The sequence below is a fragment of the Sciurus carolinensis genome, chromosome 7 (assembly GCF_902686445.1).
Source record: "Sciurus carolinensis chromosome 7, mSciCar1.2, whole genome shotgun sequence".
NCBI lineage: Eukaryota > Metazoa > Chordata > Mammalia > Rodentia > Sciuridae > Sciurus > Sciurus carolinensis.
In genome coordinates, this window is record NC_062219.1 from 28,010,747 (window position 1) to 28,082,835 (window position 72,089).

Genomic DNA, 72,089 nt, shown 5'->3' on the forward strand with positions numbered 1-72,089 from the left:
CTCTTTGAGTGTCTCTTGATGAACAAAAGTTCTTAATTTTAATGTAGCCCAAATCATCCATTTTTTTTTTTTTATTTCTGGCTAGTGTTTTGGTTTAAGAAATGCTTTTGGAGCCTAGGATAATACAGATGCTGACCATAATTTCTTCTAATATCTCCTAGTTTTGCTTCAAATTTAGATCTTAAAAATTTTGTTCAGGCTGCCATAGCAAAGTGCCACAGGTTGGTGACTGAAATAACAGAAATTTATGTCCACCATTCCGGAGGTTAGAAGTTCAAAGTAAAGGTGTCAGGAGGTTTGGTTCCTTCTAAGGCCTGTGAGAAAGAACTTGCTCCATGTCTCCCTCCTAGTTTCTGGTTGTTTACCAGCAATCTGTGGAGTTCCTCAGCTTAAAAACATCACTCTGCCAGGTGTAGTGATGTATGTGGGTAACCTCAGCAGCTCAGGAGGCTGAGGTAGGAAGATCACAAGTTCAAGGCCAGCCTCAGTAAATTAGCAAGGCCCTAAGCAACTTAGCTAGAGTCTGACTCAAAATAAAATATAAAAGGGCTGGGGATGTTGCTCAGTGGTTAAGCACCCCTGAGATCAATCCCCAGTACAAAAAAAAAAAAAAAAAAAAAGACACATCATCACCCTGCTCTCTGCCTTTATGTTCATGTGACATTCTCCCCGTGCACATCTGCCCAAATGTCTCCTCTTTGTAAGGACACAGACATATTCGATTAGGGGCCCATTCTATTCCAGTATGATCTCATCCTAACTTATCTAATTATATGGCAACAGCCTTATTTCCAAATAAGTTCACCTTCTGAGGTACTGGGAGTTAGGACTTCTACGTAAGAATTTGGGAGGATAGAATTCAACCCATAACAGCTCTTTAATCCACCTGAAATAAGTGTAAAATGATGTAATTACCCAATTTTCTCAGAAGCACTCACTGAAAATCCTAACTTTTCCCACCAATCTGAAATACCCCTTTGCCATTTTTCAAATGTCCATAAATGTGGGACTCCATATGTTGTTTCACTGATCTTTACGTTGGCAACATTGTCTTACTATAATTGTATATGTCTCCATATCGTAAGGGAAAATCCCTGAACTTTTTCAAAAATGTCTTGATTATTTTGGGACCTTTGTAATTCCATCCAAATTTTATAATCACTTTGTCAAGTTTCGCAAAATCTGTTATTATTTTGATTGGAATCATATTGAATCTGTAATCTAATTTTGAGAGATATTGAGTCCTCTGTACTGTTAGATTTTTGTCACTATGACCAAAATACCCAGCAAGAACAACTTAGAGGAGGAAAAGTCTGAGCTCACAGTTTCAAGATTCAGTCCATGGTTGGTGGACTCCACTACCCTGAGCCCGGGGCAGGGGGTTAGGCATCATGATGGAAGGGTGTGGCAGAAGAAAGCTGCTCCCCTGGTGGTAGCCAGAAAGCACAGAGACAGCAGGAGGAGCCAGGGGACAAGATCTCATCCCCAAGGGCACACCCCCACTGACCCGCCACCTCCAGTTACATGCCTGCAGTTACCACCCCACCACAGGCCTTTCAGATTGTTAATCTATCAAATGGAGTAAACCCCTGATGAGGGAACACTCCCAAAATCCAATCATCGACAAAAAGCCCACCTCTCTGCATTAGAGATCAAACTTTCAAATCATGAGCTTTAGGGGGACATTAACAATCTAAACTGTAACAATAACCTCTCTTTCAGGAAATTGTACCTCCGCACACCCTCTCTCATGTGACGCTCAGAAGTTGCAGAGCATCTCTGCGGAGAGGCTCCACCAGCAAGAAGGCTTTCACCAGATGTGGTCTCCTAACCTCCCAGCCTCCAGAACCATGAGCTGAATAAACCTTTTTTCTTTCTAAATCCCCCAGTCTGTGGCATTCAGTTACAGCAATGGACTGAGACAAGTACATATTACAGAAAATGCCCAAACAACTGTACTCTAGCTTCTCAGTTATCCCTAGCTACAAAAGGACTTGGATTTTAGTCATTAACCCCTGAACTTCAAATATATAATATAATGACACAGATCATCTTTAATATGGAAACCACAGCATTGACTATTTTCTAGATACCATTGGGAGGAGTCACAGTGTGATAGTGTATTATTATTTTTCTTTTCTAAAATTTTTTATTTGTTCTTTTTAGATATGCATGACAGTAGGCTGCATTTTTGACATACTATGCATACATGGAATATGTATTTTTCTAATGAGAACCCTATTCTTGTGGTTGTACATTATGTGGAGATACACTACTGGTGCATTCATTTGTAGACATAGGAAAGTTATGTCTGATTCATTCTACTGTCTTTCCTATTCCTATTCCCCTTTGCTTCTCTTCATTCCCCTTTGTCTAGTCCACTGAATTTCTCTTCATCCCCTGCCCACACTTGTTTTGTATTAGCATCCACATATCAAAGAGAACATTCAACATTTGGTTTCAGGGATTGTCTTATTTCACTTAGCATGATAGCCTCCAGATTCATCCATTTACCAGCAAAAGTCATAGTCTGAGTCATTCTTTTTTATGGCTGAGTAATATTCCATTGTATATATATACATACATAGAAAATGTATATATATATATCCATATCCATTCATCTGATGAAGGACACCTAGGTTGGTTCCATAGCTTAGATATTGTGAATAGAACTTCTGTAAACATAAATAAGGCTGTGTCACTGTAGTATACAATTTTAAGTCCTTTGGGTATATATCAAGGAGTGGGATAACTGGGTCAAATGGTGGTTCCATTCCAAGTTTTCTGAGGAATCTCCATACTGCTCTCCCAAGTAGTTGCACCAATTTGAAGTCCCATCAGCAATGTATGAGTGTATCTCTTCCCCCACCTTCTCACCAACACTTAACTTGTATTCTTTATAATTTCCATTCTGACTGGAGTGAGATGGAATATCAGTGTGGCTTTAATTTGCATTCCTCTAATTGCATGTTTTCATACATTTGTTGATCCTTCATAGTGCTTCTTCTTGAAGTATTTGTTCAGTTCCTTAGCCATTTATTGATTGGTTTATGTGGTTTTTTGATGTTGAGTTTTTTGAGTACTTTATATATCCTTGATATTAATGCTCTATCTAAGGTTCAGGTGGGAAAGATTTTTTTCCCATCCTGTAGACTCTCTCTTCTTCACATTCTAAATCATTTCCTCTGCTGTGAAGAAGCTTTGAAATTTGATAACATCCCATTTATCAATACTTGCTTTTACTTCCTGTACTTTAGAAGTCTTGTTAAGGAAGTCAATTCCTAAACCAACATAATGGAGTGTTGGGCCTACATTTTCTTCTGGTAGGTGCAGGTTCTCTATCCTTGATCCATTTTGAGTTGAGTTTTGTGCAGGTGAGAGATGGGGGTTAGATTTCATGTTGCTACATAGGGATTTCCAGTTTTCCCAGCACTATTTGTTAAAGAGGCTATCTTTTCCTAATGCATGTTGATGGTGCCTTTGTCTAGTATGAAACCACTATGCAGGTTTGTCTTTGTGTCTTCTATTTTGTTCTGTTGGTCTTCATGTCTATTTTGGTGCCAATACCATGCTGTTTTTGTTACTAAAGCTCTGTAGTATAACTTAAGGTCTGGTATTGTGATGTCTCCTGCTTTGGTTTTCTCACTAAGGATTTCTTTGGCTATTCTGGGCCTCTTATTTTTTCAAATGAGTTCCATGACTGCTTTTTCTATTTCTCTGAAGGATGTCATTGGAATTTTCATAGAAATTGCATTAAATCTGTATAGCACTTTGGTAGTATGGTCATTTGACAATATTAATTCTGCCTATCAAAGGACATGGGAGATCTTTTCATCTTCTACAGTCTTCTTCAATTTTTTTCTTTAGTGTTCTGTTGTTTTTATTGTAGAGGTCTTTCACCTCTTTCATTAGATTGATTCCCAAATATTTTTTGAGGCTATTATGAATGGGATAGTTTTTCTAATTTCTCTTTCAGCTGATTCATCATTGTTGTAGAGAAATGCAATTGATTTATGGGCATTAATTTTATTTTAACAAACCCACATAAATACAGTTTTCCCTTACTAGAGGAAGTATGAGGTAATTTTATTTTCCTGCTATTTTGTTTAATTCATTTATGAGTTCTTGAATCTTTTTTCTGCTGGAGTTTTTTTGGTCTTCTAAATAAAGGGTCATGTAGTTGGCAAATAAGGATAATTTGAGCTCTTCTTTTCCTATTTGTATCTTTTAATTTCTTTCTTTCTTTTGCCTAATTCTTCTGGTTAGAGTTTCCAACTATGTTGAATAGAAATGATTACAGAGGGCATCCCTGTCTTGTTCCAGTTTTTGGAGGGCATGCTTTCAATTTTCTCCATTTAGAATGATGTGGCTTTAGGTTTAATGTATATAGTTTTTACAATGTTGAGGTATGTTTCTACTCTTCCTAGTTTTTCTAGTTTTTTGAACATAAAGGGGTGCTGTATTTTGTCAAATGCTTTTTCTGCATCTATTGAGATAATCATGTGATTCTTGTCTTTCAGTCCATTGCTGTGGGGAATCACATTTATTGATTTCCATATGTTGAATCAACCTGGCATATCTGGGATGAAACCCACTTGACTATGGTGCACTATCTTTTAAATATGTTTTTGTATATGATTTGCTATATTTATTAAGAATTTTTGTACCTATGTTTATCAGGGATATTGATTTGAAGTTACCTTTCCTTAATGTGTTTGTCTGGTTTTGGTATCAGGGGAATACTAGCTTTGTAGAATGAGTTTGGAAGGATTCCCTTTGTATTTCATGGAATAATTTGAGAAGGATTGCTGTTAGTTCTTTGAAGGTTTGGTAAAACATCACTGAGAATTTGTCTGGTCCTGGCATTTTCTTTGTAGGCTTTTGATGGCATCTTCAATTTCATTACTTGAAATTGATCTGCTTAAATTTTCTATGTCCTTCTGGTTCAATTTGGGTAGGTCATATGTCTCTAGAACTTTTTCTCAATGTCTTCAAGATTTTCTATTTTACTGGAGTATAAATTTTCAAAAATAGTTTCTAATTATCATTTGTATTTCAATAGTGTCCATGGTGTTATTTTCTTTTTCATCACAGATTTTAGTAATTTGAATTTTTTCCCTCTTTCTCTTGATTAGCTTGGTTAGAGGGTTACCAATTTTATGTATTTTTTCAGAGAACCAATTTTTTGTTTCATTGATTTTCTGAAGTTTTGTTTGTTTCAATTTCATGGATTTCAGCTCTGATTTTAATTATTTCCTGTCTTTCACTGCTTTTGGTGTTGATTTTCTCTTCTTTTTCTGGGGCTTTGAGATGTAACTTATTAGGTAACTTATTTGTTGCCTTTCTATTCTTTTAATGAATGAGCTCAATGCAATGAATTTCCTCTTAGAACCACCTACACAGTACACCAGAGATTTTGATATGTTGTGTCATTATTCTCATATACCTCTGAGTATTTTTTTAATTTCATCCCTGATTTCTTCTGCTATCCATTGGTCATTCAATAGTGTATTATTTAGTCTCCAGGTGTTAAAGTTGCTTCTATTTTTCATTTTATCATTGATTTCTATTTTCATTCTATTGTGGTCTGATAGAATGCAAGATATTATGTCTATGTTTTTGTATTTGCTAAGAGTTGCTTTGTGGTCTAAGATACGGTCTATTTTAAAAAATGATCCATGTGCTGCTGAGAAGAAAGTATATTCAGTCACTGATGGATGAAATATTCTATATGTGTCTGTTAAGTCTAAATTATTAATTATATTATCTAGTTCTATACCTTCTTTATATAGTTTTTTGTTTTTTGGTTGTTTTGTTTTGTTTTTGGAAGATCTATCCAGTTATGAAAGAGGTATGTTAAAATCACCCAGTATTATTGTGTTGTGATCTATTTGATTCTTGAAATTGAGAAGGTTTTGTTTGATATATGTAGATGTTCCATTGTTTGGGGCATAAATACTTAGGATTGTTATATCTTGTTGATATATAATTCCCTTAAGCAGTATGAAATGACCTTCTTTGTCCCTTCTGATTAACTTTGGATTAAAGTCCACTTTATCTCATTTGAGGATAGAAACCCCTGCTTGTTTACAGGAACCATGTGAGTGATATGTTTTTTCCCATTCTTTTACTTTTAGTTTGTGGATGTCTTTGCCTATGAGACGAGTCTCTTGGAGACAGAATATTGTTGGGTCTTGTTTTCAAATCCAGTCTGCCAATCTATGTATTTTAATTGATTAATTTTGGCCTTTTGCATTCAATGTTATTATTGAGATATGATTTTCATTCCCTGTCATTTTGATGTATTTTTGGTTTTTAATTTGAATTAGTTTCTCCTTTGATTGATTCTTTTAGTGTAGTTCCTCCCTTTGCTGCTTTTCAATTTTATTTTTCATTTCTTCTTCATGAAATATCATATTGAGAGTGTTTTATAGTGCAGGTTTTCTAGTTGTGAGTCATTTTAACTATATTGATCATGGAAGGTTTTTATTTCATCATCAATTATGAGGCTTAATTTTTCTGGATATAGTATTCTAGTCTGGCATCCATTTTCTTTCAGAGTTTGGTATAAATTATCCCAAGACCTCTTAGCTTCAAGGGTCTGGGTTGAGAAATCATCTAAGTTCTGGATTGGTTTACCTCTAAATGTTACCTGTCATATTTCTCTGACAACCTTTAAAATTCTATCCTTATCCTGTATGTTAGACATTTTCATAATAATGTACCTTAGTGTGGGTCTGTTGTAATTTTGTGTATTTGAGGTCCCTTAGGTGTCCTGTATTTAATTTTCCATTTCATTCTTAAGGTTTGGGAAATTTTCATGATATTATTTCATTGAAAAGATTGTGCATTCTTTGTTCCTATTTCCACATTCCCACAGTGCTGGGGACCCGAACCCAGGCCTCCAGCATGAGAGGCAGGCACTCTACTAGTTGGGCTATATGGCCTGCCCTAGATTGTGCTTTCTTTTGGTTTCTATCTCCAAGCCTTCATCTATCCCAATAAATCTTAAATTTGGTCTTTTCATGTTATTCCATATTTCTTGAAAGTTCTGTTCATGATCTCTTAACATTGCTTCTCCATGGTCAACTTTATTTTCAAGATTATATATTTTTTCTTCATTGCCTGAAACTGTCTTACAAATGATCTAGTCTTCTGGTGATGTTTTCCATTGAGTTTTTAATTTGATTTACTGATTCCTTCATTTTGAGCATTTCTGCTTGATTTTTTTCAGAATACCTCTTATGATCTTTTACTTCCTGCATTTTCTTTCATTTCACTCTTATACCATCCTTCACTTTGCAGATCAGTTTAACTATGTACATTCCAAACTCCTTCTCTGATATTTCTTCCACTGTGGTGTCTATGGATTCTGTTATTGGAGTATCTTGGTTCATTTGGGGTGATTTGTTTTCTTGATTTTTCATGTTGTTTGTGTGTCTCCCCATCTAACAGTGAGGAAGTAGAATTTGTACCTTGTGGACTTATATAGTCTCTGAAAGTTTCCAGTACCTCACCATTTAGGGAGAGACAAATAATAACAATAACCAATGCAAACAATATACAGCATTAAAGCAAATACTTCCCTGACATCTACAATGTTTAATAGTCAAAATAAGCAGAAATGATGTGATGTTATTGCCCATGGGAAAAAGTAGTAAGTTTGAAAAAGGGTTTACAATCTCAAATGATGAAGAAGAAAATAGAAGAGATGTAAGACATGATGATTATGAGACAGAAAATAGAAGTAAAAAATTAAAGGAAAAGTGAAAGAGAGAACAACAGAGGTTGGCTCTTATCAGAAGAAAAGATAGAAAGAAAATCAAGGGAAACAGATAAGTGAGAGAAAAAATATATAAAATAAGAATTAACAAAATAAAATAAACAGAAATAACAATAATAATAATAAAAGAATATAAAATGAGATCAAAATACACTAATCAAACATCCTTGCCCTTAAAATACTGAACCTTGAAAAAATATCTGTCTTCAAAAAATGCTAGAAATTAGGGGAAAAAGATAATGTGTAAGTGTCCATGACCATTCAGGTCACAAACAAAGAAAAGAAGACAAAAAATTAAAAAGATCTCAATGAAAAGTTAAAGAATTTTTTCTGATGTAGTGCAAAAAATTCGTGGTTTCCCTTCTCAGCAGCGTTATATGGGGTGGAATGGACTGTAATGTCTGCTCAACCTTCAGGGTGGGGGTCACTGGAGCTTGAGAGGAGATCCTATAGACAGATCTCCTGCATGCAGGGTTAGGCCCGTGTAGGCTCCAGGTTCTTAGTTGAATGGAGTATGGTCTGAAGGTTTTTGTATCACTTCACTTCCAGGGCCCAGAAGATGCTGGTTCATGCTGGGGGACTGCACCCCAGGAAACTTGCATGGATTCCACTAGTGCAGCAGAGGAGCCAACCCTTTGTCATTCACAGACCCCACATTTCCTGGTCTCTTGGGTTCAGTCTCCAAATTCACGCCCTTTTAAATTCCAGGCATGTCTCTCCCAGCTGGTCCTGGGGCAGGGGGCAGGCAGGGGAGTCAAGTGAGTTTCCACAATCTGTGTAAACCTCTCTCCATATTTGATTTTCTCCTAGTCACTTAGGCACACTTTATGTCTTGTGGTGTGGGTTTGCCAGGCCTGTATTTTGCGCCCAACTCAGATTTGCCAGGAATCAGCCCCCACAGCTTCTGGCTCCAATGGCCTGGCTGCAATTAGCTCCTTCCTTTGTCCTTCACAGGCCTGCAGGGGGAGATGTGGCTTCTTTACTGCACAAGGATATTGTGCAGCACATATTTCACATTAGTCCAGCAGTGTCTTTGATCTCTGATCTCCCTGTGCCCAGACACACCACAGGCCTCCTAAAATTGAGGGTTCTGATAATTCCCTTATCCCTCCACTTTGTTCACAGAGGGACTACTTCTGCTGGTGGTAGCAACAGCAGAGGTGGTGCTGGGAATTTCTTCCTTATTTAATTATATCCAACCTCCTGAGTTCCTGATCTGCTTTGAATATACAATATCAATTCCAGCAAAGTTCCCCCTCCTGCCCCTGCCATTGCCTTTTTTACCAACCTTGCTGAGAAGTTGCCTATCTGCTTTCTTGGTTTCATGCCCCAGAGCAGCCAGGAAAGCAACTTTCCTCTATCCTGCCATCTTGAAACCATTATAGTAGGGTATTTAAAAGTATTAGAAGAAGCCAGACATGGTGCTGCTAGCCTGTAATACCAGTGATTCAAGAGGTTGATGTAAGAGGATTGCAAGTTCAAGGCTAGCCTCAGTAACTTAGCAAGGCCCTAAGCAACTTAGTAAGATCCTTTCTCAAAATAAAAATTTACAAAAGGCTGGGCGAGTGGCTCAGTAGTTAAGCACCCCTAGGTTCAATCCCTTGTATTAAAAAAAAAAAAAAAAAAGTAGAATAAGAAGTAAAAAACCTCAATGAACCATTTTGAAGAATAACCACTGCCCTAGGTTACATGAGATTAGTGTTCTCTATAGCAATAGCACAATTGATGTAGAAGAAGAGGTTATGTCAGTGTCTTATTTCCAGTTATTATATAAATACCTAATATTATGGAAATGTGATTCATTTATTATGAAGAAGTAGAAAAATCTTTTGATGTTGCTGTTTATATGGCATCCTGTCTAATGAAATACTAAAAGTCAACATTTAGCTTTGCAATAAAAGCAGATCTCTGGCCTATAGTCCCAACAACCAGGAGGCTGAAGTGGGAGGATCCCTTGAATTCATGATCAGCCTGGGCAACATAGTGAGACACCACCTTAAAAATAAACAAACAAACAAAAAGGGCTGGGGTTGCGGCTCAGTGGTATAGCACTTGCCCGGCATGTGTGGGGCACTGGGTTAGATCCTCAACACCACATAAACAAAAAAAAAATAAAGGTAGTGTGTCCATCCACAACCAAAAATTTTTAAAAAATACAAAGAAAACTCCCTTGGTTTGATTCCCAATATAACCAAATGCAATGGGTTCCCATGAAGGTGGGCACAAAGTCAAAAAGCACAACCAGGAGATTAAAAGGTGGAGAAAGATTTATTACCTGCAGCAAGAAGAAAAGATTATTTCCAAAACAATATTCTCCCTAAAGAAGGGAACCATGGAGATTTTATTCCTGGAGCCTATTATATATTCATATAGGAAAGTGCTTTAGGGACGGTTATGTTCTTGGGCATGCTCAGGATAAGGTGTACTTTTTTCAAGCATGCTTAACTTAAGGTCATAGTTCAAGAAGGGAAGATGGTAGAAAAACATTTCTGAGCATACTCAGCTCAAGATCACGGACCATGTATTCAAAATGGTTAAAATAGTGGTCGTGAATGCTTTGGGGCAGCTCAGTTCAATGTTACAATGAGTTTATCTGGGTTGCTTAAAAGAAAGAGTCAAAGTGGCTTGGTGGCTTTAGTCAGTCTTCTGCAATTCTTCCAAAGAGTCTTAATTGAAACAAAAAGAAAGGACAATTCTGAAGATGTATTACTGCAGGAATTTGCCCAAAAAGTTGCCTTCCTCACTTAGGGGCTAACACTGGCACTACAGAGGAAAAGAAAGAAAGGAAGAGAGAGAGAGAGAGAGAGAGAGAGAGAGAGAGAGAGAGAGAGAGAGATTGTTTTTTCTTAATTTCCTCCAGATTAACTGTTAGCACAAAATGACTGAGTTGGGTACAAACTTCAGGGGTCAGCAAAGCCTGTATTCAGCAGTGGAGTCAAGCATCTGGTAAACCCATTTCCTGATGGAAAATGAGTCACTGGCCAAAGGAGGAAGCTGTGCTTATATAGGTTACACTGAGAGGTGACTTAATTATTGACAGAGTGTGACAGTTTGGGCACTCAGGAAACAGGTTTGTGAGGATTTGAAATTTGTTTTTACTGTGTAATATTTTGACTTGAGAAAGAACGGAGGGGTCGGGATCAGTATTCAGTGATTATCTCTTTCTCTTTAGGGTCCCATTGTACTGCCACTAGGAAAAGATTTATTTGGGGGAAGGATCAATGCTTTGTCTCCCAGAGACTGCCATTTTAGGCTTGATGGCCATCTCCTTCCCAGGGATTGTCTTGTCACTGTATGATGTTTGCCTCCTTCCCAGGGATTGTCCTGTCCCTGGGAAAGGAAGTATTGGGAAAGGATCAATGTTATCAATGTGCTGCCTTCTTCCTCACTCCCTCTTCCCAGGACACATTATTTTGAGGTTTATCATTTTCCATATCTTACTTTAACCACACACAACCATCTCCTCTCTTTCTTTCCTTCATGAATGCACAGGCACACACAAAGTACCTTTATATTCTACCATTTCCAAACATGGAGTGCCATTTTCCAATGAACCAAGCCAGCATTCCATGAAGAAATGGATGGTTTTAGAGCTGGCAGAGAAAAACCAAAATGAAGCTGGATTTTCTTATATTACCAGAAAGTATGGAAGTGTTCAAGTGAATCAAGACAGAAAGGGATGGGGGCATAGCAAAGGGACAGAGGAGCCAACCTGAAAGATCTCCCAAAGGCAAAAGCAAGAAAATAAGTAATGTAGCATTGGACTATAACTTAAAGTAAAAAAAAAAAAAATCTATTTGGGTTCATATTAATGTAAATAAATGATTGCGTAAGCCAAAAAATGGACAAATCTTCCTTGAAGAAGATTCTCAAATAATATACAAAGGCAACTCCTTGGTCAAGGTCATACCCCCTCCACCCCCAAAAAAGGAAAACAGAAACTATCACAGACCAGAAAGACTACTGAGGAGACATGACAGCTAAATGCCACATAGTATTCTGGATTCCCTAGATTGGATCCTGCAACAGATATGGAAAAGCTAGAGAAATACAAATAAAGCCTAAGGTTTCCTTAACATTAATATACCAATCAAATACTTTTAAAAATTTACCATGGTACTTTAACTGGGTTAGTAATATACAGAAACTGTGCTGTCTTTGCAAGTTTACTGTATACAAAGTACAGAAGCAAAAACTACAAAAGTTCAATTCTTTTGAAATGTGGTATTGGGGCAAAAACACACAAATAGACCAATGAGAAGAATAGAAATTCAGAGATTACACTATACCTATATCATCAACAGATTTTTAAAATAATGGCTAAAGCAAGGTAATGTGGAATGAAAGTCATTTTAACAATGGTACAGACAGAACAGTACACATGTATGGAAAAATAATATCTACTCCTTCCTACATACATATAATTTTACTTACCATGTATTATATCTTAGATCTAATTGTAGAAGTCAAAACTATAACATCTCTAGAAAAAAATCTTTTTTCAACTTTCAGATACACAAAGGTTTCTTAGATGGAACACCAAAACATAATCATAAAGTAACAAAAATGGGAAAATTAGACTATCAAAATTAAAAACTTTTATTCTTGCGGACCATCATTGTGAAAATGAAAAGATAAGCCATGAACTAGGAAAAAATGTTTGCAACACATTAGTTGGGTTCATCCTGACAAACTCATACATACATGGAATTCAATTTCAGTTTAAGTTCCCCCCTTTCCCCTCCCCACCCTTTCCTTATTCTTCTTCTACTCTAATAGACTTCCTTTCACTCACTTACTTATTTATATTTGTTTGGTTATTTTTACTTATGCATAAAGGTGAAATTCCCTGGCAACACATATTTTTAAAATGAATTCATAGGGAGAATGCATACAAGACTCTTAGAAGTCAATAATAAGAAGCAACCCAGAGCCAGGCATTGTGGCATAGGCCTGGGATTCCAGCTACTCCCCAGGCTGAGGCATGAAAATAATCACAAATTAGAGACAAGTTTGGGCAAGTTTGGGTGACCCTGTCTCAAAATTTTAAAAATAAACAAAAAGGGTTGGAAATATAGCTCAGTAGAAAAGTGTAACTGGACTTAATCATCAGAATGGGGAAGAAGAGGGTAGCCCAATGCCTATTTATGGATAAATTAAATAGAGCATATTCAAATAACTCCATATTTTCAAGTTCCTGGATGGTTTGTGTTTCTGAGCAAACGAAATTAGCATGTCATAGAAGAGCTCCTTAACCACAGATTCATTTCCTCCTTGCATGATAAGGGTGTTAGATTTGGAACCATCTGTCCTCAATCAGAGGGTAATGAAAATTACCTCCTCCATAGACCAATGTTTGGGTTCCAGGATAGGTACTTTCCCCTTTGCATCCCGGAGAGAATTAATTGACTTTACAAAGAACTTGTTTACAATAAAGAGCTCGGGTTTCTCTTCCTCTCTCAGAAAGAAAGCATGGCAGCTAAGCAGTGCATATCCTATATAAACCACAGACTCATCAGGTGGGGCTTCTGTCCCTGTACTGCACACATAGAATCCACCTGGCTTATCACATCACCTCAGAAGACAGAGAAGGGTGTAGGCAATAGACACAATTATTACTGTCAAAGTTAACTCCAATCTTTGTTCTAGAAACTCATGTTTCCTTACAGGATAGAAATATCCTGAATATTTGAGACTAGTATGGGCAACTTATAGAACAAATAAGAACATTTAAAACTTACAAAATACTCTAGCAAAAATAGTATTTTTAAAAAATATAATCTACTGATATATATAGCAACATGAATTCATCTCAAAGAGATTCTATTGAATGGAAAAAAAAGTCAAACACAAAAGAATACATACAGCATGATCCCATCAATAGGAAGGTCAAGAACAGGCAAAACTAATCAAATGGCAATGAAAGTCAAAATACAGAGTTCCTAGGTAATAGGGGTGTGGGGAGGAACATGAGTGAATCTTAGTGAGCACTGGAAATATTCTGCTTTGATCTGAGGCTAGTAATAAGCTTATGTGCACATGAGAACCTTGAGATCAGTGTGGTTTGTGCATTTCAGTCTGTGTTATACTTAAACATTTTAAAACTCATCTCAGTTGATTGTTTTACGGAAACTGATAGTGTTTCTAAAATTTACAAGAAAATTCAAAGGGCAAAAAATAACTAAGGCACCCAAATAAGAGCAAAGCAGAAGGACTTAACTATACTAGCAAAAAGATAAAGTAATTTGATAGTGTGGTATTTGTGCAATAATAAGTGAATAGACCAATGGAACAGAATATAGTCAATAAACAGACCTACTCATTAATGATACTAAATTTATGACCAAGATGGAACTAAAGACCTGTAGGGAAAGAATACTTTTTAATAAACAGTCCTAGGTCAACTGGAGCTAAAAAAAAAAAAAAAAAAAACCTTTAACCCCTACTTTATACCTTGAATGTTTAAAAATCAATTTCTGATGGATCATAATTTGATTGAAATGTGAAAAATTAAGAAATAAAGTTTCTTAGAAGAATATGGTCATGACCTAAAGGTGGAATAAGTTAAAAAAAAAAAAAAAGCACAAGACATAAAGAACAACAGCTATAATGAAAAATATTGATAAATGAGACTATATTAAGAAATTTCTTTCATTAAAAACACTTGTAAGAGTAAAAAGCAAGCTATGAGGGAAAGATATTTGCAACATATGTAAATTCAGCATATGTAACAAATTCTTTCAAAACAAATTTAAAATAAAGACAATTTAATTGGAAAAAAAAACAAGAAATTTGAAAAGACTAATCACAAAAGAGCACATTAAAATGACTGATAAATTTATTGTTAAAAACTCAATGCCAGTAATCATCAGGAAAAATTCAAATGAAAACCACTATGGATACAATTACCTGCCCTCTAAAATGGCTAAAATTGTGAAGCCTAAAACTATCAAGTGTTGGAAAGCATGTGGAAGAATTGTCATTCAGAGCCAATGGGAGTGTAAACAGGTATAACTTCTTTGGAAACCCAGTTTAGCATTAATTATTTAGATTGAAATTGTGTCTGGCCTGTGGCCCTGCAATTACATTCCTAAGTATATATCTGGCAGAAATATAGGTTCCTAATCAAATGACATGTGCAAGAATGTTCAAAGCAGCCCAATTACTGGCAGCCTGAAACTGGAAACAATCTTAATGTCATCAAAAATAGAATGAATAAGTAGACTGTGCCTGGTAACGTTACAGCAATGTACCATGGCTATAAGCAGCAGCATATACCTAATGTTGAGTGAAAGAAACCAGACATGATGGAATACATACTGAATTATTTGGGGGAGAAAAAAGAAGGCAATTGGGTGGCCTTCATAGGGCTATCACTTTGTAATAACTTGTTGTGTTATAACATCTATCTGGATACACTCTATTTTTCTGTGTGCATTTTATACTTCACAATCATAACTTATTTTTTAAAAAAGCATGGACAATTTCTTTAAAAACAAAAACCTTTAAATGATTTAGAAGAAGATTTGATGAGATAGGGTTCTACAGGACTTTAATTATTAGATAATATTTGAATGCAAGCATATGGTATAAGTTAGAAATGGTTAGCAACCCCATCCCCCAATTATCTACTCAGTGGCAGATCTCAAACTAAAGAATGCTTATTATCCACCCAGGATTCTCTTCTCTGCATTTGTAACCACCATCCCCCCAAACCTTTTCCGGTGAACTTTATCTTGCCAAGTCTGCCTAACTACCAACTAATTCTTCAAGTTTACTTTAGAGACAGTCAGATCAATTCAATCTAAACTTGCCCCGACTATACTTAAGTGTCCAAGGGATGAGTATTTTCTCCCATTTACAATGAAGTTTACAATACAGAAATCACGACAGTGCTGTATTTTTCCATAAATTAATGAGTACATTTAAAAAAACATGTTATTTTTAAAGTTCACACCTCAAATGTATTTGTTTTATCTCCCCAAGTGTAAGAGGCATATGAGGCAGTCATTAAAAGCACAGACTTTGGAATTAGACTTACCAGTACTTGAATTCCAGTTCTCTTGTTCATTAAGTGAGCAACCTGTGCAAGCTTGTCTCCTTGTTTTGGAATTTGGGGTAATGTGACAAGTTCACAGAGTTACTGTGAGGATCGAAGGAGGCAGGAAATGTCAAGTTATTAGCATAGTATCTGGCTCAAAGTAAGAACTCAGTAACTCAAGAAGTCAGAGTGTAAATTTTGATCTTTTCCCAGACTGGCTATATGTAGTACAATACTCTCTCGGGATGCTGGGGAGTGGCCACAAGCCTCAGTTTCCAGTGAACCATAAAATCACAAGGGCAAAATGAACAAGCAGGTGCATAGCTTGAAGCTCTTCCCATTGAAAAGATCATTTTCACCAGTATCCTTCTAGGTCATACCTATAGTGCCATAGCTGTTCCCTTCAGATAGTTCCAGAACAGTGTGTTGAACCGTCTGTGAACAAAAATCAAATTATCTACTTGGATTTCACTGCTCCTGGGTCTCATCATCCTCTTTGAACTCAGGGAGACTATGTGGTTGGCAGCAAGTCTCATGGATGTCCCTAACGTATAGACTACCAGAGCCACCAAAGAGGTCTTCAAGGATGCTAAAGTTTTGATCAACAGGCAGTACCATCTTTTTGGAGTCTCACAAGAAACCTAGTTAAGGGGTTGCCACCATAGTGATTCCATACTCCATGAAGTCCTCACCAGAGTCAAGATGACACTGTGGTCATACCCTTGAACCTCCAGAACTGTAAGCTAAATAAGCATCTTTTCTTCATAAGTTATCCATTCTCAGGTTTTGAATACAGAAATGGAAATACTGGCTAATGCACTGATTTATGACCTGACTATGAATTGGACCAGATCACAAGCCAGCAGAGGAGGACATGGAGTACAGTCTCCCCTGCAAGAATGTATGGTAAATAACGCACTTGGGTCTCCCTTTCCTGATCAACATGAGCAAAAGAGGAGAAAAGGAAGAAAGGAAAGGCAATAGATCTTTCCATTCCAACCCACACTCAACTCTGAAATGATTCACTGTAACCTGTTTGAAATTTGATCCTGATAGGAATTCAAAAATGACTATAATAAATAAAAAATTATTGAGACTGACATATTACTAATTGAAAACTTTAATATGCATGTGTACTGGGGATATGAAGGATCTTTGCCAAAAAATTATGTATTAGAGGAAATAGAGTCTGTGTGTTTGTGCATGATTGAGTTGATACTATCCATGACATTTGGTTTCCCTTCAAATTTTTGAGATAAAGGGTTTTTGCTAACTGACACCAAAGCAGACTACTTGTACTAAAATCCTAGAAGGTGTTCCCCATCTGTCTCAGCCCAAATGTATAATCTTCCACTGGCCAGCCTCCCAGGAAGATGCAAAGGAGATTGCCTAACTGAAGAAGGAAACCTGCACCTATTTACTGACTCCTTCATTTATAGGGAAACAGATCTGTTTGTTAGAATCTGAGTATTTCTTCCTTTTAAAGAATTAAAATAGTTATTCAGAGAAAGTATGTTTCCCTTCCTTAAGAGCCTAAAGAGCAATCATTACATAAAAATAAAACAGTGCCTAAGTCTGAGTTATCAAATGATGGACAAGTTTCATTTTTTCTGGAGTCAGTAAACTTTTCCATGAAGGACCAGATAATAAATATTTTTAGGCTTTTATGGCCATGTTTCTAACTCAATTAATCAATTACCCCTTTGTAGCATTAAAACAGAGGTAGACAAACAGAGGTAAACAAATGAACATGACTGTTTTCCAAGAAAACTTCATTGATAAAAATAGGCAGTGGACCGTATCTGTCCCCCAGGCTATGCTTTTCCCACCATATTCTAAAGAATTGTCCATATTTTCCCCATTATCTACAATAAACATGTATTACTTCCATTAATAAAAAAAGAACTCAGTAACTTCATGTTATTATCGTTATGTATCGTCCCTGGAAACTATTTAAGAATTAAGTTAAAATAGGAAAAATGTGGCGGATTTTTATTGTTTGTTTGTTTGTGATATTGGTGTTTGGAAGTGGGAAGTGTGGGGTTACTGGTTTACGACCTTTGCAATCAGAAAACCCAGAATCTGTGGGGCACAGTGGCACATGCCTGTGATCCCATTGGCTCAGGAGGCCAAGGCAGGAGGATTGTGAGATGAAAGCCAGCCTCAGCAACTTATTGAGGCCCTAAGCAACTCACCAAGACTCTGTCTCTAAATAAAATACAAAAATGGACTAGGGATCTGACTATGTTTAAGCATCCCTGGGTTCAATCTCCATTACCAAAAAAAAAAAAAAAAAAGAAAAGAAAAGAAAAAGAAAAAGAAAGAAAAGAAAAAAAAAAAAAAAAAAAAAAGCCCAGAATCTCATAGTACATCCACAAAATTAAGATCTTGGTGTGCTAAATCATGGCAAGCAGGATCATAGTATTAATAAGTAGAAAAAAACATTAATTTGAATGTTTTTAATCATTTCAAGAAAATGCAGGGAAAAAAATATCTTCAAAGGATCCAGTGGCATTTATTTTGATATGGGAGGGACTAAGATGCTACTACCTGAAGTCAATAGAGGATCAGCAGTCCTAGTTCTGAGAGTTCAGACGTGAAGTTACTCAGGAACCTCCCTAAGGTGAAATCTGGGTCACAGGTAAAAAGTCATGATGAAACTCTTCACTCGCCTGCGAGCATCAACTGAATACCCCTCATGCCACTCATCCTCCCTGCAGAGGGAGTGGGGAGTTTGTTACCATGGAAGGGAAATGTGGACTGTCCTCTGACAACTTCCAAGGCGCACTTGAGGAAAGGAGAGGGTGGAGGAGAGGGCTGCAGAGAACTATTGGTCTCCAAACAAGGATTAGCCCATTTTGGGGGAGGGTCACAGTCTCACTGTCCCAACTCTACCACCCTTTCCCACTTCCTGGTTGGGGGACAAATTTTATAAAACAATAAAATGTTGCTGTTGGAGTGAAAAATGTTAGGTAATAAGGGAGGGCTATGCATATCTGCTTTAGCCTCCGTGAGGCCATGAATAAATCACATTTGAATAGAAATGCATATTAGTCCTGAAGCTGAGATATGAAAAGTGGTTGACCTAAAATGCTTTTGTAGCAAATCTATGCCCTACTCAACCTACAAGATTTAAAGTGATAGCAGTGGAGATAAACTAATATAATCTGTAACAAAAAAGTAAGAATCATAGCAATTCAAGGCAATACAGATGGTACTAGGAATAGCGTTCTTCTTAAAATGTTCAGGAATTACAACCAAGTCAATAACAGTCCACTGGGGAAAACTGCACTAGTTATTTTTAACAGAAAGCATTTGCTAAAAGGAATAGGTTAATCAGATGCTAGAGAACCAAAAAAGTAGAAAGGAATGCTGGGATTAAGACAGAGAGTAACCACTGGAAGCCACTGCCACCCTTAGGGAAAGGAACAAGGGAGAGTGTTACATCCCACAAGAGGAACTCACAAAATGGGGACTCTGATCCCTTGGGCCTGGCCTGCACAGAGCTGGTATTTCCAAGGATGCAGCGAGGTGGATTCTTTGCCAAGGTGAAGAGGCAAGATGAGACATTGCTACAATAACTCCAAAGCAAGTCCCAACTTTCCTCTTCCAGCTGTTTTCTTGCAGTGTCCTCTATCAGTGTAAATATTTTTTGTTTTTCTTTTTGTTTTGATGTTTTGTGGTGCTGGGGATTTAAACCCGGGGTCTTGTGCATGCAAGCACTCTACCAACTAAGCTATAAGGCCCCAAGTGGATGTGTGATTTGTGGAGTCCTAGTTTCAGCATCACAAAGCCAGAGTTCCAGCCTAAGGGACAACCTGACTTGGACTCTTCCTGTTTCTAAGACCTTCTGGCAAGGGAACATAGCAAACTTCGGAAACTCTGACTGGGGGTTAGAGCACTTGCCTAGAATGTGTGAGGCCCAGAGTTCAATTCCCAGTATGGTTTAAAAAATTTTTAAATCTCTTAAAAAAATTTTTTTAGGGAAATCTGGAAATTGTCGCATCCTTTTACTCCCTTCCCACCCAAATGATTTCTTGTTTTCTCAGTTACTGAAAACCTTTGTTCTCCTAAAATAAGGGTAATTGATTCAATTGATTCAATTTCACATCTCTTTCTCTGTGCATTTGAAAACAGGCATTAGGGAGGGGACACATATCAGAGAGGTAAATCTACTTCTGTATTTTGGGGCTGTGCACAACCTTTAGAACTACCTAGAAAGGACCAGCAGTGAGAGCAGGTCTCAGATTTTTTCCATTCCAACAATTTTTCCTTAATTTCACTCTTCCCATCTCCCACTAATTTGAGAATTGGACCTAAAAACAGACCTGAGGTGAAATATGAGCTACCGTTCAGAGGCCTGCGGAACTTCATTCGAACTGACTGCAGGACATGAAGTGTCCCTGTTCTCACCTGTAACACAAAAGAATATCTAACTTGTAGGTGGTGAAGTTTGAACTAAACCCAACAGATATGGCAGGGTGCCTAACAGTACGTTGGGAAATAACTATCCATTTCATGCTCCCAGAACTTTCTTCCGTTGTTAAATCTGACATTTTAAGTGACCGGCAGATAAACCTGAATACCAGAATCGCTTTGCGATGTGCTGACCTCACTCTTTAGTGGAGTGAGCTGTCACCTGCATAGTGACCCCGTTGGCGAGAGCGTTGAAACCGAGGAGCTGGAAACGCTCCACTCTCAGGTCTGAAACCCAGAGTGACTGGGAACCATAAGCAACGGGAAGCTGCCCTCCCGCTGGCATCCACCTGGGGAGCCCAGGAGAGCAGCGCGCAGAGCCAGGGCGCTCCGGGGAGGACACGCTGCCGCCGGTGGCTCAAGGGGACGTCGCACTCAGCCAACTGCCGCGGAGATGTGACCCAGTCCCGGCGCCCATGCGCGGCCCCGAGACCCGGGCGCCCGGTCCCCAGAGCCTGCCTTTGCTGCTGCTGCTGCTGCTCTTGGCCGCACCGTCTGGACGTGCAGGTAAGTGGTTGCGCCGCGGGTGCGGGTGGCGGACGTGGGGAGCCGGGTTTCGCTTTCGCTAAGTGGAGAGTGAGGCGCGGGGCGCCCTGCCCGCTCTCTGCACGCAGAGCCCTAGGGAGAGATTCGCCGCCATCTGCCGCGCCCGGGTTCGGGGTCAGGTTTGCGCGACGCCGGGTTTAGTGCCCGCCTTTGTGAGGGTTGGCGGTGGTCGCTCTGAGCGGTACCCGCAGCTTGCACCTTGCAGCCACCGTGCGGGACGCCCTTGCCCGCACGTCCCAGGTCCCCGGCCTGCAGAGGTCCGATTTGGATTCCGACACTCCCGGATCAGAATCCTGTGACAAGAACACAGAGAAGATTGCGTTTTAAAAAAATCCAAACTTCTGGAAGAAGTGCCAGGATCTAGAAGGAACAGCGCTTCTAGAGCCACATCCCCTGTCCTGGGCACATTTTCCCCTATGCAGTTGTGACCATGTACAGATACGTGCGCTTTCATTTTTCAGAAATAAGAACACTTTTCTCTGATTTATGACATCGGGTAATGGAGTCTTTTTGTTTTTCTTTTGCTCTTTTGAAGTTTAAGCTCTTTACAAATTGGAATCCGGTAAACCAGAATAATTCGTGAACTATGATTTTTTTTTCCTTCTGTATTTCTGTCGTATGAAAAAAATGTAAAGCAAGATAGCTGGATTTTTTTTATTTTAATAAAAGACAACAATCGCAAAGCTCCTGGGAAGACTGTACTTTATGTAGACTAGGTTCAGGGTTCTGTGACTTTGATCCCAGAACTGAAGAGCAACAGTGAATGTAGGGAGAAAAGCTATCTGAAACTGCCATGTCCTTCTAGCCAAAGTGGGGGCGGTAGTAGGAGAGTTGTGTAAGCTGAAGATAGGTACAAAGAAAAGTGTGCATACAGGTCTTGGAAGGATCTTTGTGGGGTTTTATTTGTTTTGAAAACAAAGTTTAAATTTAAACAAACTTATTTGAACCAAAATCCTCTATTCTTCTGCTTTCTGTTCTAGTAAGAGAAATATGCTAAGTCCAGATTTACATTATAACTGAGATTAATTTTTAACTTAAAACAACCTTTTATTATGTGGAAACTTTTTATTCCAAGGCAACAACAGAGTCATAAGCATTATCAGAGAATAAATTATCTTTGAAGCTTCATGTTTGAACCAGATTTGGCTCATACTAACTATGGTCCCTAATTATGGTTTATGTGATAAACTTGTTCTTTTTGCACAACCTTCAACCGGAAATTACTAATGGCTGTGAAAAATAAGAATAATGTGTTGAATTATTTTCATAATAATATAGCAAGGTGAATGTGGAATATATGGAGTGTCACTGTGTACCTTGTAATAAATAAACATTCAGAAACAGATAAAACACAGAAATACTTAAAGAAAATTTCAGGGGATAGCTGCAAATATTACATGTACAAAAAACACTGGTCAGGTTTATTTTAAATAGTCCTACATATTTCCAAACATTTATTAAAACATATCAATTCAATAGAAAGTCCAGAACTGTGATAATGTTCCCAGTTCATTTTTATTGTCCTGGATATCACTCCATCTTTCCCTCTTGGAAGGATTTTTGAAAAAACAGATATTATGCACAAAATAGTTTCTCTTCCAAATCCTAAATTTATCAGAAAGTTTAGTTGTCCATTAATAATCGCGATAGGCTAAATGGAAAGAGACTGCTTTTGATTTTGGCACACTGAGTCTTCAACTAAAAGACAATTTATTTGCTTGTTTTTCTTTAAAATCAAAGAGATTTAATGAAGGTAGTCATATTGTTGTCTTCAAAGCAAAATTTGCAGTAAACAAACACACAAACTTTTTTCTGACCCAGGAGGTCTTAGCATGCTCCTGTCATCTCTAGGCACTCTGGGGACTGCTGGGAAAACCAGGCTAGAAGGTGGATGTAGTTGCCTGGACACCATACCTACAGGTATGATAAAGATAAAGAGGTGTGGCCAGCATTATATAAACAGATATTTAAAGCCAATAAGAGAGTGAGAGACTTCCCAGGTCTTGTGTCTCTGCTCAAAACCTTTCAAAGGCCTCCATTTTTCTTGGAATGATGCTAAATTCTCCTGTAAGTGTTCTATGTAGCCTACTCATACCTGTCTCTCTAATCCTACTGTAATCCCTGCTATTCTGGCCTTTTTCTAGTTCCTAGAGCAAGTCAAACTGCTTCTCATCTTGAGGATTCATACTTGAGTGTTTCTACTCCTGACTGTCCTGGCTAACTCCTGCTCAGACTTGGCATCTCAGCTCCAATGTGTTCCCTTCAAGGAGTTCTGCATCCTCAGAGGAGAAAAATGCCGAGTTAACTCTGTCTACAAACCAATGAATCTAACTTTAGTTCTGGAGACTTAGAATGCAATTTAAATATTACTATGAGAACAATGCTTATTAGAACTAACACACTATAAGTAATACAATGAGGGTATTTGTTGAAATGTCTCATCTGATATAAACAGAGGCATAGGGTATCTTGTTTCACTGAGGAATTCTATGACATACTGCACATGCAGGTGCACACATATATAAATGATTCCAGTGAACTAACTAAACTTTCATAATTTTTTAACCTTTTATTTTGAACTAATTTCAGACATAAGAGGTGTAGATATAGTACAGGGTTCCTATGTACCCCTCACCTAGTTTCCTCCAAATTTTGACATATTACATAATCATTTTACACTGTAAAGAACCAGAAAATCATCAACACTGGTATAATTCTATTCACTAGAGACCTTACTTGAATTTTCCCCATTTTTCCAATAAATTCATTTTCCTGCAGGATCTCACATTTAATTTAGTTATCATTTCCCCTTCATTTCTAGGAACAGTTCCTTGGCCTTTCTTTGTCTTCATGATCTTGTTCTCATTATCTATATGTGGTGCTGAGAATCGAACCCAATGCCTCACACATGCTAGGCAAGTGCTCTACCACTGAGCCACGACCCAGCCCTTGTTCTCATTATCTACAGTAAATTGACTTATATGTTCAATTCTACATAGCCTCAGAATTGCCAACCTGTGCTCCTGTGAGAAACACATTTACTAACTAGATTACAGAACATGCATATAGTTCTTTAGTCTTTAGATTTATATTATCAGTCAAGATACTATTGACCAAAGTTATCTAAGTTATTTCTTTTTTCCTTCACCCCTTTTAGGTTCTATGATGCCTACACAGTACTCCTTTCTGATTTTTGTTATTTTTTATGACACATACATTTAGACTCAGAATTTCATATTAATACAGTTTCACTTGGTAGAGGTGATTTTCTGTTTGCTTCTCAGAGCGTAATATAAAAGAAAGCATGGCTTAATGTTTTATCTAGGATTTGTTTGGAATGGTGATCTTTAATGCCACTAAGGCTAATCTTTTCTGGAAAGAAAATTTTTCAATGATTTTAAATATTATCTCTACAAATTCAGTTCTGTTTTTTGAGGGTAAGCCATTGCACGCCCACCAAAATGGCTACTTTACTCACTGCATCCACCACATGATCAAATGCCTGGGATACAGTATGGGCATTCAACATGTGTTCTTTGCATCCAGCTTCCTCTCAGCTAAATAATCTAAAATCCCATTCCCTACAGCTCCATTTGTGTTTTGGCGATGTGGGAGATTGTAGAATTTATTTATACTACTTCTCCCATTTAAATTTTCACCCTCCCAACTTGGTATTTTTCCCCTCTACATCAAACCCCTCAACTCTACCTTCAGGTGACTCAGCAGCCCTTAGAGTTTTCATTTTTCTCCTCAATTAACTTGTGTTCATTTTTGAGGAAAGATATAAGCAAGCAACACACAAACGCTACGGTAAGTCTCTTAAGGCTGCCATAACAAAGAACCACAAACTGGCTGGCTGAAAATAACATAACGTGGTTCCAGAAACCAGAAGCCCAGCATCTAGATGTCAGCAGGACTGAGTCCTTCTGAGAGCTGTGAGGGCAAATCTCATCCATGCCTCTCTCCTCACTTCTGGTAACTGGAAATTTTTGGTATTCCTAATCTTGTAGGCACAAGACTTGGGATATATGGGATATCATATATGGGATTCTCCCTGTATCTCCCTGCCTTCTCATATGGGATTCATATGGGATTCTCCCTATATCTCTTTACACAGTTTCCAGGAAGACTATAAATGTCCATCTCTGTGTCCAAATTTCTACTTTTTATAAGGACACAAGTTATATTGGACTTAGACTCACCTGTTGACCTCATTTTAACTCAATCAACTCTGTAAAAATATTATTTCCAACTAAGGGCACATTCTGAGGTATTAGGAGATAAGATTTCAACTTATTTCTTTTGAGCAATACAATTCTATTCATCACACTTACCCTCAAAGACCTGTAGGGTAGTGAGCAGGATGTTTCTAGAGTGGTAAACATGCAGTCTCTCCAGCGCCTCCTCTTTAGCCCCTCCTGTGTCCACGGCTTAAGTGAAACTTGCAGAAGTGTCAGACCTGAAAGAATATTGAAGGCAGAAATGAGGGCTTCTCATATTTTCCATAACACAAATATAAGGGAGAGCCGTCAATGAGTGCTTAATAGAGACATGATGTTCAAATTTCTTTAGCAATTTCTTTGGCAAAGGGATTGAGTCTCCCTAGACTTCTGCCTCCTACCTTTATTCCATGAAGCACTTTTGCTGAAAATTCTCTCCCTTGCTCCAAGCAGAACCATTTTACATGTGAAACGTAACTATCTGTATTATTCTGTCTCAGCACCCCATCCATTTTGAATTTAAATACATATGTTACAAAAGGTCTACTCAGTTACCTACTAAATGCTCACATGTAACTTTTAAGTTTAGTTCACAGACTTTTAAGAGAAAAATTGAATTACAAATGCAGGGGAATGAAGTACTTAAGGTGATCAAATTGAACAAAACAGGATTGCCTTCATATTTATCTCAAAATGCATCTATTTTGAGTTTTCAAAAAGTTTAAATATATCCTAACCCAATGTGATTTTTTTATATAGTCTTCCTTGGAGTGCTTTTCATTCATTCTTCATTCATTCAGTGTTGTTCATATCAGGAACTATTCTAAGGCTTCTGGGTGAACAAGAAAGCAAGGCCCTTTTGTTCCTAGAGTCTCCAGACACAGACAAGTACATTGGAATATAAATGTCAGAATTAAGGAAAACAAGTTTCCTTAGATGCACAGAATAAGGCACCTGATCCAATCATGGCATCAGGCAGTGCTTCCTAAAGGACAGGTCCTTTAAACTGAGACTCACAGGAATTGTTGGTTAATTTGTGTTTGTGTATATATGTATATACATATAATATCACTTCTCCCTGTTTGAGGAGAAAAGATGAATCAGAAAAGAAAGTTGATGTCCAAATAAATCTTATTACAAACACTTTGAACACTTTTAGGAAAAAACAAATAAATTCAATGTAGTCATAGGCAGTGTGCCATCCCTATTATGTGAAATATTTGCAATTCATTGTAAATGTTGTTCTTCTTAATTTAAATATTAACGGGGAAGTAAAGCTAAAAACCAGCTCTAAACAAATACTATCTGTAAACTACCAGGTATTAATATTCCTTTACACATACATTTTTTTTTCTTATAAAGTTTAAAATGAACAAACAAAAAACCAACAACAGCAAAATCCCATGGAAAAGATGAACCTTCCGCGAGGGGTGCTTTTATATGAGGAGAAGTCAGGAGCTCTGTCGCTATAGGCTGACCTCGAGGGCATTGGCAGCTTTGTGGTCTATGGCTCTTTGCAATACGGAATCAAACCACAGTTATGAAAAGGCACTCGTTTGCAGCTGTGGTTTCTACCTTAGGTACTATTTCCCACTTCCTGAGTCCACACAGTCCTTTCAAGGCCCTGTTAGCTTTAACGGACAAGAGCAAAGGGAATGACTGAATCGATCCAGTCTCCATGTTGTTCCTGGAGAAGTTCCAATGTTGTTAATGCAACTGCAAATTGAATAGTGTCTCCAACAAAGTCATGCCCAACCAGAACCTCAGACTGTGACTTTATTCAGAAATAAGGTCTTTGCATATGTAACTAGTTAAGGACCTCATGATGAAATCATTCTTGGGTTAGAGTAGACTGTTTATTAGGAAAGGACTCAGAAAGGTCATATGAAGACAAGGACAGGCAGAGATTGAAGTTACGCCACCACAAGCTAAGGAACGCCCAGAGCCCCAGAAGCTGGAAGAGGTAAGGCTTCTAAGGGAGCATATCCCTGAAGATACCTTGATTTCAGACTTCTAGCCTCCAGAACTGTGAAAGAACACATGTCCATTGTTCTAAGCCACCCAGTTTGTGGTATGTTATTATATGATCCCTACAAAACTAACCGTAAGTGCCTTTGACCCTTCTTTATAGGTCCTCTCATTTTTGCTCTGCATTTATCCTGACCACTCACTTTGTTATATCTTGCAAAATACTATAAATACCTGAATGACCCAGTCTTGTAGAAGATCTATGCAGAAGTGAACCCCTATTCCTTTTAGTGCATTTACTAACAGCTTAGTTCAACCTGAAGAGGTCTGATCTTCATTCTGGTTACCCTCAAAACAAAAGTGTGCTTGTCACTATAGAGAAGAGTTAGCCTACAGGAAAACAGTTCACCTTCTGACGATGTTTGCTGTGTCACACCTCATCTTTCTTGGTGTTCCATTAGAAAGTCTGATCATTCTCTCAGCCTCATATGCCTCAAAATCCCAACCAACGGATTCTATTGATTATTTGCTTGAGAACTAAAGGAAACTGCTACATGGAATTACTTCTCAAAAATACTTCTGCTGAAACAGAAAGTTCTTGCAACCAGGAACCCAGGGCAGAGGGGGAAATAGGGTGGCCAAGAAGTCAGCAGATAGAAATTCCAGCCCCTCCTCTTCCACTCCCTCTTTATGAGCAAGTCGCTTACCTTGAATGGACTACAGTTTCCTTACGCATGAAACGTGCCATGAAGGAGCAGGGCTCAATGATTTCTGAGGTCCGGAGATGGTCAGCATCTGTACCTAGACTCAGCCCATTCCCTGCTCACAGGGCACTACCTGACACCGGACCGGTACTTCACTGGACCTTGTTCCCTCCAATTGCCAGAAACAACCTGCTCCTGTCACTCCCTGTCCTCAGGCTGGCCAGCCCCACAGACCTTTGCCTCCCCACCAGCTTTCCACTCACTCTCTCTTGCACTGACACCAGCCCCTGCACAACACTCTGCAGACTGGCCTCATTACATCTCCCCCAATGTGCCCCCTACAATACTACTTGAGCAACAATACAGCAATTTATTTTCTCTCCACAGACTCATTCTAACTCATACAAGTGAGTGGATTTCAAGTCATTCTTTTCCATTTCCTGATCACAACCTGATGAGGGATTACATCAAGGACATATTTTCTTATACATTTCTGCTGTATGCTCCACTGGCTTAAGTTAACGCGCAGTACTATGCTCCAGTGGCTTAAGTTAACCTTTCAGCCAGCAGTACACCATCACCCAGTCACACCCAGTTACACACTTTGTAATCCAGTGCCACAGTGACAGCTTACCAGAGCTCTTGTGAGCTAGACGGTAACTTGTGCAGGAAGATTGTCCAACAGAGGCTAATGAATCGCATGTGACTGGAGGAAATGTGTGTCTTGTGCCGTTTCTATCCACCACCATCCTCTTCCATTCACCTATCTCTTTTTCACAGATGAGTAGTTCATGGTAACGTTTGTTACTGATAGTAATGCTAGTTGTTTTATAAAAATGGTATTTCAAATTGTCATGAATAGTAAATGTTTAAAATGAATAGTAAATATTTGCATGGATGGAAGGAAGGAAATAAGTATAGAAGGCAAGAATGAGCAGATAGGTGGGCTGATGAGGAAAATGTGCTCAAGAGATGTCAGGAGAGAACTGAGGAGCATTTGAAGCATCCCTGTACACTGATCCAGTGAGCAAAGTGAAAAATTTACTACTTCTGACTATGGGGAAACTATTTTTCTTCATTCTTCCTTTCCAAAAAGAAATATAACCATACCTCAGGGTTAATCAATCACTAACAATTAGCTGTGCTGGTTTTCTCAAATGATTTGTCAAAATTAAATTCTGTTGTTTCTTTTCTTTTACATCTCACGTGAAAATGTAAATTAAATAAATAAACATAAAAACTGAGGAAAGTTGGTCTTAAGAGACACGTGATCCTTATGAATGAGGCACCATGGAAAAGGGTGTCATGAGGGAGAGAGCCACCCTGTTTTTTTCATCCCATCGATCCTATTTATTCTTTGCTAAATAGATTTGCTAATGCTTCTCGACTTACTTACTAAAGCGCTTACAGGTTGAGTGGCCCTTATCTGAAATGATGTGGGCAGCACGTTTTCAGATTTTGAAGTTTTTCAGATTTTGGAACATATACATGTATGTGTATATGTATACACATATATTACCTTGTAGGCTATGTGTATAGGGTAGATTTGAAACATAAGTGAATTTTGTGTTTAGACTTGGGTCCCATCACCCAGGTGTGTGTGTGTGTGTGTGTGTGTGTGTGTGTGTGAGATATATATATGAGAGTATATATACATACATATACTTGGGTGATAGGACCCAAGTCTAAACACAAAATTCATTTATGTTTCATATCTACCCTATACACATAGCCTACAAGGTAATTTTAGGTAATATTTTTAGTGAACCCTTGTTTTTTTTTTTTTAATTTTATTATTTTATTGTAAACAAATGGGATACATGTTGTTTCTCTGTTTGTACATGGCGTAAAGGCATACCATTTGTGTAATCATAAATTTACATAGAGTAATGCTGTTTGATTCATTTAGTTATTTTTTCCCTTCCCCCCCACCCCTCCCACCCCTCTTTTCCCTCTATACAGTCCTTCCTTCCTCCATTCTTGCCCCCCTCCCTAACCCTAACTCTAACACTAACACTAACCCCCCCCACCCTCCATTATGTGTCATCATCCACTTATTAGCGATATCATTTGTCCTTTGTTTTTTTGAGATTGGCTTATCTCACTTAGCATGATATTCTCCAATTTCATCCATTTGCCTGCAAATGCCATATTTTTATTATTCTTTATGGCTGAGTAATATTCCATTGTATATATACACCACAGTTTCTTTATCCATTCATCAATTGAAGGACATCTAGGTTGGTTCCACAATCTGGCTATTGTGAACTGAGTAGCTATGAACATTGATGTGGCTGTATCTCTGTAGTATGCTGATTTTAAATCCTTTGGGTATAGGCCAAGGAGTGGGATAGCTGGGTCAAATGGTGGTTCCATTCCAAGTTTTCTAAGGACTCTCCACACTGCTTTCCAGAGTGGCTGCACTAATTTGCAACCCCACCAGCAATGTATGAGTGTACCTTTCTCCCCACATCCTCGCCAACACCTGTTGTTGCTTGTATTCTTGATAATCGCCATTCTAATTGGGGTGAGATGGAATCTTAGGGTGGTTTTGATTTGCATTTCTCTTATTACTAGAGATGTTGAACATTTTTCCATATGTTTGTTGATTGCTTGTACATCTTCTTCTGTGAAGTGTCTATTCATTTTCTTAGCCCATTTGTCGACTGGATTATTTGCATTCTTGGTGTAGAGTTTTTTGAGTTCTTTATAGATTCTGGAGATTAGTGCTCTACCTGAAGTATGATTGGCAAAGATTTTCTCCCACTCTGTAGGCTCTTTCTTTGCATTGCTGATAGTTTCCTTTGCTGAGAGAAAGCTTTTTAGTTTGAATCTATCCCAGTTATTGATTCTTGCTTTTATTTCTTGTGCTATGGGAGTCCTGTTGAGGAAGTCTAGTCCTAAGCCAACATGTTGAAGCTCTGGACCTACTTTTTCTTCTATAACATGCACTGTCTCTGGTCTGATTCCGAGGTCCTTAATCCATTTTTAGTTTAGTTTCATGCATGGTGAGAGATATGGGTTTAGTTTCATTCTGTTGCATATGGATTTCCAATTCTCCCAGCACCATTTGTTGAAGAGACTATCTTTTCTCCATTGCATATTTTTGGCCCCTTTGTCTAGTATGAGAAAATTGTATTTTTTGGGGTTTGTGTCTGTGTCCTCTATTCTGTACCATTGATCCACCTTTCTATTTTGGTACCAATACCATGCCGTTTTTGTTACTATTGCTTTGTAGTAGAGTTGAAGATCTGGTATTGCGATACCCCCTGCTTCACTCTTTCTACTGAGGATGCTTTAGATATTCTGGGTTTTTTATTCTTCCAGATGAATTTCATAATTTCTTGCTCTATTTCTGTAAAGTACATCATTGGGATTTTAATTGGAATTGCATTGAATCTGTATAGCACTTTTGGTAGTATGGCCATTTTGACAATATTAATTCTGCCTATCCAAGAACATGGGAGATCTTTCCATCTTCTGAGGTTTTCTTTAATTTCTTTCTTTAGTGTTCTGTAGTTCTCATTGTAGAGGTCTTTCACCTCTTTTGTGAGATTGATTCCCAAGTATTTTATTTTTTTCAATGCTATTGTGAATGGGGTAGTTTTCCTAATTTCTCTTTCTGAAGATTCATCACTTATGTATAAAAATGCCTTAGATTTATGTGCATTGATCTTATATCCCGCTACTTTACTGAATTCACTTATGAGATCTAAAAGTTTTCTGGTGGAATTTCCTGGTTCCTCTAAGTATATAATCATATCATCAGCAAATAGGGATAGTTTGAGTTCTTCTTTTCCTATTCGTATCCCTTTAATTTCTTTGGACTGTCTAAACCAGACAGAGACACATCGAGGAAAGAAAATTTCAGACCAATATCCTTAATGAACATCGACGCAAAAATTCTCAACAAAATTTTAGCAAATCGCATACAAAAACATATTAAAAAGATAGTGCACCATGATCAAGTGGGTTTCATCCCAGGGATGCAAGGTTGGTTCAACATCAGGAAATCAATAAATGTCATTCACCATATCAATAGACTTAAAGTCAAGAATCACATGATTATTTCAATAGATGCAGAAAAAAGCATTTTATAAAATACAGCACCCCTTCATGCTCAAAACGCTAGAAAAAATAGGGATAGTGGGAACATTCCTTAACATTGTAAAGGCCATCTATGCTAAGCCCATGGCTAATATCATTCTAAATGGTGAAAAACTGAAAGCATTCCCCCTTAAAACTGAACCCTTGTTTTGACTACAACCATGACTTGGGACTGGGTGGGGACCACTTATAACATCACATGCACATTGAAAAATTTTCAAATTTGGGAGCAGTTCCGATTTTAAATGCTCAGCCTGCATGTACATTGAAAAGTCACAAGCTGTTGACATTCTTCACTACAACTCTTTGATAATTTTTTTTTAAAGCCAATCTCCATTTTCCTCCTTCCATGGTCCTTTTGTTCATTTACCGTTTATCTTTTCTGCCTGACGTTTTGCTTCCAGAGCTCCAAAGTGTAATTGTTTTCAAGACTCCCTTACTTTTTCTATTTTTTTTTTCACATTTTTATCTTGCTGGCTTTCTGAAATTTTCAAGCAATGGAGAAATTAATGAAAGAATTACATTGCCTCTGGGAAGATAAAAAGAAGCAAAAATTATTTGAAAAGTAAGTGAAACATGCATGTTGATATTTAATAAATATCCATTGATTGAACTTGGAGTTTCCAATTGCAGTTCTTTCCAGTGTCTCAATAAGTCTCCAATGGTTTATCCTTGACCCTGCTCTTTCTTTTATGTTTTTCTTTCTGTGGCACATTATCAAGTAGTGACACCAATCCGTATCTGAATCTACTTTTCCACAGGTACTATGGTAATCATTATCACTTTAGAGATCATGATATGTGGAGAAAATGAGGTTCTTGTTTTCTAAAAAGGAAAAGAAGGGAAGCCAGCCATTCAAGAGATGACATAAGCTAGCAGGGCTGGTCCCCTAACAAACAACAGAGCAGACATGTATAAATGAAGAGTGGCATCCGCCAAACAGGCATGTTGGGAGGCTCTGCACAAAGTACCCCACAGCAATGAATTTCTTAAACTCCTCTTTTCAGAGCTGCAGGTGGAGCCTGGTACACTTAAATCTGAATATCCTGTTCAGTACAAAGCTTCATCTTTAGAGGGTGAATTGCACTTTCAGAAGCATTTGAAACTGCTTTCAACAACTTTTGGGAACCAAGCCGGGAAATGCTATGTTGAGAGAAAAATAAAAATATAACCACTAAAAAAAATGATATTGAATTTTTTACATGTCTATAAACTACTTCTGCAGAAAATTTTAATCCAAAGGAAGCATCTCTCAAATGCCATGAACTGCGCAGTACCATGGAAAATAAACTACTTTGAAGATGAATACCCTCCTTAAAGGGTAAATGCCAATATATTTATCTCTAAACTAGTCTGTAGTTTGAAGTCTTGCTTGCTCTCAAGCACCAGAAGCAAAATATTCACAAACATGTTTAAGCACATAGATTTATATATTGAGGCGTGGCCATAAAGAAATAACACTGATTTTTCTGCATGACTTACTCATCACTCATCCATATAAATGTGCACATACTTGGCAAGGAAATTATGTATTCATGGGTTGTATCCCAGACTCAGAAAATACCTGCTCCATGAGAGCTGACCAGTGGGGACAGTGGGGAGTTTCTGCTCCCCACTGTACCGCAGTGTCTATTGCAGTTTCTATTTCTAGCTCATCGTAGATGCTCTTCTTTGAATGCATATCACCATGAACAGCACCACCAGGAAAAACTTCAAGACAAATTGTTAGCCTCACTGGATTTCTTCTCTCTCTTCTTAGAAGTTACTCTCTGTAACATGCAAAATTTTCCCACATCAAAGTCCTGTGGAGCATTTCCTAAAGGCCATAGGTGAGTATCCTAGAAGAGAGAGCCCTGTTGCAGTCAGAACCCTTGGGTGTGAGCATCCACCAATGGCTGAATAACTAGGACAAGTCATTCAGCCTGCCTCAGCATTGTCTACTTAACTGTAAAATGAGAACAGGAGCCATGAATGACAATCCCCAAGGTGATAATTATCCAGTTCTTTCTTTGTGCCAGGCACTGTTCCAGGCGCTCTGTTTAAAGAATCTTATTTAATTACCCCAGCAGGCCCAAGAGGCAGGTCATTGTTCCATTTATCCAAATGCACAAATTCTACAAAAGTTAAGTAATTTACTTAAGGGCACACAGTTAGTAAGTGCTAGAAGATGGGTAGTTTCCCACGTGTCTAGAAACACCACTAGAACAAGCATTCTAGAACCTCTCTGACCTGCTCATGTAAACAGTTACTGGAAGGCAGCAGGATAGGATAGGCAGCCCGTGCCCTGTGTAATGAACAGTACAGTGAAACCGAGACAGCACCCAAGTACCACCATGAGTTGTCAGAGAAACGGCAGTACGGATGGGAGATCAGGGAAGAAACTCAAGTTCAAAGTAACTGATAATGAGCACCAATCCATGCCCTTCCTTTACGCAACACAGTGCAGTCTTTCTTCTCAGGGAAGTTGCACCTGAATCATATTTTAAGTGCCATTTAGAACACTTACTTTTCAAGGGCACTTGATATATAATTAGGAGGGAAAGGAAGAGAGATCCCTTAATATTTTTTCAAGATAATTGGTTTACAACTTGAGACAGAAGAAAATATGTCTTTCAACATGACAAAGTTAGACCAATACTTAAGATAATCTATTAGAAGGCAGTCATACCTGTTTCGCTCTTCTTTGGTGATTAGAATGCAGTTATTTACAAATTTTACTTCCTGAAATTGGCTAATCACCCTCTAGTGTTTCTCATGCATTAGTTCTTTGTAACCTCTCACTCAGGGATGGTATTTTTTTCTTACAAGCCTATTAAGATATTTTCCTATTGCAGTATGTAGCAACCACTTGCCAAGGGTTACTATGCCTTCATTAAAAAGCAACTCTGAACTGGGCACAGTGGCACACGCCCCTAATCCTACAACTCTTGGAAGACTGAGGCAGGAGGATCACATGTTCAAGGCCAGCCTCAGCACCTTAGTGAGACAGTCCTCAAAATAAAAAATAAAAAGGACTGGGAATGTAATTCAGTGGTAAAGTGCTCCTAGATTCAATCAACAAACAAACAAAGCTTCTCTCAGAATGTGCCAACCATGCTGCTCCCTGTGTGTAATGGAAGCTTACCTGGGTGATTTCAAGCTATGAACATTTGGTGGTTCACGCTTCTCTACCCCAACTGAGAAGATCATGTAAATCTGAGTCCAGACCCATTGCCATGATTTCCATCAGCCCCACAAGTACCTGATCGGTTTCACTCAAAAGCATTTATTTGCCAGGTTCTGTGGACACAAAGATCTTCCAAGACATGTTGCCCCGATGTCAAACAACTCAGAGCCTCATTGTTCCTTCATTGCTCCAGTTTAGAAGGACAGACTGAGCTGGAACATCTGGGTTCTTTCTCTAAGCAAGACTGGGCAGGGCATCCTTAAGTCATCAGCTTGAGTAACTCTAATGATCCCCAAAATGAAGCCCCCAGAAGTGCCGCGTCTACACTGGTCCATGATCACATTGTCCTCAATGGAAAGTCAGAATGCCTCAGCCTCAAAAGGCAGTGGTGTGGGGAACCATAGAGGCTGGCTACCTCTGCTCTTTGTGAGTTCACCACTTGTTACTGGTGTTCGGCAGACACTAATCTTTGCATAGTTTTCCCTACAAAATAAAATGGAAATAGCTTGTGCTCTTGGGCATAAAATTAAAGCTGCAGCATACTTAGATGATGACCTGAGATATTATCTTTGAATCCATTAAGAGAGTGTGGCACACCCTTGGACTGTACCTAGAGACCTATATTCAAGGTACTTCTTTTAAAAAATGTAGTGGCCTCACTTTATAAAACTGCACCATTGAGTTCGTCCTAGACTCACTTGTCAATCTCATTCTCTGCCTTGGAAAAAGACCCAGGAGCAGACACGGCTCTTCCTCTCTTTGCTGCTGTAACACAGGTGACACTGGGCTAGAAGAAGCCCCAAAAGGCCAGGTAGCATAGTCCATTCAAGCTGCTATAACAGAATGCTGTAGATTGGATGGTTTATAAACAACAGAAATTAATTTCTTACAGTTCTGGAAACTGGGAAGTCCAAGATCAAGGTGGCAATCAATTTGACATCTGGGGACAACTCCATTCCTGATTTGTAGACAGTCATCTTCTCACTGTTTCATGGTAGAAGGGAGGAGGAATTTGTCTGGGGTCTTTTCTATGAGAGCAGTAATTCCATTCATGAGGTTTTCCCCCTGTGACCCACTCACCTCCCAGGGACCTGCCTCCAAACAGCATTACACTGGGCATTAGGATTTAACCTCTGAATTGAGGAAGGGCACACTCAGCTTAGAGCATTAATGTATAACAAAAGGAATATAAGCACTCAGCGGGAACACTAATCTAAATGACATGGCATACAAGATACAGGTAACCGGTCATTACTTTGAAGTTCATTAAATGGACCCCACCTTGCCAACCCCTCACAACTTTGTTGAAGCTGAGGCCATTTTTAATCCCTACAACTCAAGGGGACCTCGTCCAGAGCAGAGTCAGGAAAGTAAGTTCAAAGGGCCCCCAGAATGCCTGCCCTTTCCCTCCATCTTCTGAGTTCCGTTTTCTCTTAAAAGTTTGGTCTCCTACCCAGATGTCTAAGTCAGGAACGCTCACCTGAGGGGAGGCCATGAATACCCCACACGGCATCACATCATGATCATGTTGCTAAAAATAGCACAGACCAATAGTCATTGAATGATGCACTTGTAGAGGAACAAAAATCTTTTAGTTCCAAAAAGTACTACAGGCAGAGGGGACCAAAATTATAAAGGCATAAAATAGCCAATTAAGTTCTGGTGTTGGAGGTAATTAATGGGTGACTGGTGACAATGTGCATTTCACAGAACTGCAAAAGATGAGGTCAGATCAGATCATGAAGAGCCAGGCGCCAACCAAAGTTGTGATGGTCCAACATTCTCCAGTTATGCAACTGTGTGCACCATTTAATTGCTTTTTAATGTGGGATGTGAAATTTGCATACTATCAGAGAATCAGAACTGTGCTTCCAGACCATAAGTCTATGGGAACAAAAACACTTTTCTCACCCATAAATTAGCACATGACTCAATAATGATATGGGTGTGACTTGTTTTCACTTAGGTATTGATCAGATTATCTTTTCAGTACTAGCAGATTAGAAAAATGACATCTCAGTTGGAATGTTTATTCAGGAGTTCTTTATAGTTTCCAAACTTGATACAATGCCCAATTTTTTTGCAAATATTTTTAAAACCACAAAAGAACACTAGTTGTCAATTTGTCTTTCTTTTTTAAATATGTCATTTCTCTTCCTTATTAAAAAAAAAGTGCTGATTCTATTTCTTACCTCTCCTTTTCATCATCAAAACAGATAAAGGGCAAGGATTCCTTGACATGTCCTCACTGTATACTTGGGTTTTTTGTTTATTTGGTTTTTTGGGTTTTTGGATTTTTTGTCATTATTGTTTGTTTGTTTTGCTTTGTTTTTTACTTTTTAATGGTGTCTGTCTTCCCACTGGCCTGGGAGATCTATGAGGAGAGGAACACATTATTCACCATTAGATATTTAGGATGGGCATCAGAAGTCATTTCCAAGGGCTGCTGAAATAAAGTGCCACAAATCGAGTGACTCAAAAGAACAGAACTTATTTTCTCACCGTTCTGGGAGCTAAAAGTTAAACTCAAAGCACTGGTAATGCCACATGCCCTCTGAAGTCTCCAGAGAAGACTTCCTTCTTGTTTCTTCCAGCTCCTGGTAATCCCAGGAAGTCCTTGCCTTATATATGCATCCCTCCAGTCTTGGCCACCATCTTTACACGGTGTTCTCCCTGGGTCCCTGTGTCTTCACATGGCCATCTTCTTTTAAGGACATCCATTATATTGGGCTAGCCCACTCTACCCCAGTATGACCTCATCTTAATATATGCAACAACCTATTTGCAAATAAGGTCAAATTCTAAAGTACTGGGGGTTAGGACCTCAATGTATTGGGGGGCACAACTCACCCCATAACAACACCCTAAAGTATTAGTTAAATGAATAAGTAAGATCATTCTTGAACTGATAGTTCTCATCATTCAGATGGGTTTGACTGTAATGTGTTCTATATGTGAGAAAATAAAGCCAAGATAAATATATATATATATATACATATATTATTTTATATATAGATATATATATGGTACTTGAGTTTTGTTACCATTTCAGATTAATACAGGTCCTATACTCAGCAACTTAAACCAGAACAGACTCAAACACAATATTCTTTTTTTGTTTTAGATTTTTAAATTTACAGCTTTATAGTTACACATAGTAGTTGGGTTCATCCTGACAAACTCACACATGCATGGAATTTCAGTTCATTATCTCCCCCCTTTTCCCTCCTCCTTTTCCTCTATCCTCCCTACCCTCTCCCATTCTCCTCCCTCTAGTCTACTAGACTTGCTTTCATTCAATTATTTATTTATATTTGATTGGTTCTTTCTATGCATGAAGGTGAAGTTCCCTGTGGTGTATTTATCTATGCACATAACTTGATTTTTTAAGACCTCATTCTGCACTACCTATCTCTCCACTCTACCTGTCAATCCCCTTCTACATTACTGATATTCCCTATATCTTTGTGTTATCCTATTCTTTCCTCACCCTTTCCTTTATTTTACTCTAGCTTCCACATATAAGAGAAAACATTCAACCTTTGAATTTCTGATTTTGGCTTATTTCACTGAGCATGATTTTCTCCATCTTCTAGGAATGCTTACCTTTGTCATCACCTCATTGTCTGAGGAATGTGCCATAGGAGGAATCATGTTCCTACTTGTATTCTTTAGGACCAGATGCAGAAGGAAATATTCTGGCAGGAAAAGGAAAAGGGTCTCCTACTATAAGTATGGTGGAATTAAAAAAAAATTCTGACCAGATCAGTATCAACTATTTAATACTTAAATCGTTTTATATATGAGCATCTTAGAATAGTACACATTTTCCCATCAGCCTTGCCTTGCCATTGTTTAGATTATAATTAGTATGAAATGGTGGTAAGTGAGGGTGGGGATTAAGATCTCTGAAGCCAGTTCCTCCACTTATTATCTGCATGAACTTGTGCCACTTAACTTCTCTGTGCCTCAGTTTTCTCATCCGTATCATGGTGATGATAGTGATACCTTACCATGCCTACCACAGGGCTGCTGTGAAGATGGATGAGTTGGTTGTGTAAAGCACATAGAAACACACCCACTGCATGGTAAGGAGTCAGTAAAGGTTAGCAACTTTTTTTTTTTTTTTTTTTTTTTTGTGGTACTGGGGATCGAACTCAGGGCCTTGTGCTTGCAAGGCAAGCACTCTACCAGCTGAGCTATCTCCCCAGCCCAACTATTTTTATTATATACTAACCAATTTGCCTCATGTCAACCAAATACTATAACATATGAAGGTCTTCCACAATATGTAGTATGTTTTCTAAGCCTTGTGCAAACTGAGTGTTATGTAGATACTATAGCCACTATTAAAATGTAGCCTCTGCATCACAATACCAGAACTTAAATTATATACTACAGAGTTATTGTAACAAAATGGCATGGTATCAGCACCAAAACAGATGTGTAGACCAATAATACAGAATAGAAGACACAGAGACAAACGCACATAAATACTGTTATGTCATACTAGACAACAGCACCATAAATATACATTGAGAAAAGATAGCCTCTTTAACAAATGGTGCTGGGAAAACTGGAAATCCACGTGTAGCAAAATGAAATTAAACCACTATTTCTTACCTTGCACAAAACTCAACTCAAAGTGGATCGAGCACTTAGGCCTTAGACCAAGACCCTGCACCTACTAGAAGGAAAAGTAGGCCCAACTCTCCATCATGTAGCTTAGGAACCAACTTCCTCAACAAGACTCCTAAAGCACAAGAAGTAAAATCAAGAATCAATAAATGGGATGGTATCAAACTAAAAAACTTCTTCACAGCAAAGGAAACCATCAAGAGTGAAGAGAGAGCCTACAGAATGCAGAAAATCTTTCCACCTGCATCTCAGATAGAGTATTCATCTCCAGGGTATATAGAACTCAAAAAACTTAACACCACAAAAACAAATAACCCAATCAATAAATGGGCAAAGGAACTGAACAGACACTTCACAGAAGAAGAAATACAAATGGTCAACAAATAAATGAAAAAATGTTCAACATCTCTAGCAATTAGAGAAATGCAAATTAAAACTACACTGAGATTTCATCTCACTCCATCAAGAATAAAACTAACAATAAATGTTGGTGAGAATGTGGGGAAAGAGGTACACTAATACATTGCAGGTGGGAGTGCAATTGGTGCAACCACTCTGGAAAGTAGTATGGAGATTTCTCAGAAAACTTGGAATGGGACCACCATCTGACCCAGTTATCCCATTCCTCAGCATATACCTAAAGGACTTAAAATCAGCATACCATAGTGATGTGGCGACATCAATGTTTATAGCAGCTCAATTCACAATAGCTAAGCTATGGAACTAACCTAAGTGCCATTCAACCAATGAATGGATAAAAAAATGTGGTGCATATACACAATGGACTATTAGTGAACCATAAAGAGTAACTTTCCTATGTTCATATATGATTACATGACCCGTGAAACTCCACATCATGTACAACCACAAGAATGATATCCTAATTAGAATGTTGTACTCTGTGTATATATAATATATCAAAATGCATTCTACTGTCATGTATAACTAAAAAGAACAAATTTTAAAATATGGAAAAAATAGCCTTTTATCCTGTGGTTTTTAATTGTACCTAAAGACCTCTAGTGTTCTTCTGAAAAGAGAATTAGTGAAGGGAGCAAGCCATCCAGGTAAGAATCCTTGTAACTTTTCTTTGCAGGAAGGTCAAACTTCACTGTAATAGGAATCATATATTTCCACTGACCAGAGATAAATAATTAAATTTCATAATTAAGAAATTTATGGTCAAGCAAGGTGGGGTACGTCTATAATTCCAGCAACTCAGAAGGCTGTGGTAAGAGGATTGCAAGTTCAAGGCCAGCCTCAGCAACTTAGTGAGGCCCTAAGAAACTTAGCCAGACTCTGTCTCAAATAAAATATAAAAAAGGCTTGGGACATTGTTCTGTGGTTAAGTACACTTGGGTTCAATTCCTGGTACAAAAAAATATATATATATAAGGCTAAACTGATTCAGATAGACAATTTACTACCAACCCACAGCAAATGATCAATATCTATTTCTGGAGATAAAATTTCTATGAGCAGAAAGGCAAGATGTACTGTGTCTGAATCAAGAAAGATGACTAACACAGCTTAATTTGCTCTGATAAAAAGAAAATGGTTCAGAAACCAACAGACCATACCATAACAAGGAATATATTTTGTGTCCTGGGGAGATTTAAAGATAAGATATGACCTACTTTGCTCATGATAGGGCTGCTCCTGGATAATACTTTGATTAATTGACAAGGAGATGGTCCCAAACTGATATCTTTTCTGCCTATGAAGTCAAAAAATAATGTCAACCCAAAGACAGAATCTGAACTATAAAGACTGCAGTATTCTTTCTGCAGAAATAGCGTACAAATCAGTAACATCCACTTTAAGATGCATTTCTGTTAAAGGCGTTTGCTACTCTGAAACCTTGACATTGTACTCACAGTAAGCTTAACTAATAATTTATCTTTTTAAAAAAAATTGAAAAGTTGTTGCTGTGATTCTCACTTTCTACTAAAAGGATGATGAGTCTCTGGTTTTCTCACTGGATTTTTATTTTCTTCATGAAGATAAAGGAAATATTTTTTGTTGTTTGTTTGTTTTTTGTACTAGGGCTTGAAACCAGGGACACTACCACTAAACCACATCCCCAACCTTTATTTTTATTTTTTACTTTGAGATAGGGTCTTGCTAAGTTGCCAAGTCTGGCCTTCAACTTGTTGTCCTCTTACTTCAGGCTCCCAAGTCATTGAGACTAGAGATGTGCACTACCAACCCAGCAAATCAAATACTGAAAGGAATATTTTTCAAAATTATTCAAGCAGGAGTCATTTATAACATTTATAACATTATTGGGAATGGAGGGGTCATTTTTTCTCAAATTTTAATCTGTTTCTTTACTTATTTTTTTAGCAATTAATCTTCATTAGTTTCTTTCATTTTTAGATTCTTTATTATATTTGTTATCTATTGCTGTGTAACAGATCACCTCAAATTTAGTACCTTAAAACAACACATATTATCTCACATGGTTTCTGAGGGTCAAGAGTCCAATAATAGCTTAGCCAAGTGGTTGTGGCTGAGGGTCTTTACAGCAAAGAGGAAGGTTGGGGCTGCCATGTCTGAAGGCAAGACTGGGTCCAGAGGATCTGCTTCAGTGCTCATTAATAAGTTCTTGGCAGGAGGCTTCACCCAGTTCTTCACCAGCTGTCAGACATTTCAGTTACTTACCATGTAGGCCTCTCCACAGGGCTACTTACAAGGGTAGTAGACTTTTCCCTGAGCAAATGATACAAGAGAAAACAAGAGGCCACAGCACCTTTTATAACCTAACCTCAGAAATACTCATGACATATTCTATTGGTCACACAGACCAACCCAAGTATGATGTGGGAGGGACTGTGAGTGCCAGAAGGAAGGGATTATTGGAAGTCACCTCAGAGACTGGCTCTGTGATAGATACGATTTACCCATAACATAGACATGAGGAGGAGGTATATATACAGTTTACACATTTATAATGAAATATATTTTCTTTTAAAAAATATAATAGCACAATAAGAAAATTATTTAATGTTTTAATGTTATCATTACTTATTCATTCTCTTTAACCCCATTATTACCAGAGTTGGGCAACATTTAGAATTTTGATAATTGGCATAGCATTTGTGATGGACCATTTAACTATGAAACACTAATCAAAATGTGTATTGATCAACGAACACTTCAGAAGAGCAAAATTACTCTGTTTCCTCATGACATCAATCAAATTAAATTAAATTAAAATGGGCAATCTATTCCTTTTCATCCAAGTTTTTTCTTAAAACTTTTTGGAATATATAAAGGTACATAAAGTATCTTTAGAGTCTGTCAATTATTTATGTATGTTTAAAGACAAGTAGAAACTGGTTGTACAGCAGATAATATTAAACATTGAGAAAAATATGCCTAGGTTTTAATGTCTAAGATTACTTGTGATTTATAACTCCAAACTCATGTTACCACAAACCAGAATATTGTTTCCTTATCAGGTCTATAAATGTTTTGATAAAGTCTTCTGTCATTGATATTATAATGCACTATCTAAATTATATTTCTTATAAGATGCTAACCATTCTGCACATGTTGGGGCCATCTAAAAATGTAGAACCACAGCATTTTAGATCTGGAAAGATCCTTGGAGGTGTTTTTATATTAAGAGCATTCTTCTTTTTTTAAAGATTGGGAAATAATAATTGATGGTACTGCCTTCTCAGTTCCCTGTTTTGTCCTAAAAACTCTGTTAAAATTAAGGACTTAGTAATACCACAGAGCAATATTAAATCACTGGTAATAATTCTCTGTATATAATTTCTAGAAAATGTCAGTATCAGTTGACACACAATGGTTCCAAGAGTTAGAAGAATGGAAATCAAATACAGACATGGGCAGACTGTCCTTCTGAGATTCTCCTGTTCTTTCCACACAAGTAACTACATTTGCATTGCATGACAATGATCAGTCAGTAGTCTTTCTCTTTAAGTATTTAACTTTCTTCTTAAAAATAAACCTGAGATATTTTTTAAATGATCAAGATGGAGCATAGAGGTCATTACAAATGTAGCACATGCAAATATATAGGAACACACCTCAAACCTAGGTTAAAGAGCTTATTTTGCTTAGAATCAGGGTCATATTACAAAGTTTAATTCTAAAACAAATGATTTTTTCTTTCCTTTTATTTGGCTTGTGATAATACGATGTATCACATAGAGCTAATTTTAGCCAAGGATTACCCCAAGCATTAAGCTAATTCCTTTCTCTGACATTAGTCCCAGCTAATTTACACAAGAATTATGGGACTTAGCCAAGAATGAACCAGCCTTCAGTGACTGAGCTAAATTTTATTTCCTAGGTTTGATTTGCAATATCAAAATTTGATATTTTCCAAGTTCATTGACTGGAATATGCATATTTATGATGGGATAAGTTCTTCATAAAATTTGATTGGTACTTTGTAATCTTTTCAATACTTAAAATTATTATTTTGATTCCTTACATGTTACCACTAAACTTTTTCATTTACTTTAAATCAAGGACCATCTTTGGGCTGTGGTTGTGTAGCCCAGTGGCAAACCTCTTGCCCAGCATGTTTGAGATCTTAGGTTTGATTCCCAGCACCATAGAAATAAATAAATAATTTTAAAAATTTTGTCTACTTTCCTTTTCTAATTTCTTGGTAGTTTTTCAATTCTTTATCATTTCTTTCAAAGGCTATCTACAAATTAATCCTCTAAGATACAGTTTTCTTAGAGCACAGTTATATGAATTTTTTTTTTTTTTTTTTGTACTGGAGATCAAACCCAGGAGTGCTTTGCCCTGAGCTACACCTCCAGCCCTTTCTATTTTTTATTTTTTATTTTGAGACAGGCTTTCCCAAAATTGCCCAGACTGGCCTTGAACTTGAGATCCTCCTCCCACGGCATCCTGAATCCCTGGGATTACTGCTCCCAGTCATTGGCTCTTTTTCTGTTGCTTTATTATATACTTTAATAAAACCACCCCAACTCCAACCTCCTAGCTCTGGCTTTTCAGGAACAACTACCCTAAATTTTATTTCTTTTTTCTTCCTGTTTTTTTTTTTAATCATCGTGTATTTTAAAACAAATTTTATTTCAATAAAACTTCAGTTGTAAGAATATAAAGAAAAATTTGCCAGTCATCTTAATAATGTCTGAATGTGAATAGCTCCCACTTGAGATTCACAACTGTCGCCACCCGCGGCAACAATTGCGCAGGTATTTATCGGAGGGGCCTGGAAATAAACTACTTTTCCTATATTCACTAATTTATAGAGGAAGAGAGACTTTGAGAGAAAGATAGGCTTTGCTTAGAGGAAGAGAAACTTTGCTTAGAGGAAGAGAATTGCTTAGAAGAAGAGAAACTTTGCTTAGAGAGAAAGTTTTAGAGAAAGAGAGGCTTCTACACTTATCAGAGATCTATTTCTTCTTAGTTCTGCTGCTTCTTCTTAAAGGAGCGTCCTGCATCCTGTGAACTAAGTGTGCATCTATCTGAGGTGCTTCTTAATGATGCATCCCGTGTACTGCAATCTGCCTATCTGCAACCTAAAGATGTGTTCTCAGTTCTCCGCTCTGTGATCTGTCTTCCACCACTGCCCCTACTTGCTGCTTCTATCTGCTTGCCGCTTCTTCTTCTTCCTTTCTGCTAATGACTTCCCCGCTTCTTTCTACTAGCTGCTGCTCTTACTCTCACGCCCCCGCCTACTGCCCCCTTATATTCCCTCCAGGAGGCGGAGGGCGGGGCCACACCAGTTGCAATCAGGCAAGGAGCCAGCTGCCCCATCACGGCAAGGGTCAAAACAAGCAGGCCCAAGCAGGCATGCTCAGGAACACCTGTGCACGCCTTGTGTGCGTGGACTTAACTGAATACGGCCAGTGATAAATCACCTGAGTGTGCTTATACCAATTAACCTCCCCACCGCCGATGTGATCAGGCACTGTTCTGGTTGGCACAGCCTCCAACACACAACATTTCAACACACTTTTCTATTTTGTTCTTAAAAACAGGCCTCCAACCTGTGAAGTGAATGGGGAATTATCCCCATTTTACAGAAGAGAAGACAGGGCCCTGGTGGGCAGGGCCTGATGTTGCATCCTTCCAAGGTCCAGAGCTCCTTCAGTTTGCAGGACATTTGCAGAGTCAAAGTGGAAAATGGGGAGGGGTTGTGTGCTGAGTATAGCCTTCTGCACAGGTCCTAGATTTAAGTCTGTCTCCAAAGAGGGTTGTTGTTGTTGTGGTAGTGGAGGTGGTGGTGGTTATCTGCTAGTGTCTAACAAACTACCCAGAAACTTACTGATTTCAAATATCATTTTGCTGTTTCTCACAATTCTCGGGGTCAACTGGAGCTCTTCTGAACAGTTTTTTGTTGGTCTCATTGGGGTCTCTTATGTAGCTTCAGTGTGTGACAAATAGGACTAGAATAACCCAGAACTTTATTCTGGCCCCTTAATTGGAAGGCTGGGCTCAGCTGGAACACTGGGACAAGTTGACCTCTCCTTCTCATGACCTCTTGACATGATCTCTCCAGCAGATTAGAGGTTGTCTTACATAGCAACTCAAGGCCTTCCAAAGGGGCAAAGTGGAAGGCTCCAGGCTGCCTTACAGTTTAGACCCAGAGTTGCTTCTGTCCCATGCTCTCTATTGAAGTGCATCACAGAGTCAGCTCAGGTTCCGATTGGGAGGAAATACACAGGGCATGAGTACTGGAAGACACCATCCACAGGGGCCATCTTTAGAGATCAGCTACTATGGGATTAAGTTTTCCTTTTCCTGCACTAAGACCTCAATTCCTCTCTACTTCTCCTTTTTTAGTTCCCTGTGTCTCTGTTGGCTTACCTAAACCTACAAATATTACCTTCTTATCCATAAACATGAAGAACGTCCTACAGTGGAATCCACCAGAAGGTCTGCAAGGCATTGAAGTTAAGTACACTGTGCAGTACTTCATGTAAGTTGATCCTTTTCCTCTGGGCTACTTTCAAACCCAAGACTCAGACTCCTGTTAATTGTGCAAAGATAAACCATCTGTGATATTAAATAGGTTTTTGAAAAAGATAAGTTTTTGATATTCCATGATTTTGTGATATGTTTTGTTATATTAAATTAAAAAACAGTTGTTTCATGGAGACAGAAGCATTGGATGCTCAGGCAAGGGGCAGTTATTTAAATGAAGAAAAGAAGTTGGTCAAACAGGATTCTTTGGCTAAGCAAGCAAGACAGTACCTCATCCTGAAATTTATAAATGTGTTGGGATTGTAGACGTTCTTAGACTTAATGAAACTAAGTCCAAATTTTGTGCAATCAGCTATTCATATTAAACATAATGGTGAGTAGAGAATTTTACTTTCTGCCTCTCCTTTAAAACTCATTTCAAGGACGAAAGAATGCAGAACAGAGAGGCACCTACATCTTCACAGTAACAAAGGAAATGGCCACAACCCCAGACCACAAACTATGAAGTTACTACTTTGTAAAAATCTTATGAATGATAGAATCTAATTTCCATTTATTCAAATATCTAATCATCCTTCTTTTTATATTAAGCACAACAAGCTGTCCAGAATCATGTACACCAAATGTCTTAGGGTAGTGATCTTCAGAGTGATTTATTTCTCTCTTGATTATAGTTTTCTGGTTTTTTTTAATGATTTGAATTTTTTTTTAAATGTCACATTTACAAAAAGAAGTCATTTACATCTTTGAAAAAAAATATTCTGACCACCAAAATCAGTGAAGGACTTCAGCAGCTATTCTAGAATCCCAGTCTCACCCTCATTTATCTAGAGTCAGTCTCATTCTGTGGAGTGTTAAGTTGCTGGTGTGTTAGCAAAGAGGAAGAGACTCCAACTTTGTAAAGAGAAATAGCTCATGAGCATGCCCTTGCTTTTTTTTCCATTAGGTGGAGCAAAGAGCTTGCTCTCTCTCTCTCTCTCTCTTATATTTTTATGTATTTCAAAGGAAGGACTTTAAAAATAGGCAGGCTCATTACTACTCTTATGAGAGCAGATAATTTAGATTGTGCAAGAATACTGAAAAAGAAGCTTGCCGGTTCAGAGTTCTGATATGTCCATGCAGGTGGAAGATGGACAGGAATACCAGACAGGTCTTCCATTGCCAGGAATACAGAGCTGCTGCAATCAGTCTTCAGTTCGTGGCCAGGCTGTGAACCTAGCTGGGTAACCTTGAGTGGGTTACACACTTGGATAATTTTGAGTGAACTTTGTTCCCAAGGTGAATTTTTAACAAAAATTTAAACTATATCCACCCAAAACTTTTAATACTGAAAATAAGAGTGTCACACTAAAAACACAGAATTTGGCATCAGGGAAAAGTAGTTCAAATATCAGATGTGCCTTGTATTATTCATGGGAGCTTAAACAGATTCCTTCATCTTGCTGAGCTTCAATTTTCTTACCTGTAAAGTGGGATAAAAAGAATAGCACCTACCTCTTATGATTGTTATTATGATTCAATGAGATGAGGAGTTTAAGTCCTGAGCACGGGTTTCAGCACATAGCAGGTTCTTGGTGGATGTTTCCAGTTATTACTGAAAACACCGAGGGCCCCATACGACTTTTTGCCATGGATAAATATCATTATTAGAATATTTGCTGAATGATCAATTTTATATCTTTCATTGAGAATCCAGTAAAGAATATTTTCTCCTTTGTCAGCATCTGTCATGGGAAGGTGCCTTGCCTTTGGCAGAGTGAAGACCGGCAAGAGTGAGGGTCAAATAGGCAAAGTCAATATTTTTCAAACCACAAATCAAGACCTGTTAGTGGGTCCATAAATCAATTTGGGGCCACATAACTAGCATTACATTTAATGGAAAGGAATGGAATGGGTTGATGTGGTACATGGAATGGAAAAGAACTGAATGCGTGGTATGTAGTGAAGTTTTGACATTATCCTATAAAACCTCTGTTTTTATATGTTAGATATGTATGCTTTATGATCTGAATCTCAATGTAAAATACATCTTTTGAGAGAGTGGATCATAGTCAAAATGTTTGAGTGTTAGGCAGTTTTAATCACTTAGATGGAGAAGTTGGCTAGCAAGATCTGACAGTATTTCTAATACTTTTGGCAGGTCTGGTACTCATGAAGTCAGAAATGTTTGCTTTCAGAAATCTGTTACCACATTCTGAAAAGGAAAGACATCCTTAAACCTTGGCAATATTTGATAAAGTTGCCAGATCCTCCTTATCAAGATATGCTCTTCCCAAGATATGCTCTTCCCTTGACTTTCCTGATGTCTGTTTTTCCTCATCCCTCTTTAGCTGTTATTTCCAAGTTTACTTTGAACCCATTCTTCAAATCTCAATGCTCCCAAAGTTTTATGCTAGACTTTGCTTTGCATCCATGAATGAGTTCATTTGCACCTACTCTTTCAACGAGCAGATTTATGTCATTGATTCCAAATCCTCTACCTCCCGCTACACCTCTCTCCTGAACCACGTTGCCTCCTGGGCATCTGCATTTAGATAGCTCTTACGTAATTCAAGCTCAACATGTCAACACTGAACTCATTATCTTTCCTTCTTTCTAGCCTTGCCATCCCCATTTCCCAAGCCTGCCCTTTAGTGTTCCTTGTCATGGTAAGTATTACATCCACCCAATCTTTTTAGCTCACATGCACTCAATCACCAAGACCTGTGTCCTCTTATTTCTTGCCTTCATTATGTCCTCACTCATTCCACAGTCACCATCTTGTCCAAGGCACCTGCATCTTCCACCTCGACGACTGTAGGACCCTCTCTGCTCCCAGGCTGCCACTCCTAACCAATTACATTCTCAACACCACCAGCAGAATTGCTTTCTAAACCACACCTCTCTCTTGTCTCTGGCTTTACCCTCTTCGGTGGCCTCCCTTGCATCCCTATCTCTTCCCCTGGCTCATCACGTTTTACTTAAACCCTTTATACCTCAGTCTCTCCCACTCAAAAAGTACTAAAAATAGTTTCCCCCCCCCATTTGCTATGGATGATATAGACAACATAGTCTATATCATCATCATCATCATCAATGTAATTATTAAGAATTCCGATGTTGTTACACACTCCAAACTAGTGAGTTTTCACCAGCACTCTGGATGATGAGGAGATTTTTAAATTTTATGAGAATGCCAAGGTAATTTTTCTTCCAAGAAATAAAAAATTACTAATTTTTCTTAAAACAACCCATCAAACTGACCTCATCTACAGAGTGGACTAAAGCCTTAGATAATAACTAGAAGAATTGGTCGCACAACATGTAAGTTTTACTGTAGCTGAAGAATAAAAATAAAATACATGCTTTCAAAATGTACTATCCACATTATAATTCACAGAAAAGAAAGGTGATTACAGAAACTCTGACTCATGTTCCTGACAGCTAATGAAAAAATTGCCAGCAGCAAAAGTGGATTCTTTTTTATCTCAATGACAGGCACTTTTGTTTTTCTGAAGAGAAGGTCTTCCATTCAATTTTATATAATGACTGTTCTTTTTTTTTAATTGTAAAGCATAGAGGGTACCTCATTATTAATTCATAGCTTCCCTCTCAACAGATACGGGCAAAAGAAATGGCTGAATAAATCCGAATGTAGAAATATCAATAGGACCTACTGTGATCTTTCTGCTGAGACTTCTGACTATGAACACCAGTATTATGGCAAAGTTAAGGCCATTTGGGAAACAAATTGTTCCAAATGGACTGAAACTGGACGATTCTATCCTTTTTTAGAAAGTAAGTAATGCAACCACTGGTTGAACATGTATTCATATCACCTTACTCTACCCTCTCGGTTTGACTTCTCAGCCCCATAGACAACCTTGCCCCAAAGAGAAAGGCTCTCTTCTGCCCCAGCAGGTTGAATGACCAGGCCAAGGTGCTTACCTTGCTGGGCACAGAGTCTCATCCATAGAGTAAAAACTTCGGCCAAGGGTTTGCTCACATCTCTTCCAGATCCAAAATTAAGGCAGGTGCTAATAATATCAACTTTTGGTTTTGTTTTATCATTTAGTGGAAGCTATGAAATTTGAGAAACAACCCACAAATTCTTTTGAATGCTGTGAATTAATGAACCATTGTGTCCAGGAGATTGACTAAAGAGTGTCCTGATCACTCAACTAAGTCTGCCCCCTTGTCATAAACTTGGCAGTGTGGTGATGTCATTTCAAGGTGTGATATCTTCCTGGTATTCGCTTTTATGATTTTGCTTCCTCCTGATCTGTGACTGACTCAGCCATGAAGAACTAACACGAGGTCACCATGATGAATCCTGCAAGTTCTCTGGAGGCCCCCAAAGCCGATTCCATTCCCCATGCTCTGCGAATCAGAGGCTGGCGAACTACAGCCCTCAGGCCAGATCCAGCCCCTTCTTTCTGTTTTTCTACAGGTGCCAAGAATGATGTTTATATTTTTAAATAGTTTTTAAAAATAAAGCTGGGTGAGGTAGCTCACACTTGGAATCCCAGTGACTTTGGAGGATAAGGCAAGAGGATCTCAAGTAGAAAGCCAGTCTCTGCAACTCAGCAAGGCCCTGCCTCCAAAAATAAAAAGAACTGGGGATGTGGCTTAGTGGTAGAGTGTCCCTGGGTTCAAACACCAGTACTGGGGGGAAAAAATCAAAAGAAGAATATTTCGTGACAGAAATATTTCATGCTCATTTGTTTGCATAGTTATCTATGACTGCTTTTGTGCTACAAGAGTAGGATTGTTGCAACAGAGAGCCTATGGCCCACAGGGTCTAAAGCATTTCCTTTCTGGACCTTTTTGATAAAAGTTCACTGATCTCTGTTGGAGATCATCCTAATTGTTATCTCTGATTTTTCCACTTATCAAATCATGTTAGTGTTATTTATCACCATTTTTAAAGTCACAGTGATGTTGCAAACACTTTTGATCCTATTGATCATCATCAAGTACTGTTCATTCATGTGCCTAAAAACTAAGTAAATACAGTGTCCCAGATTTGCTGTTTTAACTTTGTGTCAAGGTGTGTGAAATGATTGTTTCAAGATCTGGTGTACCTGGGACCCACCTTAGCACATTCTGTGGCATCTCCTGTAGTAGGGGGGTGTAGGTCTTTGATGGAAGTAGGATTATATTGTAGCTTTATATAGAGTAATTTTTTCATTTACATCCGAAGATGATAATACCTTTCTCCTCTCCTTTAAGCACAAATCGGCCCACCAGAGGTTGCCCTAACCACAGATGAAAAGTCTATTTCTATTGTCCTGACGGCTCCAGAGAAATGGAAGAGAAATCCAGAAGACAGAACAGTTTCCATGCAACAAATATACTCTAATCTGAAGTACAATGTGTCCGTGTATAACACCAAATTGAAAAGAATGGTAAGCCTGAAATGGAATGGGAAACATAATCTATGCTCCACTTTCTGTAGCTAATGTGGAACAAGCAGCTCTAATTCTTTCTCTCTGTATGAGAATAAGGGAAATGTGCTATTGAAAAGAGATGCGTGAAGCCAGGCGTGGTGGCACATGCCTGTGATCCCAATGGCTGGGGAGGCTGAGGCAGGAGGATCAGGAGTTCAAAGCCAACCTCAGCAATTTAGCAATGCCCTAAGCAGCTCAGTGAGATCCTGTCTCTAAATAAAATATAAAAAAGGGATGGGGATGTGGCTCAATGGTTAAGCACCCCTGGGTTCAATCCCCAGTACCAAAAAGAAAAAAAAAAACAATGCATGATACAAGATACAGTTGAAGCAGATATGTAGATATTCATTCAATACAGTGCCTGATGCTGCCTTGGAGTATAGAGCCATTGTGCACTTCCCTTGATGAAGAGGCTTTCCTTGCATGTCATCTGTTAGTGACTCTCCAAGAAGGATTAATAGAAAAAAAAAGCAAGAACACAGGAAAAAGTTGAGTAAGAAATCCATGGCCGTGGCCCTGTGTTATTATTTAGAATTGTTCCTAGAATCAGCCCAGTTCCTAACCATGCTTTGCTGAGCTAAAAAATAAATAAACAAATAAAAGAATATTTTGAAACTCTTCCTGAAAAAATAAAAACATATAGTGATACTAATGGATCAACTGGAACTCAGTCTTTTATTTCCTTCTGGAATTGTCTGGTAGTCCCAGAACCTTTGACTTTAACTGCTGTATGCAATTCCCTGCCCTAGTGGTCCCAGTATGTCACCAACCACACACTGGTGCTCAGCTGGTTGGAGCCGAACACTCTGTACTGCGTTCACGTGGAGTCCTTTGTCCCAGGGCCCCCTCGCCTCACGCGGCCTTCTCAGAAGCAATGTGTTCGTACTTTGGAAGGTAAGCTTAAAAAATAATCTCAGCTAGTTTGAAGAAGGAAATCTGATAAGGCTAGAGGGAAGTATAGCAGTTTAGGCATGATTCTGACAATCCATGTCCAAGAAAAGCAGGTTGAGGCAAAGGCAGAAACTTCTCTCACCTGAAATATATCAAACTGCCTGAGACTCAGCCACAGCGCTTGGCCAATGTTAGGGAATGTTGTCACCACCTCCAGGAGCCCTAAGCACAGGTCCACTGCCAACAATCCTCCCTGGTCACACAGCTTCCTGCCTTGGGAAATAACCTTAAGAACGTTCACACACATCCTTTTTCTTCTTTAAAGTCATAATCACTCTGATCCATAGAAGTTCAGTGGTCTTCATGAGCATAGGACTGTTTTATTGCCAAAAACTAAGCATTATCCCAAAGACATTTTAAAAACAGAAGTGTTCTTGCTCCCCCCTTGGGAATACAAATTACAGGATTTTCAAGTTGTGCTCTGATACCACTTAGCTGCATGAGGGGATTGGATCAGCAAATCAGTTATTACTCTCCTGCTCTGAGAGTTGGCTTCTCTCTCTCCTTTGTCTCTTTCTGACGTTCCCAGGACTGCCAGGGAACTCTGGTTGAAGGTATTGCTCCTGTGAGCAGACTTGGAGTTGTGTGCATGGCATTGTTTAATCTTACTGCCTGCAAGGTGCAAGGAGCGTCAACTCAAACCCTGAGTAAATTCTAAAGCTTGCCTGCATGGAATGCCTCTTTGCCCATAATTCTTCACTTCTCCCTTCCAACAAACACTCTTTGTCCAAAGCCTTGATTCTACCTCCAGCTATGAATAAGAATCCAGAGCCCCCATTTTCCTCTTCCCTCCTCCCTCTCATCTTCCAGGATTCAACTGTCCTAAGGAAAAAAGGGAATATCATGAAGACATATGAAAAGCCAAAGAAAAACATTATTGCTGAATTCCTGCACTTCTCATACATTTTTCTTTAAAATGAAGAGTCCTCTACCATATTATGAATAAAACTAAAATGCCAAGCAAGCAAAGAGCAAAACAAAGCAGATTGAAGAAATCATTTTCGTATTTGGAAAGAGTGCTGTGTTTACGCACGGCTTGATCGGTGCCAAATGGAGGGAATGAATTTCCAGTGGAAATCATTTACTCACTTGGCACAACCAAAGCAACTACAGCACAGATTAAATTGAACACTTCCCAGTGAGCAGATGGAGCCCACATCCTCACCGGTATAGGAAAGGGAGCAAAATAATGGGGCACCATGTCTGATTCTGAACTTCCCCATCATCCCAACTGTTAGATCACTGGAGATGCCTTTCCAAAACACCACTTTCTTAAAAATCAGTATTACCTCTTTGGGGGGTTTGAAAAATGTGTCTGCTTTCACAGTCGCCCAACCCCAAAAATGCAGATTCAGGTGATCAGGTCTAATGTAGTAAACATGCTAGTACACACCAAATACCCTCAGTCATTGTTGTCATGACTCCTCTCAATTAGGACAGGCTCTGTCCAGGGCCCAGGGGATGTATAAGAGGGCAGGACTGAGCTGGGCATGATGGCGCATGCTTGTAATCCCAGTGGCTCAGGAGACTGAGGCAAGAGGATCGTGAGTTCAAAGTCAGTCTCAGCAACTCAGCGAGGACCTAAGCAACTCAGCGAGACTCTGTCTCTCAATCAAAGGACTGGGATGTGGCTTGATGGTTAAGCACCTCTGGATTCAATTCCCAGTACCAGAAAGAACAAAGAGGACAGGGCTGAGCTGCCATGCCACCTAAGCAGGGCAGATGGCATTCAGACGCCTGTACCACCTGCATTGAAGCCGTGACATGATACTGTGTGGGATCTGAAGACGAGTGTGCTCTTCTGGAACTGGCCAGGGTAGAAGAGGCTGAGCTCCTCCCCCTCCTGGACTTCTCCCACTGGTGTTGTTGACCACTCTCACTTTCCATGACACATCTGTTAGCCATCTGTAACTGGACAGTTAACCGGACGGTGACTTTGCTGCTTTCTCTTAGGCCCAGCATCAAGAGCATCCAGCATTCAGATGAACTAGAAAGCTCCCACGACACGACACTCCTACTGATCTTATTACCGTGTGAGGAAGGCCTTAGAACTTTTGCTATTTGTGATAAATTTGTGTCCCTTTTCTACATCTGTTATAATCAGAATTTTCCAGAGAAATAGAACCAATAGGATAGATAGATAGATAAGTAGATAGATGATATATAGTAAGAAGGGGGGGGGGAGAAAGAGAGAAAGAGAGAGAGACATTGATTTTGAGGAGTTGACTCATGCAATTATATATGCTGGCTCATTCCAAAATCTGTAGTGCAGGTGGCAGGCTAGAGACCCAGGGGAGAGTTGTTGCTGTTTGTGCCCAAAGGCAGTCTGCTGACAGAATTCCCTCTTCTTCCAGGGTCATCGGGTTTGTTTTGCTTTGTTTTAACTAATGGCTTCAACTGAGTAGATGAGACCCATCCACATTACAGGGAATAATTTGCACAAAATCTACTGATTAGAATGTTAATCTTATCTAAAAACTGCCTTCAGAGAAATATCTAGAATAATGTTTTGCCAAATATCTGGGTACAATGGCCTAGCCACATTGATGCATAAAATCCACCATCCCAATTTCCAAGTATACCAGAGGAGCTTAACATATATGCTAGATCCATTGGGGCCTTGTCATCAACTCCCCGGGCTGATCAGTGGTGGGCTCAGGCTGCTTTTCTTACAGTTCTTCGCCGGGTCTTTTCGTTCCTCTGTGGACTTTTGCTCCTTCTAAGCCTATAGCACAGTAAGACCTGGAGGGAGTTGCTGCCATTCCCAGACCTCCTACTCAGTCGCCTTCCCACACAGCTGCCCAGGCTCTGGTCCACCAGAAAGTCTGACCTACCAAGTACAAGATGGCTGTTAGACATCTACATGACAAGGCCATACATTCATGTTCTCTACTGAATACATGGAAAAGATCGAGCCTCATGAGTGGCAAGGGAAAGTGGGGCTGCTTCATGGGATCCTTCCAAGAGTTCTGCCATGTGGGTTGAAGAGCTGTGAGTTCCCTCAATAAGACACACTACCCTTCAAATACACAAACCAGCATGAATCTCAGAGCCAAACATAAGATGTCAGAATTTCAGCTAATGTCAATGAGTAACATTTCCTTACTGCAAAGATGTGAGGTGAGTTCAGATGATTCCTTATGATCATCTATTGTCAGGAGACTGAGAATTCTGAGGATCCTTGTAACATTTAGCTCAAGCTTCTCAATATCAAGGTGAAAAACTGAGTCCCTATATGTAAGTGATTTGCTCAAAGCATCTCTGCAAGGCCTGTGTTTTCCCATCACACAGAATTACAACTATCCAATCCTTCCCACCCCTTCCCTTTGTCTTTTGTGAACAGATCCATCATCAGCACTGAAGGTTAAAATCATCTTCTGGTACGTTTTGCCCATATCTATAATCGTGTTTCTCTTTTCTGTGATTGGCTATTCCATCTACCGATACATCCACGTTGGCAAAGAGAAGCACCCAGCGAATTTGGTGAGTGCTTGGCATGGCAGCAGTCCCTGTTATAAAATGTTCCAGGACAGAAATGCAAATGCTAGGACAGATATAGTGACTCTGAGGGCAGAAGGGATTCGAAGTTAAAGAGGTGATGAGTTAAAAAGCATTTTCTATACTGGATCAGCTCACAAGCATAACCAAAATGAAAGATTCCTTCACTTGGAAAAGATTTTATATTTAACATCTAGATTAGACAAGGTCCTGGGATAAAATTAAGTCATGATCCCTATCCTCCTCCAGGTTCAAGTCCGGTCAGGCTAGAATATACATGAAGGCTAAGATGAAAGCAAGTGGAGACTCTGGAGGTCCAGGGAGCCCCCCACCAACCCTACATGGAGGGGCCAATCCTCATGCCAGAGCTTGGTTATGAAAAGGAAGTTAGGACGTTTACTGCAGGCAGAAGAGACAGCAGGGGTGAAGGGAGGCACGGCTGTGTGGGAAACCACGCCATGTTGCTCATCATAAGGTTCCTAGTAAGGGCCAGACTGAAGAGCTGGTGTTGGGCCAGGCAATGGGAGAATTGGGGTGCTGTTCTAAGGACCATGGGCTTTATTCTGTTGGCAGAGAGAAATCACCACAGGGTTTTAAGTTAAGAGTGTCACAGCCACCGTTGTCTTTTAGATCTAACTGAATATTAGTTCTAGGATGACTTTAAAAGAAATAAGACTACAAACAAGAAAAGCAGTTAGGAAACTGTGACAATCGTCCAGGGGAAGAAGACAGTCCAAACAAAGGAAGTAGAACGTGGAGCTATAGATTAAAACATGGAATGGAAAAACACTTAGGAGCAACATGGCCAGGTCTTGATTACTGAAGGCCAGGGGAAGTAAGCCAGAGGAAGAAGGAATAAGTCAGATGTCCCCAGACTGTCTGCTGAAAAGTTCCCAAGGCCTGAGCAGCAATTTTTTAAAGTAAGAAATTATTTCCTTGGAATTTAGTAAAAGACATGTTCAGATGTATGTGTCCTCAGCACATATACCTGTTCCTGTTAGTTCCATTTGTAGACTTTTCTGTTATTCTGTTGCCATTTAGTTTTCAGAGTTACTTCTTAAGGGAAGACATTTCCTGGGAGGAAAATTCACAAGAGACTTGATGTTTGTTTGTTTGTTTGTTTGTTTGTTTGTTTGTTTGTTTGTTTTGAATACTGACTGAACATTTCATAAAAGAATGAGCCTGAAGGTCCTATTTTGTAATGTTAAATGAAGTCATATCTTGGGGTGACAATGAGAGTTATAAATTAACCTATCACCAACTGGTGCTTTCTTAGGTAACAGACACCTTTCACATACCCCCATCAAAATATTAATCTGAAATAACCTTCCCTGTCACAATTTAGAGGTTCTCTGTCTGCCATAAACCGGCAGGTCGATTTCCCTTTTGGGAGCTTATTCTAGCAGATTCATGCATGGGGGCGGTGGACAGTGAGTAAAACCATCCCTGCTCACGTGCTTACCTCCCCTCTACATCCAGCATATCACTGCACAAGCCACAGCAGTCCAGATGACACCCACTTATTAGCAAATACATAGTAAGCCATAAATACCACAGCAATTTTACAAAATCTCAGTCTTTACCACTCAAAGTGGCAGAGATTCTAATTTTACAGAATTAAAAAGTTTAAGAAGTTAAGCAACTCACCTGCAATCCCTCAACCTGTTAGAGGCGGGAACAGCCACACCTTGCATCTCAGACATGGTAAAAAATCACCCTCAAATGACAGTTCCTTCATACATATTTTGTGTGTCTTGGGTCTCTTGGCTCCCAGAAAATGAGGTTTTTTGTATATTCTGAGCTTAACTTCTATGAGTCGATGAGAGTAGGTTTTTCAAACTATCTGATGACACTATAAATTCTTGTTAGCAGCTGTTTTTAATGTCTCTTCTAAAGTGAAAAGGTGAAAACCATTCTCTTCTCTCTTTATAGATTTTGATTTATGGAAATGAATTTGACAAAAGATTCTTTGTGCCTGCTGAAAAAATCATGACTAACTTTATCACCCTCAGTCTTTTGGATGATTCTAAAATTTCTCAGAAGGATACGAGTTCACTGGAGAGAAGTAGCAGCGGACCCAACCTTAATGGTGCTGAGTCCCTCTGGCACCCAGAGCTCCGTCCCGAGGAAGCGGAGGCCAAACATCTAGGGTATGCTCCACCTTTGATGGGAATTTTCTGTGACTCTGAGGAGAACACCCAAGGAGCTTCCCCAACCCAGCAAGAGTCGCCCAGCAGAATGATCCCTGCAGGTACAGCAGTCGTTGAATACGAGTATGACATAAGAACTGACGTCTGCGGGGGGTCAGAAGATGAGGAGTTCTATGTGCAGAAAGAGGTGCTCACACAAGGAAAATTATTTGAGCAACAAACAGATTTGGCAAACATGGACCCACAAATGTTACTGTATTCATACACCCCTCAGCTCAGCGACCTACACCACCTCCAGCTGGAGCCCACAGGCTCAGAAGAGGGACTAGAGGAAGAGTCATCCACCACACTGGTCGATTGGGATCCTCAGACCGGCAGGCTGTGTATACCTTCATTATCCACCTTTGACCAGGACTCCCAGGGCTGCGAGCATCATGAGCATGACCAGCTCCCAGAGGAGGGCCTTTTGTCTAGACTCTATGAGCAGCAGGTGCCAGGCAAGCCACCAGAAGAAAATGAAAACTATCTCATGCAATTTAGGGAGGAATGGGGATTGCATGTACAAATGGAAAACTAAGACTTCCCTACTGTGACTAAGTGCAAACAAATGAGGGGCCCAACAATAAAGAACCTGGGCTACAAGAGTGTATTTGGATTGATCAGGATCAGCAAGAATCAGTTATTTCTTTTTCTGTTCTCCTTTGCACTTATTTGGTCCTGTCTCCTGTCAGTGTCTGGCTCATATATGTGGGTCTCTTACAACAGCCATGTGCTCCTGGGGCGCAGGGACTGGCCATTGCTGTAGGTAGGGTAAGCATTCAGTGAATGTTTTCCATGTTGGGTACAGAACTTATTCAGGGGGGTGCACTGTGGCCACTTTGTTATGTTCTAACAAGCATGCTTCTCCAATATTTTTCTGGGTATTTACCACATACATGTAATTCTGTAAGATATTGCATAAAGATCATTCATGTTACAAATACTACTTTTCTAGAACTTGTTGAAGGATGAGATACTTTAAAAATATACAAACAGCACTAGGTCAGTGGTAAGTTGGCCACATGTAAAGACCAGCCCACTCTTCAATCATAATAATCCAGTCTTAGAGGCACAAACCTCCATGTTGTCACCTGCTTTTGTCTACCCTAAGAGGTGATGTTGAATACTTTGAATAGTTCTGGAGCTTGAACATAAATGATTTTTATTTTGTAACAGAAAAATGTCCTCTCAATAATTCAGTAAGGGCTTTTTGTTATCCCTCAAAACTAACCCAAGTGAAAATGCCACATTTTATAATAGAATATTACATCTATTTCTGGAAACGTGTTGTTAAAAAGATATTTACATAATCTGCAAACCAGGAAGTCCCAGCAGCTGGAGCACTATGTTACTATTTTTTGTCAAGTATTTCCAAGTGTCTGGCAGACTCTTTGGAGTATGTGTGAGTGAATATCCTAAATAAACACAAGACATAGGAAAAAATAATTTAAGGAACATGGAAAAGAGGGTTTATTAAAATTTGACAAACTTAACTATGGAAACTAAAGTATGCCATGAAACAATACCTTCCTGGTTAAATTCCAGTAACTATCTCCATCTCCTTTTCCAATTGCTTAGAAAATTCTGTGGTCATACTGCAGTAAAATGTGACAGAATTCATAGAGTGGAACCATATAAAATTATTGATCTATGTAAACAGCAATTTCATATGACCTACCACAATATATATTTGTTTTAATCATGAACTCATAATCCATTGATGCTCTACCAGGAAAATAGATACTATACATATTTCCTCATCATATTTTTGACAAAACCAGACAACCCTGGTAGGAGAGATGGATTTTGGGGTCATGATCTTTTGTGATTGTCCACAAATCCAAACAGTTTATGATCTAATGGTTTAATTTAGAGCATAATTATATTAACCAGAGTGTTCTGTTCTTAACTATCTTTATAGAAATGATTCTGCTGGTTTTAAAGAACAAAATTTTAACATGAACTATAAAAAAAGTCCAGTAGTGTAAGAGAATGAGTTGTTATTAAGGCAAAAAGAAAATAATTGATAATAGTTTGGCTAGCTAATTTCATTCAAAAAATATTTGTTGAGCGTCTACTATATCCTTCAGTGTCTTCATCTGTGAAATAAAAATGACAACTTCCTTTGGGTTGCTTTGAAAAGAGACTACAGAAGCTCTATAAGTGTTTGTTATCCTATTTGCTGTCAGATCATGTGCTTTGCACTGGAAAGAGAAGCCATTTAGACATAAGACTATTGATTCAAAGGCAGACCTTGCCTACCTTTGTTTTTCTTACCTGAAAGTATGAGAGTAATTTGCTTCTGCTCTTTGCCTTCAGATTCAAATCCCTCAGAGGTTGAACCACATTTTCTGACTTTGTAAAAAGGAATCTAATTCTGAGTGCTTTTCCATCTCTTGTCATTCTAGGCATGTCAGAAGTATTGAGCACTTCTCTAATTTTACTGCTTCAGTACTTTACAACATGCATATGTACACAGAGGGTCCCTGGCTTAACGATGTTGGTTCAACTTAATGATTTTTCAGTTTTTCCATGGTGCAAAAGCCACACACATTCAGTAGAAACCTTACTTCAAATTTTGCATTTGGGTCTTTTCTTGGGCTAGTGATATGGCTTATGACCCTCTCTCTGCATGCTAGACATCCGCAGCAAGCCACAGCTGCCAGTCAACCACGTGATCACAGAGGCAACAACTGACTCTGTTGTGGCCTGCACTGCTGTCTGGGTAGGTTACCGTGATAAGGTCTGCATGAGCGTCTGCCGAGGTCCATATGTTTAAGGCTCGTTGCATGGGGTGGCACTATTAGGAGGTAGGAGGTCCTGAACTCACTGGGGCTGTGCCCTGAAGGACCTGACTTGTACTGTGAACACTGGATTCCACATGTACACCCATCATGATGTGCCATCCCTGCCAGAAGCCCAGGCCCAATCTTGGGCTGAAGTCTCCAGAATTGTGGGCCAGCATAAGCCTCTCTTTACTTCATAAGAAGCCTGTGTTGGGTAATTTGTTGTAGTGATGTGAAGCTGACTGACAATTTATCAAATGCATTTTTTACTTATGTTTTCAAGTTATAACGCGTGTATCACAGGTTCTAACTCCACCATTAGTTGAGGCACATCTATGCATTCAAACATGAGCCCATGACAGGTATTTCTTGTGGGTAGAGGTAGCATCTTCTCAGATGTGGTATATCTGCATGGGAGGCAGCTGTCATGCATCCTTCCTCTGTGGCCAGACCTCTCCACTGCCTCTGGGTCCTCTTCAGATTCCATCCCTAGGCCTGAGGTTCAAGTGGACCTATTACCTTGAAGGGTCAAGGTCTTTGATAAATCAAGTACTATTCTTCCTACAACTGGGCATCCCTCCATTGTAGAGCTTTACATGCTCCTTCCACATAAGATTAATTTTCCCTGTGACAACATGTCCTAGTGACTCTATTTCCATACCCCATAAATCCTAGACAACTAGGAAACAAAATTGAGTGCCTCAAAGGGTAGAAAGGAAGCAAAGCAAGCTTGTCCCCATAGGTGGTAACATAAGAAAGCCCCTGGTGCTCCAAGAAAATCAGTATGGCAAGGAAAAACTGTTTGTACAGCCCAGAGCACAAACCTGCCCAGTGTGATGAATCTAATGAGAACATTAAACAGAGGACTTGATCATCATGGATGGGCGCACCTGGGTCATAAATCAAGTTCTTTCTGGCCCACACATTACCACCCCCACGTCTTGCAGATGAATTTAAGCTAAATTATCCTAGAATTGTTTTTCTTGATTTTCTTTTTGTTCCCCACATTGTATCTGCCATACATCTTCCATCTACATTTCTTTTCAAAGACTGCTCAAAAACATGTGCCTATAATTTTTAAATAAATAATGCTATGTCTGTGGGTATTTTAATAGTAGTTTTTATTTTTTATTATAGAAGATGCATATTCTATATTCTAAAATTTATATGTATAAAAATGCATGTTTATGTTTAGGTATTAGAAAAATGAGAAATAAACGGAGAAGAAAAGAAAAATTATCTACTATACTTCCAATTTGGTCTCTCCTGGGACATTTGGAAGTGTCTGGAGACATTTATCTTTTGTTATTTTTGTAGTTTTGTTTTGTGAGACAAGATCTCACTATGTTGCCTAGGCCAGTATCAAACTTCGTGGGTTCAAGTGATCCTCCCGTCTCAGCCTCCCACGTAGTTGGGACTGCAGGTGCCCCCCAACACACAAGTCTTGGAGACATGTTTATCATCATAGCTCAGGGGAAAGTGTAGCTTCTAATGGGGAGAAGTTGAGAATGTTGCTAAATATCATACAATATGCAGAATAGCCCCTCTGTTCTGTGTGATAACAAAGAATGATCTGGCCCAAAATGTCAATAGCACCTACATTAATAAACCCTAGTTTAGAACTTTCCAGACACTTCTTGTTGCATTGCATATATATGCATTGCATATATTTTTCCATAAAAGGAGGATCATATTGAATTATTTTATAACTTGTTCCTTTCATTCAAAAATATTTAAGTCTTATTTTAACTCTAGATTAAAGTTTGTAATGCACTAATCTTGTTCAAACTAGAACTTTTGAAACAGCACATTAGGAATGATTTTTGCTAAACATAATGCTTTAGAAGTTTTTAGTAAAATAGTGACCAAACATTAGAGTTATTAAGAGTCCTTCATAGATACTATAGGGATTCAGCTTGACATGACTGCAGCCATCTTGAGTCATAACTGCCATGATGGCCCAGAGTAACCCTAGTCAGTATTCCCACATAGTTTTCCAGCATGCTACAAATAAGTAAAAGCATTAGCATGGTCTGTGGAACTTGGATAAAGTCACTTTCATCTCAACCACATTATAACCCCCTATTTCTAGTTCAATTTTTGGGGATCCCCTGGTCTTGCTGCCACCTGGAACTTCATTTCTGTCAATGAGTTGCCAATTAATTGTACTCTGAGCAATTCTGGATATGTCCGCCTCTTCCTCCAGTTTCATAGGCCCTTGGGACCAGTTCTCATGCGCTGGGAATGGGTTGTTCCAGAACAGATACAATAAGTCCATTAAAGATAACTAAAACTTTCAACAACATTATTTCCTGAAAATCACTACATGCAGGACTTCAGACCCTAATTGACAGGCTTCTTAACCATTTCACAGGACCCATGTTTCTCCACGCTCCGTGCCTGTTGCAGTTGCAAGATTTTGATCCTACTTTGCTAACTTTAATCTTTAACAAGTTTTCCAACTGACTTTCATGTTAGTAAAGAAGCCAGGTTAAGGTTCTTTCTGCATTGTGCACACAAGGCTCCCTTTAGGGAGGGATGTGACTGGTATGTGATGTGATGTGGCAGCTTCATGTTCATGTTTGTGTTGGTGGAGGGAGGCCCTTTCTGTCCAAGGAACTGGATCTATGGCCCTTTGCTACATCTGGAAACAGATGAGGCATTTTCTGCCTTACCCTGCTTGGCAGATTTCCTTTGATTTCTCAATCTGTCATTCTCTGGATTAGGTGATACTCGGAGGCTTCCTAACAACCCAAAAGATAGACATGTGGCCCATTTTTATGTTTCCATGCTTGGGCCACAGAGACAGACAAACAGGCCATTTGTGTCCCTGGAATTGGTTTCTATGGGATATAAAAATTAGACACTGCTCTTAAAGGTCTCATACAGTTAAGATAATTTACATATTATTCTTTCTTCTCATACAAGTACATTCTTCCCCATTTAAATTTAATTGATTTAAAAATGCAGAAACTTCAGGATGGGGGAAATGTGATGAAAATTTTACTCCCAACCTCCCAAAAAGTAGGTATGGGGTGTTGGATCTCTTAAATTTGTTGACTTTTTTGCTTCTAAAAGAATTTGGCTGCATTTGACTGACAAATTCCCTTATCAGAAGATAATAATTTTGCATACCTCATAGGATTATGGGAGATTTAAATAAGTCATTTAAAGTGCTTAGAACAGCGCTTGAGACAAAATAGCGCTCAATAAGTGTTGATAATAAAAAAAAAGAAACAGAGAAACAACATGTATCCCATTTGTTTACAATAAAAAAAAGAGCATCAGAAGACATACAAGATGTTCATGGAAGCATTGTTCACTAATAAGGAAATCTAGAAGAAACACAGATGTTCATCAATAGTAGAAAACTTTGAAAATAAATAAGCTACAGCTGCTCATGGCAGCATGCATGAATCTGACAAAGGTAACATTGAACAAAAGGAGTGATTCCTACAGACAGGATAAAGTCCCGAACTATGTGAAAATAAACACTATGGCGCTTAGGGATACATACCTATGTGGTAGAACTATAAAGAAAGGCAGAGAAATGACTGACCCAAAGCTCAGGATCATAGCTCCTTCTTGTAAATCAAACTACAGAGCAGGACTGAGGTCCAAGGGGGTGGTCATGGAATTGACAATGATCTCCTTAAATGGTGGTGGAAACAGAGTGCTCCTTTGATTATTTTTCTTTAAACTGAGTGTGTTACACATGCCCCAGTGTCTGTATACTTAATTAGGCAAAACAATAACAGAACCCCAAAACCCCTGACCATTAATGCCATTCTCAAGGTTCCACAATCAGAATCAGGTTCATGACATTGAAATTACAAGAGCTATTACCCAGTTTCCCTTGGAAGTCAGAAACAAGTGTATTTATGGTCACATTCTGTGTACAAAGCTTTTGGCTAAGTCTAAAATTAAGGAAAGAGCTGTTGACAACCTGTTTAGTTGAGTTTTTATGTTGAAGGGCATTGCTGAGTTTAACACTTGGGCCTTCCTAAGAACTTTCATTATTCAAAAAGGATACCTGAACCCTGACAGGAAGTGAGGAAGACAGTGATCCACTCAAATATCTGAAATGCAAGTACCCATCTCCTTCTCACAGGTACTAAAGAGTTAATAAGGCCGAAGACCTCAGGCAGGCAGGCAGGCAGGCAGCCCTATGACAGTCACACATTGTGAGCAGATCCCTTCTTGATCAAACAGCTCATAATTGACCTCTGTGGAACTGATTTTAGTATACAAGAAAGAACCGTCTTTGGATTTTAGAATGCTTTGCCTTTGCACTTGGGCCAACTGTTCCTTTCTGTAATAAACTTGCCTTGGTTACAAATGCTCAGTGGCCATTAGCAAACAGAATGTGTTTGCTTTTCCTATGCCCTGTATTTCCTGCCAGCATGTTACCATCAACCTCCAAAATGAAAGACTGGTGAAATTAGATTTAAACAACACTTGTAAGTGGAAACACCTGTAATCCAAGCATACAAAGAAATACAGACATTTAACCTTTGTAAAAAAAAAAGAGAGAGAATAAAAGTATAAACAGAATGATCATTGAGATAATTTAGACGATTCTTGATATCAACTAAATTCTTGTCTCAAAAACCAAAAGTGTTATATTCCTTCAGAGCGTCACATTTTAATAAGAGTTTTAACTAATGAGAAAGCTTAAAGAGGGTCTGGAAACCAAGACATAAGGATAAATCAGGAGAGAATCCAGGTAGAAAAGAGTGAAAGTAGAATGAGAGGAGGTGGGAGGGAGGAAAGATATCGCCACACCCCCAGCACCCTGCAGCCCCCAGCTCAAGTTTGTGCTGAGCAAATGCCCCGAAAGCATGCTCAGAGACTTGGAAGCATAGAAGTGCATGCTGCCACTTAGTGGGAAAGGATTGTGAATAACTCTAAAAAATGTCTCCCATGTAAATATATCACTTGACTTCTAGAATGTAAATAAACTCCACAAAGGCAGTGATTCTTTTATCCCACTAATATGTTTCCAGCACCTAAAATTGGACCTATCATATTGCAGCTGCTCAAAAAGGTATTTGCTGATGGAATGTATCAACAAATGAATCTTAAAAATTATATGGATTTATGCCGCAAAACAAAGTCACACACACACACCAAAAAAAAAAATTGATAAAGGCACAGGGTAATTCAATGAACAAAAAAGGATAGCATATTCAACAAATGCTGCCAAACAATTGGGCATCCACCACCAAGAGAAAGAGAATCTAAACAAAGACCTCCACCTTTCACACACACTAAATTTAACTCAGAATGGATCATTATAAACCTACATGTAAGGCACAAAACCATAAAACTTCCAGGAAAGTTGGAAGAAAAGTTGGCAGAAAATCCAGGTTAACTTGGGATTGGTGATGAGTGTTTAGTTACAACATCTAAAGCACAACCCAGAAAGGAGTTCTTGGCCAAGGGAAGGACCAGGGCAAGTGCTTAGCCTCTGACTCACATGTGTACTTGTACTCTAGAAGGGAGGTCAGAATGAAGGCAGCTGCTCATGGTGGAGCAGGGGAGCCTGGGAAGAGGTGAGGGCAGGCGCCAGGCAGAGGCAGGATGGTAGGAGACCAGAGGCACCTATGAGGAGTTTGTGTTACGCTGTAATGGTAAAGGGAAGCCACTAGAGAACTTACACAGGGGGCTGATAGGATTGAGTACAGTCAATGAATGTTAATTCAACTTGAATCTGACTATGATTGTAGACCAGTGGGCACCTTCCACTTTAAAGAAGAGAACAAAGAGGAAGAGAAAAATGAGTTGTTTGGAGGCTTTGGGGGAGTTCTTTTTGTATTTATTTTTGTTCTGCTGGAAGTTGGAATAAAGCATGATTTTGGTCTGAAAAGACAATTTTTGAGATAACCTGCACTACCATCCTGCAGAGATGCCAAGGAATGTATAGGAATATATGTCAAAGGATTGGAGAAAATTATAAAGATTAAAAATGAATCATTCTTGAAAGTTACTATCAGAGGATGAACAAGCTACAGATGAGTATAGACGACAAAGAAGGGAAGCCAGGGACAGAATCATGGGAAATGTGGCATTTAAAGACAGGACAGGGGAAGGATGTTGTGAGAGATAGGAGGGAATGGGGAAGTTACAAAGGCAACTTTGGCCAACCCCAGATAACTTCCAGCAAAGAACAGGAAACCCAAAGTGAGAAATTTCAAGAAACATAAAAACTAAAATAAAGACATAAGACCAGAAGGACTAATGTGAAGAATCCAATACAGGCTAAATACCATGTTCTGCATCAGCAAAATCAGCTCGCATGGAAGGAGACAGGTTGAGGCCATAGGCAGAGCCATAATAAAAAGAAATCAGGTACCAGAAAATGTATCTTACAAAAAGAACTTGGCAAATGCATAAGAATATAACTCTAAGAGGTTCATCACTGCTTTTTTAATAGCAAAGATTTTTTAAACATTTTGCAAGTCCAACAAAAGATCGATTAAATCAATTCCATTGCCACTGTACAAGGCAAAATTAGTCCTCTGTTAGATAAAAGGAAAATGTTCACACCATATTAAGTGGGAAATTTTTAAAAGTAATGAAATGTATCATATTTTATAAATATACATATGTTTTAAATACATATTTATAAATACAGAAATATAAGTGCATTTTTTTGTTTCTGCTTACCTGTTTTCATTTTTCATTATGGATATGTATTCCTTGTGACATTTTAAAAGAATTTTTAAAAGAGGACAGTGGAAATGCTATTATGAACACATTTACTCTGTCATTGGCACCACTCTCAGGAACAGAGAGGCCTTTAGGCTAGTGTATTTTTAAAGCCCAGTGCCTCCTAGAAAAAATAATTAGAATGGAATGGTGAGAATTAAATGAATGGTATCTGTCCAACAATGTTATAAAGGACAGTCGCCAGCATACAAGCTCAGATAGGAACCTTCAAAATGCATTAGAAATTCAGAAGTAAAGCAAGGCGAATACAGCTGAAGATGAACAATCCTGTGAGGTGTCTATCTAGCTGAAATTAGAAAACAGCAGAGTCTTCTACTATCGAAAGAACTAAGGCAGCTCTTCAACTTGGTCACAGGAAAAGAGTTTATCCAACGTCGGGGTGAGGGATCCACAATGAATTGTAATTGATTTAGAAAAAGCAAATTTCAGTTTTAAGTGGGGTGAATTTTTTATATATATTTTGATATTGCTAGATACAAAACAGGTGCCGCTCACTTATGGAAGCCGCTTTAAGTTTGGATAGAACCTGATATACAAATGTATAATTGTATAAGCAAATGTCTTCGCCTTCTAAATACCATGCCTTAGATATAATAGAAAAAGATGCGTTAACGTTGCAAAGTTTACAAGGATTTTTTAAAGACCCTACATATCTGGAAGGCAGGGGTGAGTAAACACAAGCATCTCTGAGTCACCTTGGTATTTCCAGGGAAAGTACAGAAGGCAGTGCCCCAGAATTAAGCTTTGAGACCCTGGGCTGGAGGTGTAGCTTAGCAGTAGAGCCAGTGCTTGGCATGTGCGAGTCCCTAGGTTCCATCCTCAATACCAAAAAGTAAACAAATTTTGGGACACCCAGCAAAAATTCATAAAAGCCCTGTATCTCAGAACGCACAAAGCTCCTCATATCTTTGCAGAGGGGGTTCCTGAGTTTGTTTTTCCCAGAGCAGCCTGGGCAGTCCTGGCATCCCTGGCGAAGGAGCTTCCCTCTGCTTGCTTGGTACCTTCTGCTCCCGGGTTCGCAACCCCGAGCGAAGACTAAGAGACGCCAGCTGCGCGTGGGAAAGGACAGGCTGCCTGGCTGCCGTGCCCTCCGCCCGAGCCTGCGGATGCGCTTCCAGGGAGGTGGGTGGTTAAGTGCAGGGAAAGGAGCGGAGGGAGGCAGCACGCAGCAATTATGTCTTCCTTGAACTGCCGCAGGCAAAGCCCCAGACATTTATATCCAAAAATGGCTTGATCTGATCCCACAGCCTTCCCAGAAACGTCTGTCATGGCTTCATCGCCCTCCACTGAGGGCGCTCTTAACAGGGAGATTACGTTATCAGTGGTCCCCGCTGGAACTCAGAGATGGGATAGGGTTAGAAACTGCCTGCCGGTTGCTGCCCATCCTAATCCTACTGCGCCCCCACAACTCCTGCGCCTGCCTATCTTCAGGCCACAGGTTCCGTTTTGGTCATAGCAATTTCTTTCAAAGTTGCTGTGGCCCCTGGTTGGGAGCAGCAAGTCCAGGGAAAGTGATGAGGACCCTCCATGCATCCTGCCTCCTGTATGGCTCTCTCTCTGCCCCCAGGAGCCTTGTTGGCCTCCCTCTGCCCTGTTGAATGCTTCCAGAATGATGTCTCCACAAAAAAGTGGCTGAAGCAGAAACCGCTCACCTCAGGTTTGCAGAAAATCTGAGCTGTTTCAGGAGGATACAAAAGAAAAGGGGAAAGGGGGACAAACAAGGCTCTTCCAGAGAAGGGACATAAACTTCATTGCCCAATTTAGCTTTATTTCAAGCATCTCTACCCAGGCAGCACCATGCACATCTAATCAAAGATTTCATAATGGCAATATCTACTATTTGAACTCACAGATTTGATAATCTAATATAATAAAGTGTATTTCATAAACAAAGATGAACATTCTCATGAGGGTTTCAGGCACTGGTTTTCTTTGTGCAATTTGTTTCTTATTTTATTTTGTTTTAGTTCCTGCTTCACAACCCAGCTGAAATTTTACAGTTGATTTTTTTTTCAGATATATCAACCATGACTCACAGCTATTTAATAAAGAATAAAATGCTTCTATTTCCCAGGCTTAGCTTAGAAAATTAAACATTCAAATGAAATTTTTTTTAAAAAATTGCTCCAATAGATGTCAGTAGTTAAAATCACAAAAACAGTTCTTTTATGAGAAGCTCCATAATGCATCTAGACTGTTCTTTCCCTTTGTCCAAACCTGACCTAATTCTGGCTTTTCTTTTAAGTGCATCTTGACTTAATTATTTACCAGTGGAGATGAGTTTCTTTTCTGAGTAGAACCCCCTGGGGAAACTTCTAGGGATCAGAAAGTTTTCAGGGGACAGTGTGTTCCCTGAGGTTAACTGAAGAAGACCTCCTTTCATTAAGGGAATGACAACCCTTCCCTGGACCTGAAAGCAAGCCCTGAGCCTATGGGCACCTGGGGCAGCTCTGGTGGCCTCGGGAGCCATGCTTACCCCCTCCACGCCTGCAGGAGTCAAGCAGCTGACTGGTGTTTGCAACAATGAAAACAGCTGGAAACTGAAGAGATGGAAAGGTTGACCGTCAGTGTTTTCAGGAGCTCTGACCCAACAACACAACCTGGACTATTCAAACCCCTGAAGAAAAATGGTTTGAAAGAGAAATAAGCCTGGAGTCAACTGCTTTCTGCTCTAGGACAGAAGACATCTATAAATTTCTTCCATCTTATCTGAGTCCCCAAAGGGAGATGACTAGAAAAGGTCAAGGTGATTTTAACTGGTTTCTGTAAATCAAATAAATGCATTTTTATTCAGCACCCACCATATTTGGGCTCTGGGGACATGTGGATAAATGATGTGTGCCCTGCCCTCAAGGAACTTACAAGGCCTCCACTGTGTCATTTGAAGAGAGGTGTTTTCTTCCCTGGCAGAGAAAGTCACTGCTAAATGGATTTTACGCTTCTCTGACCTTTTGCTGGTGATTCCCAAGTCTTCGTTTCAAATGTCAGCTATAAGAAAATGACACCTCCAGAGAGATAGGAGCCTCTAAGTTTTTGTTCACACCAGCCAGAAATCTAAACAACATCCGGGGCTCTTTCTCCTCCCTCACCCCTCACATCCAATCTGTCATTCTGCACTTGGAATTCTTTCTCTGACCTTTCAAGTCTTACACATGCCCCATCTCTGCCACCACTGTCTTAGTTCAGGGTTTTGACCTTCTTACCTGGAATACTTGAAATGCACTTCAACTTATTGCTCTGACTTAAGCCATATTAAGTTCATTTTTCCTGCTATAGCATTATTGCCTTTGGTTAGCCTTTAGGCTAGATTATGAACTTTTGAGGGTAGGCGTTGAATTTTTAATTTCTGTATCCTGGGCACTTCTACTCTGATATGCTAGTAACAGACACCCAACTCAGGTTTAGTAGAAATATGCCAGAATGGTGAATGGATACATGTGGGCATTGAATGTCTCCAAACCACTGTGGTTTTCTTACAGTTTCTCCAAAGTGGTAAAAATCACTCTCAGTATTTTAGAAACTATAACTCTAATAAATTGTTGGTTCTCATCTGCTTTGGGCTAGCAAACCAAATAACTAAAGTTGCTTAGGCAGAGTATAAAGTAAGGGCACAGGCTCTGACTGAGTCCCTCTTCTGCAATTAAAGCAAATGAGCTTCAGTGCATTGATTTTGTAAAAACTGTTTTAGTGCCTTGAGGGAACTCAGTTCCATTGCTGTGTTCCAGATTGGACTTGTCATTAAGTCTGACTTCTCGGTTACCAAAGTGTTACTATACTAAACTTCTTGGTGATCAGTGATTTTAATTTACATTTTTATTTCGTCAGGAATCTTTCAAATTTGTATGTGGAAATGTTTAGCAAAAATATTGATTTTACTAAATTTTTATGATAAATAGTTGAGTTTTACCAA

General features: G+C 39.0%; 1 protein-coding gene across 2 annotated transcripts; it reads left to right on the plus strand.

Moving 5' to 3' along the window:
- The first annotated feature begins 20,407 nt into the window (after nucleotides 1-20,407).
- On the plus strand, nucleotides 20,408-59,318 carry Il20ra (interleukin 20 receptor subunit alpha). Of its 2 annotated transcripts, XM_047557126.1 has the most exons (7): nucleotides 20,408-20,807; nucleotides 46,454-46,589; nucleotides 50,193-50,371; nucleotides 51,806-51,981; nucleotides 52,773-52,917; nucleotides 56,318-56,457; nucleotides 58,405-59,318. In XM_047557126.1, exons 1-7 carry the CDS (start codon nucleotides 20,717-20,719, stop codon nucleotides 59,197-59,199), a joined length of 1,662 nt encoding a protein of 553 aa, XP_047413082.1. In that variant the 5' UTR covers nucleotides 20,408-20,716; the 3' UTR covers nucleotides 59,200-59,318. The 2 variants fall into 2 exon arrangements, with proteins under 2 accessions (XP_047413082.1, XP_047413083.1); XM_047557127.1 differs by lacking the exons at nucleotides 20,408-20,807; nucleotides 46,454-46,589 and adding an exon at nucleotides 50,871-51,023 and having other exon boundaries at nucleotides 50,233-50,371.
- Nucleotides 59,319-72,089: the final 12,771 nt, after the last annotated feature.

What these genes read in the sequence shown, in the direction of transcription:
- Il20ra (XM_047557126.1), top strand. Translation starts at nt 20,717, where the DNA reads ATGCGCGGCCCCGAGACCCGGGCGCCCGGTCCCCAGAGCCTGCCTTTG. An exon ending in CGCACCGTCTGGACGTGCAG is followed by an intron (nt 20,808 to 46,453) that starts GTAAGTGGTTGC and finishes CTCCTTTTTTAG; the next exon opens with TTCCCTGTGTCTCTGTTGGC. An exon ending in ACACCAAATTGAAAAGAATG is followed by an intron (nt 51,982 to 52,772) that starts GTAAGCCTGAAA and finishes TCCCTGCCCTAG; the next exon opens with TGGTCCCAGTATGTCACCAA.